This window comes from Lepeophtheirus salmonis, chromosome 9, assembly GCF_016086655.4.
Source record: "Lepeophtheirus salmonis chromosome 9, UVic_Lsal_1.4, whole genome shotgun sequence".
Taxonomy (NCBI): Eukaryota; Metazoa; Arthropoda; class Copepoda; order Siphonostomatoida; family Caligidae; genus Lepeophtheirus; species Lepeophtheirus salmonis.
The window spans coordinates 16,705,431-16,776,971 of record NC_052139.2 but is presented as its reverse complement, the minus strand read 5'-3'; the positions used below and the strand labels follow the sequence as shown (position 1 = coordinate 16,776,971).

Here is a 71,541-nt window from a genome sequence, read left to right as displayed (position 1 = left end):
CAAAGTATTCATTCCATAATGGTTGAAAAAGGAGGAGAGTGTTTTTGTTACGATTTGCACCTGACGAGACAATTTTGAGATTGCAAACTTGACAGGAGAGTCTGGAGGTGATTATAACTCTTCTCCATCTCACACTTTAAGTAAATAAGGAATAACACTGTTCAATTCATTTTGGAATAAATGTGTTTATATTAGTCATTTCAATGTGTATACCTTATTGTGGATGGACTAACCCAATGAGTAAATTATAGGTCACTCTATAGCCTTTTCGTAAGCTCCATTGTCCTTAGCCATCCAAGACATGCTGCGGTTGGAATTTTTCTGGATCTTCTCCTTTATGCACTTGATAATCCTAAAAGGTCAATACTGCCCCTTTATATCCCCTCTGGGCTTATCCTCAATTATACTGGTCTCTCTTTAACGGTTGAGGACCCTCACGTCTGTCAATTTCGTCTCCATCAGCCTCATCCCTCTCTTGTGAATTGAGAACATCTGATTATACAGATGAACCAACTTCCCTTCTGCTCAAGTTTTGTCCACCATTTTGTGATTAATTGATTTAGAGACTTGAAATTGTAGGTATACACGTCAGAATGTTTACAAAATTTAGTAAATTAAACAAAAAAGAAGATGTACCATTTCAAAGGAGTCCTTGTAGTTCATTTCCTCTGTGCCTTATTGGTATATTTTTATACTTGAATGATATATGTTGCTAAATAAAAGATAAATGAATAACTATATAGACATATGAATATTTTAAATTCTAATGTAATAAATTCAGCTTCCAACTCAATTAACATCAATTATAGAATATGATATCAATTTATTTACATTTATAATAATTTATCCAGTCATTCGAAAAGGTAGTCAAGTTACTTATTATCTCGATATTTACATATAATTAAACAGGTTTGAAACTATGTACATATCAAATAACTCATTTTAATTTTCAAATATAAATCAACCAATTGAAACTTGAAGAATAAATAATTGGTGCGTAAATATATATTTAAAAATCAGGATTCGTAAACATCGATGCAACACTTTTAAAATATGATGAGAGGCCTAATTGTAGTATCAAATAACAATTCCGCACTAAATTAACCTCCTGTAGAGCTGTTATGTAAAGGAGAAGGAGTTATAAACCCTTCATTACCCCCAAAATGAAGTGTTTTCGAAATGAGATGATTTCTCTATATTCAAAATCAACCCAGCCTTTGCAAATAAAGCTGTCTATTAGAGTAGTTTGTTTTTCACTTTTTTTCGAATTTCGATTACAGTTAGTTCGGAAAAGTTGTCAAGTGTTAAAAAAAATAAACCTAAGCAAAATATCATTTTTCTACAATGTCATCTTTAGGTAATAATATAACTTGTTCAAAGTTTAGAAGGAGACAAATATTTTTTTATGTATTTCACCATTACGGGTTCAAATACAGCATTAATCATTATTAGGCATAAATTAATTATGATTGACATTACTCTAATTTATAAAAGCATTAATAAAGGGGTTTTGTCTGAGGCTACCCTATGAAACAAAAAGAGAGAAAAACATAAGAAAATTTAGATCTTTCATTTCTGAAAATGGGAAAAATGCCAACACGCAATACGCAGTTCATCAAATTTTACAAACTTTTTTTGTTCCATAGCACAACTTTGAAAAAAAAGTTTTTAAACACTTTTTATTTGTTAAAAAAATTGGCTATCAAAATTATTCATTACAAAATAAATAAAATTGTCCTCTTAGTATCTATATTGACTAAGTAAAGAGTTTTTTTGCCTTTTTTCATAATTTGATCGAGATCTGCGGCTTAAAGATGACCAAGTAGGACAATACAATTTCGCAAATGTCTTTTTATACCATATGGAAACTTTTCCACAGTAGCCGTAATCCAAATTTTTTAAAAGGGGACAAACTCTACTGTGTAGGTTCTCAGTCAACCCTTCACTTACTACGTAATGGGACGTGAGGTTTAATCCATGAGATGGCACGGTATGTATGAGCCATATATATATATAGAGGTGTATAATATGCCGCCCTACAAAGCCTTTTTTACTTGGAAATGTTTGTTTTGTTTTCACTAATTCTTAATTCTTGAAGAAAGAAAATTTAAGTATAAAGAAACCACCGGTGCAGCTGTTCATGAAATACGAAGAGCAATAATAAAAGTTTGATTGGGAGTTGTTAGTCTAAGTCCTAGTTCGTTCCAGCCATTATGCCCTTCCTATATACAAAAAGAAATTTGTCTATATTTTCTTACTCTCCCGGCTGCTTGGACAGGGGCATCCGCTAGGGTTCTGCTCGAAAAGTTCTACACCCCCCACCAATCACAAATGAAAAAATTTGCTGGTTACAAGATTTTTTTATTTAGCAAACAGCTGTGGATTTCTGATTTTTTTTCCATAAATATAATATTTAAAATTTTTTTTTTTCTTTTCATTAATATAAATTCCAAAAATTGACCACTATTTTCCCACTGCGTGAAATATTTGAAATTTAATTATTGATATTTCTTTCAAAAAAATTTAATATATGTATTTTAATTTTTAAAAATTATTTCCAAAAAATTTAATATATGAATTTTAATTTTTGAAATTTATTTCCAATAAGTTTTAAACAACTGTGGATTTTTGAGATTTCTTTCAGAATTTCAGAATAATTTGTTGCTCAAAATTGTGAATATTTCTTCGAAGAATACAAATATAATCCACGCTCAATTTGAAAAAAAAATACTCAAGCTTCTTTTTGTGTTGACAGCTCTCATATTTTATTAACATTTACGTTGTACATATTTTTTCTAGATACAGTATGATCTACTTACGTGTGTGAGTGTGTGTGTGATAATAGATTTAATTTTTTTCTCGAATGAAAATTGATAATTCACTGAATGGTTCTCCTTATTATAGGTTAACTATTAAAAAAATCCAATATGTTATGTTATAGAGACACTCAGAAAGTGTTTGGGGATAATTTTCATTACGTGTTTATATATATTAAATTATTAGGTGACTTTTATAATGAATATATGAATCAGAGATTGAATAGTTTTGACTGAATCAAAAGGGGGTCATAAGAAATGGGAAGAACAAGATTTCTTCCAGCATTGCGTAATACATACGATTTAGTACACAGTTATCCTAGATTAACATCAAGCCCCTTTGACCAGTACAAAGTTAACTAATTAATAAATAGTGTTGTAAATGGCTTCTTTTTTTTTAGCCGGACCCTTTTTTTTTTAAATTGTAAAACTGAAGAATTGTTGTCATTTGTGAACATATTTTCCTACTACATTCAGTTATATTCAAAATCAGAGTGAACATTAGTGTGTGTGCATAAAAGAAGAAGAGTTATGTTCAGGATTTGTTGCTGAATTATAATTGTAAGTCCTTGATGGACTCAGAGACGAATAGAGGATCTACATCCGAGTATTTTTGCCAATTTCCTTGTCACCCTCCTCCCTTATCACAGCTGATTGTAGCTGATCTAATTAAACATTGTAACAGTTAAGCTGTTCTCCTCCATAACATTCTTCAAATTGTTAGTGTTACCATTGGTAATCTAAAGATTGAATTATCTTTTCCTGAGTTGTTGTTATTATAAGTTTAAGTAGTGAACTTCTTTTCCTACGACATTCAATTATATTCAAAACCAACTTGAACATTTGAATATGCTCCATAGACGGACGGTAACCTTGAGGATTTGTTGCAGAGTTATGATTGTAAGTCCTTGTTGGAATCAGAGTAGAATTGAGGATCGACATCGGAGTAATTATCGCCAATGTCCTTGTTTATTTATTTATTCCCCTCCTCCCTTGTCACAGCTGATCAAATGAAACGTCATGACAAGTAAACTGCTCTCTTTCAAAACATTCTTAAAGTTGTCGGGGTGACCATGTACATTTTCGTGTTTTTTTTTAAATGCCCAAAATAAACACGATTTTTAGAGATTAAGATCGACCCTTTATCCAAATAATGAGCGATTTACACACTTGTCGTGGCAATCTAGATCTTGCTCTAACCGAAACAACACTTGATTTTTCTGGACATATATTGACTCGTCCAACCAAAAGATCCAAGATTTGGATTAAACAACAAAATCATGTACTTTTGATGCATCTAGTTTAAATGATCATTTTTTTAGGATTGATTCACAAAACAAAAATTAACCAGCAGATCAAATGATTAAGGAAATATATTAGTAACTTTGACATACGTTTGCCTAAATAAATGCCTCGATCCCGGTTATGAGCCGTGCGTATGCCCTGTAAACTAGACCCCTATCTAAATTATTGCATTCCAGGACGATGGACTCGATCAGGGACTTCTTAATGTTGTGAGAAGCTCGATATACCGCTGATTCATGGTAGCTTCAGACAAAATAATCAATCAGATTTAAGTCGAGGGAGCTAGGAGGCCAAACATATTTGGACACCGAGTCCTGGTGATGCTCCAATAGCTAATCTTAAGTCATTTCTGAGATGTGGTATGGGGTAGTCTCCTATTTCCAGCCCCATGGACGGTCTCCGACGACTTATTTGATCCAGGTGAGCACTGCAGTCACCAAAACTATCACAACAGTGTACCTGCACCCTCCCTCTGAAAATGTTATTGGCTTAAAATATTCTGTTGTTGTTTGCATGTCCGTGTTATGGCTGCTAAGTGAAACGTTTATATCTATATTTTATCACAAAAAAAGCGTTGAGCAATTTTGTGATCATACATGGCGGTAGAATCAGGAAATATGGAGCACCTGATTTCGTTGTTATAGTGATTTCGGATTCAAAAAAATGGGGAATGACTGTCAATGTTGATAACAGGATTCAACATCATAGCTCAGAAACATATAATTGACGGAGAGTGAGATTGGTCTCTGTATTAATTAAAACACATCCTCGAGTTGATAATTTTATCAGAAGTGAGGCAGTTATGTTTCCAAATAATAAAACACATATTTTAACCGCATAAAGTAGTTCATTGGGAGGGGGGGGGGTATGGAAACACCAAGTAAAGACTTTCTTGTATATACAATTATACCCGTGAGTTTTACTTGGTATATTTTGTACGTATACATAAGTGATGAAAATTGTATGTTTTTTGGGGACCTAAAAAAATGAACCCGAAAATCAACATGACCACCCTTACATGAAGAATTAGAAGGAAGCAGTTTAGCTTTCATGAAGTTTCATTGGGTCAGCTACAACCAGTCGTGAGATCGGAAAAGGGGGAGAAAGAAAAAGAAAGGACATTTGCAAGATTGACTCTGATGTCAACCCTTAATTCTACTCCGAGTCCAACAGGGACTTACAATAATTCTAACTCTGCAACAAAACTTTAAGGTTACTCTTCGTTCTTTATGAGGAGTCGCAAATTTTCAATCCGGTTTTGAATATAATTATATGTAGTAGAAAATAAATGTCACTACACATGAGTTAAATAATAATCATGACAACAGCTGAGAAAAAGAAAATTCCTTCTTCAGTACGGTGCTACCTCCACCGACCTATATAATAACTGGATACTCAATAGTCTTGCAACAGAGGAGATGGGTTTCTTTAATTTCTGGTGTCAAAAGTAGCCTCTCCACTCTCACAAGGCTCTTTCCTCCCCCTTTTTGCATAGCTCTCTGGACAGTCTGTTGTGAGACACCTAACTGTTTGGAATGGATGAATGAAAATTTGTCGATCAGCTTATGTGTCATTTTCTAGACATATACGTAAGCTAGAAAGCTCAAGTTTGTTCTGTTTTGTAGCTAATTGTTTATGCTTTAATGTATCGAAATATGAAATAATTTCAATCACTCAACCTTGATTAATTATTGAATTAGTAAGTGTTCAGATTTCAATGGAACACCTAGTAAAAGGTACACAATCCGTGTATGATTATATGAATATTTATGATTAACGATGGGATTTTGGATGATATATATTTTTTGAGATAGAGCAATGAGGTTCAATGTCACTTAGTAGGACTTCCAAGCAAATAGATCCTCCCTTCTTTATCCCTTATTGATCTAATAAAAAATCAAATTACTAATATATTTAGGCTATTTATCAACATTTATATCGCAATTCCCATCAATATTTTACATACATATGAATGTGAAAAAACACTCATTTAAATATTTTTATCCTTTTCAAAATATATTACAGCGGGGAACAGAAAATTTGCACCAATGAATTGAAGCGCATAATCCAAAATTGGTCACAGTTTTTCACTGACGCATCAGTTTACAAAAATATATCGGATTATAGTAATTCAGGACTATTAATAAATTAAATATACAATGAATACCACCGTTTCAGAACTATAGAGACAAACTTAAGGGCTGCTCCGAATGAGTGCCTTAATCATTAGTAATTGGGGGGGGGTATCTACTAAAATTTAGATAGAAGTCACGTGGAAAGACTTCATATTTGTCCAATAAAGGTATATAAAAACTGATGATGTTTGGTCGAGCAGCATTTGAAAGTTCCGTTACAAGCCCAAAGCATATGGTATGTTTTTATCTGTATGGATATGACCAGAGCTCCTGCCCTAGAGTAATTAACGATTGGTAAATCCAGATTATGTGGAAGGGTTTTCAAATTTTGACCTTCTCAGATTTCCAAGATGCTGGAGTTTATGTGATGAAGATTACGGACAATGTTAAGTGTTCTAGGAGGCTGATTTTTAAGTTAGCCAAGATGGAAAAAATGGAAAATACCTCTCCAGGATGTCAGAAAGAAGAGAACATAATTTAAAGAGGCATATGAAGCTCTTGTTAAGTTTGAAGAAGCATATAAAGGAGGATCCCACTAAGTCGATGTTTTGCCTCGCCAACGATTGAAGTGGTTTGGTTTTTTTTTTTTTCATTCAATAGTTATGTCCTTTAGCCTTTGTACTTTAATGCAATTCATAAATTTAATTATCTAGCAAAATCATCTAAAATAATATTTTCATTTATTCAATTTACTTGTTGAATGAAAAGGGTATAACTATCAAAATGCTTAAGGCGTTTAAACATTTATCTAATCGCTTGTTATTATTTCTTTTTTAATATAGCTACATAATAGCCTATTACATCACAATGCAATAACTATCCTATTTTTTAATAAGTTATTTTATTTTTTGATTGCCAAATATTGAATAATTTAGTTTGATAACATTATGACTGAATCACTAGGAGCGTTCGTAGTGACTTGTCTCATGAATACTCGTTTTCGGAACATCAATGTAAAGAATAACCTAAAAAATATCTCTTATCAATGATAACAGCCTTGAAAAATAAAAAACACTTTTCAAGTGCCCACTACAAACAATCTCGTATATTTTTTCCAATTCTAGTAAAGGCAAGTTTTAAATAATTTTCTGGCATACTTTTTCATGTTATTTGAGATTTTCCCGCATCAATTATTTGCCATCTTATTTTATGTTTTAATATTATAGGTTCGTTATTTACCTTTAGTCTTAACTGCTGAGATAATCCTTAATTTTTATTTGTGGAGTTTAGTGTGTATTTCTTCAAGCATCAAATAGGATTATGTCTATGAATGCAGTGGATTTGTCAATGAGTCCTTTCGAAATAGACTCATGATCCCAGATGATCAAGGATTCCTTACTCCTAATAAACGCTATTCCTTCACAAAAGTGTGTGCTGTAAAATTACCAACGGCGAAAATGTTCACGGCGAAATTAGTGTTCTCGCTTAGGATATTACAAAAGGAAAATTGTAGCAGCAGCACTTGTTGTTTAAAACCCTAGGTTATAAATCCCAAGCTTTTTTACTGAGCAAGTTTTTTATTGATGGCAACCCAAACAGTGTTTATTTTCTATAGCTGTTATTATTATTCTTTATTTCTTGAAGAGAGAACATCTTAGTATAAAGTTATCATTGGTGCGTTTTCTAATGAATAACGGCGAGTAACACTTGATGATTTTTTGAGAGTTATAAGCAGTGATGAAAACCCAGTGAAGAATGTGCATGTTAAAAAAAGAAACCGAAAATCAAATGGTGACTTTGATAATTTGAACAATGCTTTGGAGGAGAGAAAGAATAATGTTCAAGACGTTTCATTAGATCAGCTACAATCACCTGTGACAAGGGAGGCTAGAGAAAAGGATATAAACAAAGACATTGGCAAGAATGACTCCGATGGCAATCCTCACTTCTACTGTGAGTCCAACAAGGACTTACAATTATAACTCTGCAACAGACCCTCAAGATTACGCTACGTCTTTTATCTGCACAAACGAATCTTCAATCAGGTTTTGAATATAATTAAATATATTTAAGAAAGGATATTAACTACTCAGGAATTAAGTAATAATGACAAGTGTTAAGGAAAAGAAAATTAATTCTTCAGACTACCAATTCCGAAAAAAAGGTAGAGCTAAAAAATAGAGCGGATTTTCATCACTGATTATAAGCATAAATCAAAATAATACTCTATTGGCTTTTTGTAACTACCAGAGTGTTTTTTTTTTTTTTTTCTAAAGCTGTTCTCAATTCTTATTGTTCTTTCATTCTTGAGGAGAGACCATATACCCATAAAGTGTAATGTATTTACTCATGAAGGACGGAGAGTAACGTTGAGAAGTTATAAGTTTAAGTCTTTGCTGGACTCAGAGTATAATTAAAGATCGACATCCGAGCAATTCCTGCCTATATCATTACTAAATGAAACGTAATAACACACTTCTTCCAGCGGAGTTACAGACGGGCCTCATAAGATAAGATAAAACATCACTCGAAGAAGTTTGTTGAGTTACGAGGATCAAAATTCTATTTTTTTTCGCAAAAACACTCAAACAACTCTCATGTAACAACTGCCACTCAGATATGTCTTAAACTTTGGTGATTATCTGTCAACAGATGCTAGATAGATGTGACTAACTTTTATTTACGGGTGATACCATTTTCACTTTGAGGTTGCAAACTTTTCAGATCACCGGGCCAAAATATGCAAGCAATTTCATTTGGCCATTAATATTTGTGATCAGATAAACAAAGTTATGGTATCATTTAAGTATCAGGGGCGTCTCCATGATTATATTCTGGGGCTTGGTTTTTGTAATTTTTATGGACAAAAAATCCAAGAAACGCTATTTTTTGGGCAAAAAAATTGAAAGAGTAAATTTTTTGGAAAAAAATAAAATTTCAAATATTAACAGAAATTTTTTGGTTTTTTGAATAAAAATTTCAAATATTAAATTTTTCAGAAAACATTTCAAAAATCCAAAGCTATTCACAAAAAAATTATTTTTCTGGAAAAAAAATTGAACTAGTACATTTTTTTAGTTATGCACAAAAAAGTAAGAAGGGCTTCCATGACTTTGAATTCCTTAATTGAAACTTTCTAGATTATTTTTCCATTACAAATTAATTATAACTATATGAAATTGATATGTAATGCGAACATGAAAACATGAAACATTTGATATGTTCATCCACATTCTTGGGTTAATCCTCCAAAAGCAAAGGCACATCCGTTAGACCTCACCTTACACGAAATGTAATTCCAAGTTATCTGAATAAAAAGTGTTTAAAAATTGTTTAAAAGTGTGATACTTATTTTGAATATATATATTGATTTAAATGCCATAATACATAGCTTGATCTGGAATAATTTATATAATTATCTGTAAATAAATAAAAAGTTTCTACTAGTACAAATCGTTTTCATTTAAGGTTGCAAAAAATTGAGAGGTTCTCATACATAAAACATACCTAAAATACACTAACTGGCTTTATGAGAAAAAATACATAGTAACTGTATTGGATACTGCTTGATTTCAATAAAAAACAGTAATATTTGAATCAAATTAAATTAATAATTCTAAAAGTCGCTAAAAATGGATGGATATATACAAATACTGCTATTTTTTGATCGATGAGTGGCGAGAAAATTAGGATAATTAGAGAAAAATATCCGATTCTTTCCATTCTAATACTTAATTTTTACAATGCCTATGCGTCATATTTAAGCTTACACAGAAGATTGTTTTTCAAAGTTAATTAAAATCTAATTCGTGAAGCCCGTGAGAACAAAATGAATTCAAGTGAGTTATAATTGAAATAGACATTTTCTTATTCAATATGGCCTTCCTCAATCTCAATGTCGGCCTCCCCCTCTTCCTAAAGGCCACAAAAACCTTAGGGATCTAATTTCCTGACATGTCAGGCAATGTGGCCTTGATGGCGGTCTTCAAAGATCTCCCATACACGTGAGGCATGTTGGAGGTAACTACCTCGACCTTTGCCTAGATGGAATAATACAAAAGGTTCAGATCAGGGGAGCTGGGAGGCCACATGTTCTTGGACACATTCAAAAGAAGCTTGGCTCTAGGAAACCTCTTCTCCTTTGTGACCGTCGTAATGATATGTTTCTTCCTCCTTGCTCATGATTTTTCTTCCAAGTCATCTTCAATGATTCTTTGGAGCGTAGCCTTGCTCAAATTCATCTTCTCGGCCATACTGCAAATCCTCCTCTCTGGATTTCTAGTAAGGTGTTTTTTGACATGTATAATCATGGCCTTTGTTCTTACTGTTCGTTTCCAACTTTTCCAATACCTTCCGGCGACTGTTTTTGGGGTTCAAATTGTTTTTTAACGCCATACATGGCCATCCAGCTGATTTTTAGGACATTGGTAATCTCAGTTGGGGTCATAAGAAGTGCAAGTATTTCTAGCACAAGAATTATTTTAACTTCCATTTTGGCGTCTTTACGCCCAATGAATTCTACTAATATATATAGGCAATATTTACAAATTAAAAGGATTAGAATGTAACGCAACCTCGATTTTGTAAAATTTCCATAAAAACTCGAGCTGTGAGCATTCCTTTAATTATTAAATTAAATATTGACGCATATTACAATATGGAAATAACAGGGAACACTATATACATGGAGAATGCACTTCTTTCCACAAATTACATAGGTTGATACAAGTTAACAAGGTTAGACTATCAAGTAATCGGGCTTGCTAGAATTTTTAATCTGATGTGCAGGGCAAGACAGGCAGATTTTGACAAAACCCGCAACCACTCATAGCCTATGACGTCACTATTGATATAATTTTCAATTTAATGTATCGTACCGACTGCTGGTAAGACAAACAGATTTTGCCCAACCCCCGAAGCTTTCAAAGAACCTGTGTTTAAAGAAATATTTTGGAAAATGATAATCACATTGGAACAAGTAAATTCGTAGTATTATTGCAGCTGAAACTATTAAAGATATTGTAGGGAAACTTCAGAGAGTCTCAAATGAGACAAGGTGGAATGGAAAATTTGATAGTGTTTTGGACATTTCCAGAGCTCTTGAGAAAATTAGTGATGAACTTTATGAGTTATCTGACAATCTTGGATTGATTTATTTCGCCAAAGCAGAGATTGACTTAATTAATGAATGCATTTTGTGTTTTAATGATTTTTCAGCTACCCTAGATATCTTGCAAAGTGAGAAAAATATGTTTCTTGCCTAAATTTTACCTTCACTTTCAGCGGTGAAGAAAAAACTCGAAATTGTGGAGACCAATCTTAAATTTTTCAAGTTTCTAGTAGAGGCTTTATTAGTTGGAATAGAAAGAAAGATTTGGGCACATTTTTAAAGATAAGATCCACTTGTTAGCTACAGCTACTCATCCATTATTTAAAGATTTTGAATGATTTAGTGATTCTCCAGAATTACAAGAATATATGAAAAAATTCTTAGTGGATTATGTTGGTCTTTTCGTCCAAACTGAGATTTTTTGTGCCAATCCTGAGGATTTAGTAGCAAATGAGTCGATATCAAGTTTTTTTTCAAGGAAGAAAAAATTCAAAAGAAATCAAACCACCGCTGAAATTGTAGAAAATTATAGGAATTTAGAAGACACTATTTTAGATCTTTTAAAAATCTTTCCCAAAAATTCAAAAAATATTTCTACAAAATAATACAGCACTTCCTTCCTCAGCGGCCGTTGAGAGAGTGTTTTCAAAATGTGGTCAAATATTTAAAAATCGATGCCAAAGTTTAAAAGACGAAAATTTTCATAATTTATTTGCAATTATAAAGTAGGTATTTTACAAAATGCCAATTTACGAATAAGGAACACCTTGTAGGAGGCGTGTGTGGAAGTCTAGAAGTGTTTCGAGGATCCCCGTCGAAATACTGGATGCTTATTACTTAAATTGAGAAAATCAATTTTACATCATTTATGTAGATAATTTTTTAATCTTTAATCTAACCTATTTTTTTTTTTTTTTTCAGTCCCTGGCTTCGTTTAATTACACCATTTGCTAAAAAAATAAATTATTTCAAGATAGCCTGCAAAATTACAGATTTAGTATAACGGATCGAATAAAAAGTACAATGGACTTTAAACTATTTGCTTTTCTATTATTTTGTAAGGATTTCAAGAAATCTGTTTATACGACATGCGTCATTTTCTAACCGACGTTAGCACCATCAATCTTTATTATTGCGCAATATGAAAGTACTTTGTCTTAATTCTTAACCTCTCCTTTTTTTTTTTTCAATAACTGTGATAAATTGTCTGGAGAGCGTGAGAAGATATTCATATACTCGAATTTCGTATACACAATTCCATTGCTGGTATTTAAAATTATCATCTTTTCAACAATACTGTATTCATGAAAATTTTATTTAATTCTCTCGATGTTTAAAAAAGTTGTGTTGTTTTATTAAAATATCCTATTTTAATAGATTTTGATGTCGGTTATTACTTTAACAGATTTAACACTACGAAAAAAAGGCGTGAAATGAAGATGATAAATTGGTCATAACTTCCTTAATATTGAAGCTAGAGAAATGATTTTGGTATCAAAATGTTTTTCTTTTTTTTTTACCATTATATATTACATGTGTAAGGAACCTTTGGGACATGGATTGACAATTGCTATTCAATGAGTGTGTCATCAACAATAATGGTAAAAAATACACACGAACTACAAGAATATGTTCTAATTTGCGCGTGCCATAGGTTGCCTACCCCTGATCTGTATTCAGTGATAAAACAGGTATAAAAGGAAAAAAAATGAATTTGAAATTTTTTGTAACATACATACATAAACAGACATCTATTACTACAGGACTTGAACGCTAAAAACTAGTGTGTGTATTTTACGAGAACTACGTGATATTCATTCTCTTATTAGTAGTTACTAATATAATCTATTCCTATATTACTTAATACTAAATGTATACTTATTCTTTTCATTCATTAATTATCGTGATTATCCATTCACTGTTCATAAACCACAATTTTGTTCCGATTAATTGAATATTAATTTTATTGTCGTAAAATTCTTACTTAGTATTATTAAAATATGCTGAGAATATTCGCTTTGAATCAAGTAAACAATATTATATTAATATTATAATTATGTTTACAAACTACCTGAGGATGGTTTTTATGGAAAAATTTTCGTGGAAAAGTAATGTTTAATAAAAAAAAAAGAGCCATCCCAAGAAATTAGGCACCAGGTATAATACTTGTAGTATCAGTTACATCTCCTTAATTAAATTACTATAAAAATGATTATTACTTAATAATATTTATTGTATCTATCCAGAGTTACACATAATAAATAGATTAGTATAATATGATAATAACATGTGTTAGTTATTTTCTCCAACGACTAATATCTTCATCTAGGACAAGACTATATTATCATTTTTTTAGTTTAGGTATCCGCTGTTATTGATCAATACTTTGTTTATTTTGTAATTATTTTTTATTGTTATACTGTATTTTGACCATCTTTTAATCTCTGATAATGTAGAACAGCATTTAAAAAGATCCTTATCAATTTATTAGAATAGTGAATAAAGCGCTCCCACTATCGACATGAACAACAAGATGTTAAGGATTTATCTTGAGTCTTTCCTGTAAAGCTTTGTATCAAAATTATGAACGATGATGAAACAAGGGCATTATTTTTTTATTTCAGTCAGTAAAAGGACTTATCTTCAAATATGTATATATATATACATATAATTGGAATTCAAGAGCAAACAGAGCTCAGAGATCATTCTTTTGTAGAATTATTTCTATACGTATGAAATAAAAATTCAATGTTACGAGTATTTCGTAAACGAACCTGTTCACAAGTAATTTTTACGACCACTAGTAGAATTTGAATTATTAAGAGATAAGCTCGAGTGAAGTCTCAAAAGTAAAGTCCAATATAATACGACTCCAAGGCAAGTCGTTAGTTTTTGGGTACGTGAGTTAGTGAGTTTCAAGCCTAGAGTCTTATTAAAATCTGAAACTTGTCGATCTGAAGACGAATTCTAGTCGAGTTACGAGTCTTTCATATTGAGTCAAATCTGAAATTTATTTTTTCTAGTCCAAATCGAGTCTTCCTGGAGTTCAAAGTCCCAATTTAATAAGAGTTAAATATAACCCCTGTCCGAGTCTCCAATTCTGATTAGTGAGTTGTAAATATAATTAATTGATGACCAAATAAACTGAATAATATTTTCTTCACTTCATTTCTATGTATTGAATGTTACTATAGAAAACAGCACACACTTTCAATAGGTTGCGTGACCCATTCAAGTCCTAAAGTAAAAAATGTCTTTGCTACATAAAGAGATGTCAAGTTCAAATGCGAGCGAAAAAATCAGCGTCGCTCATTTTTTATTGAGCGAGAGTGAGAGCGCGCTCATTGCTTTAAAAAACAAGCGGGAAAGGAGTTCACTCACAAAATTAGTAACTGAACGGGAGCGAGAGCGCGCTCAGGATTTTTTGAGCGGACTAACTATATATATTGCAGCTTATTAAGTCTTGAATTCTTATTAATGGTCCTATTATAAATAAATATTTATAGACTTTTACTCATACAATCTGTATCAAAAATCCATATTAATATATTTTTATTAAAAAAATAAGATATTCGTGAACTTCTTCCAAGCCAACTCTTGAAGCTATTGTCCAAGTGCTCGAGACGTCCATGATAAAGTGCTCCCTGGATTGTATAACGATATAATAAGTTATTACAATTTATTTCGGCATTTCACTAATTTTATTGCACAAACTCAAAAGGTATTCGGCGAACGACAGATTATTTGAGGAGATGTTAGCAAAACAATAATTCGAAAAAGAATGAATAAATAAGAAAATAGGGAAATTCTACAAACTGTTTTCCTTTTCTAATCTCAAAACAGTGATTTATTTGACAAAACAACACAGCTTTAATAATAACATATTTCTAATATATTTTAGGGTCAGATAATAAAACTAGGGCCTGGGAGGAGAGACTCGTGATTTATAGTAAGATATAATTCTTTTGTTAAGTGATCTCATTTTGATATCCAATACTTCAACATTTTCCTTAATATTAATAAAAAATGGTTTTTATTATTAAATACTTGGTTTTTTACGTTCCCAAAATGGTCGATATCAAGAATACTGACGTTACATGAAAACGCTTTATTCAATTTCAAGTTCGATATCAACTTAAAGTATGGTGTCCGGTAAAATGATTGTGGTCAAAAGGTTGCGGACCAAGAAGTTGGGGTAATATCGTTGTGGGTAATATCATTGTGAAGCAATATGATTATGAATAATTTCAATGCAAGATAATATTATCGTGTGCAATTTTGTTGCAATTTAGATTATATTCGGACGATAAAACTATTGAATGATCATTTCAGGATATAACCCTTCTAATATGATATAATAAACCCTTGGCCCACGGGTTGTGTGATGAAAGGCTGTGCTCCAAGTCAAGTTAAATTTATCTGCCACCGCTTCCCTGAGCATCTAGGAACCCTTCCAATGTCCCCAAATACAAACCAGCCCTCAAGTTGTACAGGTGAAGTGCTGGGCCACTAGGCAGTTTAAACTCCGCCGCCTCCGTTTTTCTAAGCACCAAGAACCCCTTCTAATATCCTATAATTAAGGGTGATAATTTTGGTAAGAATAGAAAAGCGTGCGAGCAGAAGAGAAGAAATACTTATGGCATCATTGATTAAATAATATACATCTTCTTCTATCAATCAAGAACATCATCATTCCCGCTTTATTATTCAATATTAATATAATATTAGATGGTGATAGTCGATAGAGAACTGCATAAAATGCCTAAAATAACGTCGCCTTCTGTCTGGATTTCTGAAAATGGAGGCCCAGGAATTTGGGAATTACTTACCCGATGAGAAACAGATGGTTTGTCAGATTTGTCGAAATAAATGTGCCTTTGGTCTCCTATCTAGAATTACACGCCACTCATTATTCTCATCTCATATCAAGAGAATGGATATTTCTAAAAAATCTAATGATGAAAATCAAGTCAGACTTTAATGATGAATACACATTGCTAATCATCTAGTAAACCTAAATCCCTTCCCGAGGAGCCATCATTAAATTAATAGAGGATGTTGGTACTGATGTCATTTATAGAAATACATATAAAAATGTTTTGAGTCATCCACACCAAATGACGATCAAGTTATCAGTAAAAAGTATTTACGAATATCGAAATGAAACTCTGAATTTTGTACTATCTAACAGTAAGTATTCAATCTTTTTTTTAAATGTAACCATAAAATATGATTCTATTTTAGCTAAACATATCAAGAATTATGATACACAACTCATTAAATAGTAAAAACAACTGCTTAAATGGTCACAACAACAGGGGTAGTAGCTTTGGATGGTTTGCAACTAGTTTGTCTGAGACTACTTACTTCGCTTAAGACTTGGGTATGATAATTAGGTTTTCCAATATTACATAGTGAATAAATATTACTTTTTTATCACTCAAGGCTTAGCTATGGTTGATGGGCTCCAAGAAGTGGTGTTCAGAAAACTCATAAAAGGCAAAACAACTGTTTAAATGGTCACAACAACGAGGGTAGTTACATTGGGTGTTGCATTATAAATAACAATTGTGTATATTCTTCATGATAATAGTATGTTGTTATATAAGCATACCTAAATAACGGGGGAAAATCTTTTTTGATGCTCTTAATAGGGAGTAATATCGCCGGACATTACTACATAATTAGCTTTTGCTCTAAATCTTTACGATTAATTTATTTCTAACATTTTTTTATTAATATATTTATTGTCTAATTTTATGATTTTGACATTTACTTTATTATTAATAATTAGTTGGATCTCATCGGTAGAGATATATCTATCCTGTGCACAATTGTATATAGCAACTTCCACATGAAGAAGAGGGGTGATTATCTTTTTGATTAAACTCCACGTCTCGCTTGTGTATTGCAACCTAAAGTTATGGCATATTTAACTGACTTCCGATGTTAGAACAAGAAAAAATTATCTGGATCAATCTATTATTTCAATATTCTGTATTTATAATTTATTATTATTAATAGTTATATGATTTTAATTGTTTAATTTTGTATATTTAAATTAAATGTTTAATGGTTTATTTTTTAGTATGTGGATTATATTTAATTAAAGCCTTCTTTTTTAAACTTTGAGCTTCAAATATATTTCAAATACTCTACTTTGTCGTTTCATTAGCTATTATTCTGAGAATAAGGTTCATAATGAATTACAATTTCATGGAGTGTGACGTTTTCAAATCTACTGTAACGGATAAAAACGTCGAAGTCAATTATACGTAGTATATCTTCATTAAACATTTTGCTAATATATACATTCGTTATACCCTCAAAAATCATAATAAAGCAGGCAGATGATAATGACACCAGATGTCTTTTTTTTCCCCTCCTCCTTGCACGCGTTTTTCTCTACAATATTATCAACTATACCTATAATACATCCCGACCCACGGGTTGTCCAAGGCCAAATGCGTTGGATATCTTTATGCCTAACGTGTTAATAAAAACAAAGAAAAACTTTGTAAACATAAAAACATTGATAAATGAAATAAAACAATTAGTGAGCTCTGTCTTAAATTGGTGTATGTCTTAAAATGTGTATTTGGGGAAATATTTAGGTGCTATTTGAGATATACTATATGGACCGTCAACAAAAAAGCAAGCTATAAAGATTTCTGCAAAATTAAGTCTCAATTATATTTATATTCTGCGATGAATTGTAAATTTCTATCAATAATTTTTGTAATTAACTCTTTGAGCGTCCCACAAATTTCATTCCAAGTTGCTAAATTAATCGTCGGAATAATAGAACAATAAATTGATACATTATATCTGAAAGGGCATATCGGGGCTAAGGTAAGTCTCTTAAATCACATAAAAGTTCACAACTATGGCGAAAATTATAGGTATCTTAACTCATTCTACTAACTTTAATACAAAACCTATAATTAACTTATATATATCTATGAAATATTGGCTTGCATGTATATATAAAGTAAAAAAATAAATTGGGATTTTCTCTTTTTTTGTTTTTTTTTGTTCAAGATTGATTTTATGTTGACAGCCCAAATATATATGAATTCACAAGCTAAATATAAAATAAAAACAAAAATTAGACTTGAATACAACAGAGATTATATTTTTGAAAAAAAGATTCATTACAGCTTAAAGGAATCGAATTAATATCAATATACAAAATTAAATATTATTAGAAAAAATCATGAATTTCTATGCTTAACAATTAAATTAACATAATTATATGTAATTAACATGTATATCGTATAACATTTTGATATGCTTTATATCAGTTATTGCACATAGCACTACCAAAAAAATTAAATATAAATGAATGGTTCATGAATAACAAGCCTATAATATCTCTTCATAATGATGTATAACAGTTTCTAGCATTATTTTTTTTTTTCATAACAATATATCAATTGACTAGTATAAATATAATAGAAGGTTATTTGTTACCAATAATAAAATTTGTAGAAAAATATGATCACTGGGAAGGATACAGAAACCAGACTCAGAGCTTCTGTATATATTTACTCTTCTTAATAAGAATTACAATGGATGATAACGCAGCAGAAGTCGAGGTGGAAGAGGGTGCCAAATGCGCACTACAAATGGGTGTTCGTGAAAAATTTGTTTTAGTAGAGAGGATCTAAAAAGTCAAATATATTATATAATTAAACACATACTTATATAATGAGAGACAAACCTCATTGATCTTAAGAGTGGAGGAATGGATTAATGTTCCATTAATATATAAGCAGTCAGGGGTATCTGGAAGTGATAGGACAGAATATTTATGAATGGATTCCCTCTCAATACGTTTTAATAGACATTGAGATTCCTTGTTATTGTTCACCATGATTAGATCTGGTCCTCCCATGCATATAAAGTCTCGTAGGTGAGCCTCCGGTGTATCCACCTAATATTTAAAAAGTTCAAAAAATCGAATAAATTCCTGGGACACTTACTTTGATAGCAGTACATGGATATTCCGGCCAGGTATTAGCGACTGCTAATGCACCTTCTGTATTAGTAGAGCCCGTGGTTCCAACAAAGAACTCTTTCCCAGTAAATAAGACATCAGAGCCGTTTAAAAGACCCTTGGGGGACTTCATCTCAACAATAATTTGGTCCAACTCTTTTCGTAATACCGATTTGATTGTCTTGAGCTAAAAAAATATATATAAATAAGTTGGTGTGAAGTTCTATGATTGTTTTAAATCCACCTCCACATCACGAGAAGAGTCACGACTTGGACGGCACATGAGAGCTACTCCATTTAGTACAATTGCTAAATCTCTTACATAAATAGAATTGGACGAACATTCTTCAGGGGGCAATTCAAGGACATCAACTCCAAGATTTCGAACGGCATCGATAAGAGACTTTTGTTCGTCTCTAGCGGAGACAAGGTCTGTCTACGTAGTAACAAGGGAAAATATAATTAAGTTTTAAAAAATAATACATGGATAATTATGAATTAATACGAGATTAGATTCGTCATTACCTTTTTCTCCTTGGCAAATACATGTGGCACACGTGATATAATGGCATGAGTATACATCCTTTTGGAAGGAAGGGATCCACTTCTTCATCACATAGCTTTTAAAGCAAGATTGACAGGAAGACTTGAAAAATTGAGCAGTAGATATTTTTATTTTAAAAGAAAATGAAATATTTAATATAAATAATAATAAAATTAATAATGTTACGAAGCAGCGCAGATTGGAGTGACGTCATCATCTTACGTTCCCTTCCTTAAAGTGCCTATAAAACATTATTATTGGGCAAGTCAGCTTGTTGCGCCTACTTCTAGCTCTACTAGTAGTAAACGTTATTCATATTCACATATGGCTCGTCTTGGGCTCCTCAACAAGCATTAATTAATGATTTTTTCTGGGTCATTGTATTTTATAGAAGCAAATGGATTTGAATTTCGATCTAATAATGAAGTTACTGTTTATTTATTCTACAAAATTCAAAGTAGTCTCTAATAATATATAATAGTAGCTTTACCCTAGGTGAATTTATTTCACAGACATTAGTAAACTGATAAATGAAATTCAATCCAAAAGGGGCGTATTTATGTTATTAATTAATAATGATTATATAAAATATACAGTAAGGACTAATGGACTATTTTTTCCTCATGCATGATGATAGCGATGGACGATGAGTAAAAAACATAGGTGATTCTTGTGTAGTCGAATTATTAATTCATGTTATGTAGCTTGTCATGAAATAAGACAGCTGTGAAGTGTGAACTGTTTCATCCCATTTCTCTCTCTCTCGCCTTACAACGAATCTTACAGTTGTTACCGCCTCGCCTACATTCAATACTCTCCTCGTCCTTGCAGATTGATCATATAAAGATCCTGGAGCCGTCCAGTCCGCATATGATTATTTATTAAAACGTTCATAAATCAAATCATGGACAAACTAAAGCAATTTTTAGGCCCTTCTCGAGGAAACTTTGTGAATGAAGAGGATAATATAGAAGCTGGGAATGGGGATGAAGCAGAGAGGGGATTTGTTGCTCAGGCCTTGGATTCCTCAACTTTATCATGGAAAACGAGGCTCAAGGGTTTTGTGGTGTGTTTTGCCATTGGATGTTTTATCTCGATTCTTAGCACAATCACGCTTGCTCTCAATGGTGGACTTATCAAATTTGCTGTACTCTATAGGTATGTATTTTTTGGTTGATATACCTCGCTGAATGTATTGATGAATAAATTCATTTTTGTATCCTATAGTATAGGTAATATCATCTCTTTACTCAGTACCTGCTTCCTCATGGGACCCCTCAAACAAATCAAAAACATGTTTGCACCCACTAGAGCATTTGCTACTGTCATAATGCTTGTAACTTTACTCCTGACACTTCTATCCGCACTAGCCTTTCACAAAAAAGGACTTACCATTCTCTTTTGTATTATTCAGTATCTTGCCATGATTTGGTACTCCATTTCCTACATTCCTTTTGCAAGAGATGCCGTCCTCAAGTGTTTCAATGGACTCCTAGGATAGAAATCATTCTAACATGATATTTTGTACACTACTTTATGCATTATTTTTTATAAAAAAATATTTGTCTACTTATTAAAGAGCCTCTAGGATTGTTTTATTAATGTGTTATGAGGATCAATTTCTTGTTGGATTCTTAGCAAAAAATTTTATACATTATAAATTATTGATATTATATTAAATATATAATTATATATACTAAAGATGATAACATTACATAACTATAATATATATATATTACTTAATTGGGATTACCGCAAACAGGGCCACGAGGTGTAACGGCAAGGATTTCCAACCTGCTGAGCTGTTATTTCCGTTTTTATTTTTATAGTTCCATATTTAAAAAAAAAAATATTTAAAACTTTTGACGTAGCTCTAAGTTGTACGATGTCGTTTTGGCCCCAAAATGCTGAGATTTTCCATGCTCCTGACGATGAATCGTCAGATTTGACCAAAGCATTTTCACACACTTCGTTAAATGGGAATAGCATGACTCTTATTGAAAATTCGCCCAAGATTCTACATTCTATTGTGAAAATCTCTGGAAGTCACGATAATGAGTCTAATCCTTGTAAGAAAGCGGTCGTCATCTCAAACAAACAACATTTCCTCCTTGAAAGAAAACGTTCTCGAATTGATCCTGGGATTTTGTATGACTCTCATTGTCACTACGACTTTCTTTTAGATAAGTTGAATTTGAGATCTTATAAGGAATATTGCTATAAATATCCCAAGGTAAAATTTAAATAATAATCAAAAATAGGGTATATCGAATCTTCTTTACATATTTGATTTAGGGAGATTTTGGAAGGGAATACATGGGAGGTATCATAAATAATTTTTGCGATCCCTCGTCTTGGGGGGATTATAATGGCAGTATCCCTCTTTTTGACGAATTAATGAAAGATCCGAGGATATATTTTACTTTTGGATGTCATCCCAGATTCGCTAGTGCTTTTAATGATTCTCACCTGGCTAAACTTGAGAAACTTATTCAGACTAAAAGAGTTGTGGCATTAGGAGAAATAGGACTAGACTTTGCAGATGTATATGGAAAAAGTACTTCTCCACATGATGTACAAATAGCCGTATTTTATGAACAACTTTTGTTAGCTAAGAAATATAACAAGCCCATCGTGCTGCATATCCGTGATGCTGAACAAGAAACAATTGAAGTTTTAAAAAGGGTATCAACACAGTTTATCCTTTTGAATTACATCTAAGTTTATATTTATTGTGGAATAGGCGAACATTCCATCAAATTACAATATTCATCGACATTCTATGATAAATTCCTGGGAAGTTACGAAGAAGTGGTTGGAGGAATTTCCTGAATCAATGATTGGAATAACAAATATTGTTACAAAACCCGAAATGAAACAAGTTCATGAGTTAGTGCAACAATTACCGTTGGATCGAATCGTCTTAGAAACGGATGCTCCTTATTTTTATCCGTACCATGTAATCTATATCATATTTTTAACACTCTTGTTGGATCAAATTTTTATTCAATTTCAGGTTGTTAAATGGAAGAGTACCCATCATGTTTCCTACCCTATGCTTGTCATTCACGTAGCTGAAAAAATTGTGGAGTTGAGAAAAAATGAGAGCCTCAATGAGTTTATACTTGCTGTGAAGAAGAATGTTGAAAAAGTGTATCGTCTATCTGAACATGAAGAGCCAATAGGTAGTATTTTGTTAAACATATTGTTGTTTCATTATCGGGGTTTTAATATATTTATATTTAGCAGGCGTTAATCAAATAGAATTTAAAAGTGTTGGATGTCAAACCATGTATCCTGAAGAATATGTTTTTTCGTATTTTCATTCATCGGATGAAGAATCGGATTTAAATGATGAGGAAGATGACATCTGAAGTTTTAATTTAGAGATTATTGTACACATTTTGTTTTTCTACATTGGCTATGTTTATTTTATAGTTGCTCAATTAATATGTAAAAATATACATAATCAAAATCTTTGTTCAATAATTGAATGCATTCCATTTGTCCGATTCTGAAAATACGTCGTTTTCAGTCTGTGGTCACATATTATTCCTAATATTATCTTCAAGTTGATTTTCAAAACAAACTGAACGTTTAAAATGTAGTAGAAGTTTACATACATTTTTTCTCTCTTTGTGATGAATAAAAGCTGATAGATAAGAAATTGTACAGTCGACTGTATCGACTCCCTGCTACGATGGCAAAGGCCTTGCGTTCTCATCATTTGATGTCTTTCTTCTTCAAAAATCAAAGACATTTATTATCCACATCTAATCATGAACCTCCTTCTGGCTTGACCCATATTGATTCGACAGGGAAATCGTCCATGGTGGACATTACAGATAAGTCGATAACAGAGAGGAAGGCTTCTGCACAAGCCGTTGTTGTTGTAGGCCCTAAAGTTTTTAAATTACTCAAAGAGAATCAATTAAAGAAAGGAGATGCGCTCACAGTAAGTCGATTGGCAGGGATCATGGGTGCCAAGAGAACGAGTGATCTGATACCCCTTTGCCATCCGATTCAATTAGCTCATATAGGCATAGAGTTAAGTCTTGATAGTGATAAAACAGCCGTTAATATTGTTTGTAGTGCCACTTGCAGTGGTAAAACCGGAGTTGAAATGGAGGCTTTATCTGGGGCAACAATAGCTGCTTTAGCATTGTACGATATGTCAAAGTCCGTGACTCATAAGATAGTTATACAAGATATAAGACTCTTGGAGAAGACTGGAGGGAAGCGTAATGTTAAAAGTACACATTGAAATTACAAGACGAAGTTGTAGTAAAAAATATTTATATACTATTATTTTTGATAATGAATTAATAAAGCTAAGTATAACAAGTAACATATCAAAAATAGATTCTTATATAACAATATCGCCTTGGATTAAAGAGATGAACACCATTTAAGTTTGCTGTGGATATGCCACAAGAGAGATCATTCGCTTATTTCTCCATATACGCATGACTAATTTCGAAACATCTGGATCTTCAAGAATTTGATAAAACTCTTTTGTGCTTGAAAGAGGGACACCATTTATTTGTACAATAATATCCCCGGGAAGTAACCCTGCTTCATCCGCAGGTGATCCTCGAATTAGTTTAAAAATTAAAATACCATTTATAACACTATTATCAATCTCCATCCTAGCCCTTAGCTCATCAATGATATGAGGTGTTAGTCCAACAATTGTAATTCCTAAAAATTTTCGTCTTCGATTCATGGGCTTTCGCCTCTTACTCGCATTCTCCAAAAACTTTTTTGCATTATCGATCGGGATAGCAAAAGAAATCCCTGGCGCAACTTTCATTGAATTAATTCCTATGGCCTCACCATCCAAGTTAACAAGTGGACCTCCTGAATTACCAAATGTAATTGCAGCATCTGTTTGAATATATTCGGAAACACTTCGGCCTACAAGTCCAAGCTCGGATTTTTGTCGAGCTACTGACGAGACGACACCTGTTGTAACAGTATTTGATAGAGTTAAGGGTGAACCCAAAGCAATAACGAATTCTCCAGGTCTAACTTCAGAGGAATTGCCTATAAAAAATTATATCTGTTCATTAGTGTGACCAATATATTCGTATAACAGTGTGTGAAAGCAAATCGTACCATACCAATTAGAGGTCTATTGAGCAATTATTACTTGGAATCGATGATGGGTCATCGAAAATAAATTGTTTCGTAATTTATCAGATTTTATAGGCCGTATATTTGGTGGGGATACGTCAACAAACTAAAAATGAAGGCAACAGATTGCAGATCTTTCCCGGGCCCATCCCTCTGTCAAGGACCTCATCGTCAGCGAGGGGACTATCAGGAATGCAGTCAAGAAACTGGGGGCTCGTTCTTATGTATGTAACTAGAAAATGACAACTTCTTTCAGCAAAAAACAGGGTGATCAGGTACAATAAGCTGATCAATTGGTTGAAAAAAAATAAATGGTCCACTGTTCTGATGTTATCCGACAAGAAGAACTGGACGGTGGACCATAATCATAAGTATCTGGCCTATTCAGTTGAAGATGTTCCCCCTATAAATGAAACCAAGCACACGGTATCTGCATGAAGGAGGCATTTTGAAAAATAATTATTGCTATTATAAGGTATAATTATAATACAAAATCCTGATGATACTTTGTTCATGTTGTTCGGGATGAGCTTGATTTAAATCTTAAGAAACGGTAGAATTTGCTTACGCAGACTTTTTAGTAAATAATTACCTAGAGGAAGACAAATACAATCCTTGCAAGGGATGCGGACGGTAGCCAAATCTGAGTCTGTATCTACAGCCTCAACAACCCCTTTGAAAGTTCTTCCATCCTGCAACCGAACATTGAGATGCGATCTGGGATGAAGGACGACGTGAGCATTTGTTAAGATAAGGCCATCAGACGAGATTACGAAACCTGAGCCATTGGAGCCAGATCTGGGGTCATATCGGTTCGATCCCTGGACTTCTATAAATACTAAGGACGGGTAAATGTCTTTGACGGTATCGGCTATAAAATTGAATCGCTCCCTGCGACTAATTGAGCCGCCGCTTCCTCCCCCATGACTTCCAGAAAAAATAGGATCTGCAGCCAAAAGCTCCGGCTTCGGAAATAAATAGAGGGCGGTGCCAAATCCGAGGGCTGCGACTGTTTTTGCTACAAAGCCGGGTTTTGATGAGCTTGCATAGGATAAAGTTTGTTGGCTCTGACGGAGAATCCTATTCCAAAAGTATCGCATACTTCAACACAATAATCATGTAATAATTAACCGCTAATAATAAGCTTTGACAATGGATATTAATTTATAATTATTTATTAATATTATTTCATCTAAAATAAAAATGACGTATTTGATTTGTTTATATTTACATGAATAATAATAACAATATTCGGTTCGAACTGAGGAGAAATAACCGTTTCAAAACCATATTAATAAATATATATATTGTAAAAGTGACAATTTATTCATCATAGAATCATTTAATTATTACATTTATTTACTTTATTGTTCGTTCGAATTACCAACTATACATTGATATACCTTATGATTGTACAAAGTTCATATGAAATTATTTACAAACAGGAATTCCTCATCGAAATTGATGTTTTCTAGACAAGTTGCGTGATTGGAGTTGGTGCTGTGGCCTTCAAATAGTATTAGCTCGTAGCTTGGATGAACAGCTCATTTATAAATTTAACTTTAGCCTATGTTACTTACTTTTTTAACGCCGTACTACAGAAATTAATAAAAGTTATGTAATATATCTAAAAAAATTATCTTAATTGCATATGCAACAAGGATTTCCGCAATATTAATTATATATTAAATTAGTAGTATATCGCAGCTTAAAGATAGATAATGTATATATTAAGAAATATGGCCCCTAATAATGATTATAGCAACACTACTGTCTTATCAGTTACTAATAACACTCACATTAACTTCTTTATATTGTAAGGCGGATAATATAAGTAACAAGCCATAATCTATGTAAAATAAACTTTTCATTAATATAAATATATTCAAGGCTGTTAGTTCTATTAAAAGATACATTATTTATTTAACTTAATTGCATAACGAGTTTCAAAAATGTTGAGGAATTATTGGGAAATATTTTTACGTGATCAACCACACGGATATTTTAATGTCTTACTCAAATGACAAGGATATTCATGGTGTACAAATTGTGTTGTAATAATATAATGATAAGATATCTAAAAGAATATCTACATCTTATATAATAAAAGTAGAAAATGGTGAAAGAGCTTTCTTTGTGTAGAAGTTTGAAAATCAATACCCTAACTTTCTTTTCCATAAGAGGTGTTCCATCTCTCTTACCAGATAAATTTAATCCCAAGAAACTAAACATTGCAAAATTACTCATTATAAATAATGTTGTTTTTCGTTTAGTATACAAATAAATATATATAGTTAAATAAATGAGTGGATTCAGTGAATAAGTCATTCATCATGTCTTCATCCCATCATTCCATAAAATACTCGAGACTCTCCTCTGTTCCTGATGAGTACAACTCTGAGCCTGCTTTTAATTTTAAATCCGCATTTACCTTTGACGATCCCAATTGCGCCAATCCAAAAGGAAAATATGATTCAATTAACTCATACTCTTCTAACTGGCGATATGCTGATGGTAATGGAGGGACTGTGATGCTTAACATGGGTCATGTTACGACTCGAGATGCAGGCATTCAGCCTGATCGATGGCTTATCTTTGCGTCCATGGTACTCACATTTTTAAGCTACGTTTTTTCATATTGACTGCACCAGTTTCTTACTGGATCCTTGTCAAGAAAATGGGAGAGAACGATCGCATTGTAATTTTTCGTTTGGGGAAAATGCTTGGGGTAAAAGGCCCAGGGCGAGTCATTGTATTTCCATGGATGGATCGGACAAAAAAAGTTGACGTTCGAGCATCAGCATTTGCTGTTCCACCTCAGCAATTTATAACTGCAGATGGAGGTATTGTGGAAATGGGAGCTGAGATTCAATACACCATTGTGGATGTTGTTACAATGATAAGTGAGGTTGCGGATCATCAAGAAATTTTAAGATCTCTCGGTTTGTAGATTCGTCCTCTTTTTTTTTTTTTTTTTGATTATTTCAAGTTTTGACTTCATAGGTAAAACTTTGTTGATCAAAACATTGGTGAAGAAAACAGTTCAACAATTAGAAAGAGACAAAAGAATTCCTGCAGGGGAAATCCAAGATGATGTAAATGATCAAGTTCGTAAATGGGGAATAGATATCCAGGCCGTTACACTTTCTGAACCTAAAATCCTTAAGTCTCCTGACAATGGTAGTTCTACGGCGATGGGAAGTATTTTAAAAGGTTTGGGAATGAAAGGGGAATCAAAATATCCTACTCCTGAGGAATTTGTTCGTGCTTCCCATGGGTTAGAAACGCCTGAAGGAAATACTCAAATAATGGGCGGAGGAATGCTCGCACCTTCTCAACCCCAACAACCACAATTTTCAAATATGAGTATGCTCCAAATGTTAAGCTCTGGAGCTATGCCCCAAGGAGTTAACCATGTACAGCTAGGACCAGGCATAGTTCAACCACAAGGTCTTCCTGAAAGCATATCAGGAGGTGGCATGACATTGGGCTATGTTGGTCCTGACAAACCTAGTTCAGATGCACCCATGCTTTGCAATTGGGGGAAATGTTTAGACATCATATTACAAACAGAATTTGGATCCACTATGGAACAGGACGCGTGTGGATTATACGAATTGGAAATATCAGAAACAGAATCTGGTACAGATAAATATTGGTTGGAGATAAATCCAACCTCAAAGGTTATAAAAACAACCAACGACTCAGGAAAGAGCCCAGATGTAAGTGTTTCACTATCAAGCCCGGATTTGAGCTCCATACTTGAGGGTACATTAGCTCCACTTCAAGCATATCTCACTGGAAGGATTTCTGCATCCGGAGACGTCCGAAAGCTCATGCTGTTTGACAAACTATCCAAGCGTGGACATAAAACCGGTGCGATGTTCAGTATCTGAAAGTTTAGGTTTCATTTATACATTAAATTATTCGTTAAACTAATGATACAATAATGATAAATCTTTATGAAGGTCCGTGTTTTAATGTATTTATTGATCGCGGAAAAGTAAGATATAGGGAGAAATATCATAAATATACTCTGGTATCGAAAAAAAAATCAAATCAATTAATTGCATAAGTACAACCTTTAATATTATAAAGACCACTCGTGCATACAAAAATTTCATTAGATAGAGCGAATCCCTTCACTTGAACAACCCATCCAGCGAGGAAAAGCTACAAATTACAAAATATTCCATTTGTAAATAAACAAATAGTATAGTAATACAAGACTGCATATATATATTTTTGTTAAGATAAATCTCAAGACTAACTAGAAATAAGAATGGAAGAATGATTCATAACTATATTTCCGTTTCATCCGTCTTATTAACGCGTTGATTCGATATTCAAAAACTTATCTTAGTGTAAAATGTATAATTAGAATCATTTTTTTTGGGAACTGAAGAAAAAAAAGTATAGAGATATTTATATATAGAAACAGAGAGTGAGATAGAAGGGGGCTTATTGAGTTTCTTGACACTCTTGGGCATATTCATTTAAGACTTCTCTGAAGGAATCCCAACCAGACTCAGGGATTTGAATGTTACTTTTGAAGATACCTCGAAATTCGCAGATGGCAATGTATCTACCTCCATGTGGATTTTTGCGACAATCGAAGGTATAGGTTTTGTTATCAATGGAAATTGCGCGACTCGAACTAGATGTAGTGGAGGGTAGAGGGGCCTGTTGATGTGCCACTTCTACGGTTTGTTCATCTAGATCCCCATGTTCTTCAATAAGATCACTCAGATGCTCATCAAACTCCGCCATTCCGTCTGCAGGAATTGCAATTTGAAAACGGGACTTTCCCTGAACGAACGTTTCGGATACTTTGAGGAAGCGGCCTCGTGCATTCTCCTATTGAGGGAATAAGAAAGAAATAATAATAACATCCTTGTTCATATTATATAATGATATTGATTCCCATACTTTGAGATCCACACGGTAGCGTTTTTCATCGGAGTGAATTACTTCTGAGGAGAGTTCTCCAAGAATGAGTCGCTCCGTGTTGAGTGGTTCAAGATACGCATACTCCGAGATCATGTGTTTGAGAACACGTTGAAAATGTGCAGCAATGGGCATGGCCAACACGATTTGATTTCGTCGACCCTCGGGAGAGAGTTCCGAGATTTTGATGAAGCGTCCTCGAGCATTTTCCTTCACGTCCATGTAAAATCTCTTGTTCTCGATACAGACAGCACGTGTTGCCACGACGCCTTCATCTGCGCGACGACCTCCGGAATGAAAGGATTCGGATCCACCCCTGTGCTGCAAACCAATCTCCTCTGATCCCGTCTCACTCCCAGACATCCTGATCCAAATAGTTTAGTATTGAATACCCCAAATTATTGAAACCCCGAACGGAAAGATTGAACAAGAAAGAAAGAAAAACCCCTCTTTTTCATATACTACGACACACAACAGCAGCACCACCTCTGCTTACTACCAGTTAGCTAGCTGTATCAGCCTAGTAGTGTAGTAGTAATACTAATAGTAATAGACAGTCTGCTAGGTACAATAACTCAATAGACAATAACTAAGAACGCAGAGTGAAGCTAGAGAAGAAAAGGAAAGAAAGGGGAGGAGTCTCTTTAGGTATAATAATTTAAAACGATATAATATTTGTATACCTCTTAAGGGATTTTTTATCCATAGACACGCAATCTCTTCATCATAGAGCATTGTTGATAAAAATCAAATATTATAAAATGGTCTAAATCCTAATGATTGTAAATCAAAAATAAAAATATATTCTGGCAACTTTGATAGACAACATAATATCTACTGAAAAAGATTAAAAAATAAAGGATAGTGCTCCTTACTCGCTAATACGTCTGTATTTTCAAAATTGCAGATTACCAACATATATATATATATATCAAATGTATGCTCACGAGGATTTGGACAATCTTCACATACCTATTTTTTACAATTATTATCTGCCATTTTGGAGGCCTGTAAGTGACCCCCCTCCCCCAAAAAAAAAAAAAAATCATGTACTTATGTAATCTTATTTTAAAAAATTAATAAAAATATCGGCTATTTCATATATATAAATATATTTGAATACATCTTTTTACATAATATTATGAAAGGATACCACTTTAAATTCGTTATAGGTGAATAAATATTCAAAATGAACCCTAAAAATGTGTCTGAACTACCCATTCTCAAATACTCATGTGAATAACCACCCGGGGTCAGCGTGACTTTAGTGAGCAGCATAAATAATTTTTTTGATTTCACAAAGAGCAAGGAACCGGATCGTGGATCGTATTCTAAAAACAAAACCCCCACGAGAACTGGATATGATTGAATGTGAAATGGAGTCGAAGCCAAGTTCTTGCGTGTTGTCGTCGACCAGCTATGTGCCAACATCTAAGGTCGCGAATGTATATACTACTAAAGCTAGAAAGAGGACATACTACGATAATTACGATTGTTATAAACATTACATTTGCATTTAGGCTATTAAGTAGTGTCATTTTTAATCATATATTAAAATGGTGTTCTTTGAGATTTACCGAGTTATATAAGAATGAAAACCTTTTTTTCATTAATATTGATCTGAAACTATTAGATGTCAAAATAGCAGCAACAAATAAATATTTTTTTTTTAATGTTCCCTTAATTGGTTAGATGGAGTTGCACTTATTAAGTATAAGTAAACATTATAGTATTACAATTATTTCATCTAACCGAGGAATCAATCATTTTTAGGGATGTTTAGTATATATTAATTTGATTTTATTCCAATATAACTGCTTATCTCAAGATAGGTAGTATTCAATGCAATTGTTAATTTTTTTTTTTTTTATAAAGTCATGTGATAAAGTTTCATCAAGATTGATTAGAAATTTGTCTATTTTATGTAATAAAAATATCCTCTTCGATCCTTTAAGATGAAGTCAGTGAAAACACTCTATTATGATAGAAAAATTATTAAAAAATTTTTTAAGTATGAACACCTCTCGTGCATTCTTTTTTCAATTTTTTTGCATCCCTCATTTGTTTAACTCCTACTATATAAGTCAATACAAATTCGCTCTCATGAATGCTATTAAGTAATGTTGATCAATGTCAAAAATTTGTTACAAACTCAAACATTAAACTATGTGCAAGGTTGCATAGAGTCGAGAAAACAACGTCCTTTATTATACACTAAAATAGCAGCTTACAGGAAAGGCTTCCCGCAAAAATAAGTAAACAAATATAACCCGTCTCGAACATATTTTATCAATAATGATTTACTATTAGTTATTATTCGACGAGTGTTGAACGTCTAGCTATAAACTTTGGCTATTTATAATTCATAACAAATCGTATATTAATATAATCTATAAATATATTTAACAATCAAAAACATATATTTTCTTGTTCATGACTCTTCGTAAAGTCGTATACAATTTCTTGTATTTTAGTTCTCACGAGCAATTTGGCAGGATAGGGAATGGAGCTGAGAGAGGAATGTAAACTTTTTAGAAACTGCATATCCTCATCTCCTGTTTCATTGAAGTAAGATAATTCTAGATCTTCTGTGAGAGACTTTACTTCTCGGAGTTTTGTTACAATTTTGTCAGTGATATACCTTCTGTTGTAATTAGTTAAATCTGATTCTTCGTAACTATCGGAGTTAATGTCCACAAAGACATCATGCTCAACTTTAGGCATGACATGGTGAGGAGATGCAGATTGCTCATTCCTGAGATGGAGAGAAGGCGCAGATTGTTCATTTGAGAGATGGAAAGGAGATGAAGGTTGTTCATCCGAATGATGGAAATGAGATCCAGATTGCTCATTCGGGAAATGGGAAGGAGATCCAGATTGTTCATCCGATTCAAGGGGATCATGCTTTTTATAATTAAAAACATTAAATGCATCCACAATTTCTAAGGGATTATGTATCGACCTAGGAGAGGGTTTCTCCTTTTTTGACGTAAAAATATATTGATCAGAAACAAATTCCATTTCCTTAGAGAATTTCCATTTTATAGGCCCATTGCGTTTTTCTACCTTTTGTTTGTAGACCTCTCGACGATGAGTATCCAACATATTCTTCCATTTTCTTTTCACGAAACCAACTATATGAATAAGAATAAATAATAAATCAACGCCATCCATTCACTACAAATTCAAATAAATCACTTAACATCCCAATGAAGTTCTCTAGCGACGGCTCCCCATACATCCATGACTGTTTTTCTATTTCTCACATGATTAAATTTTCGTTTCCAAAGAATAGGTTGCTTTTCCACTAATTTGATCAAAAGCTTCTTTTTAAAATCCCATTTTGTATCGGAATATTTTAACTCTGCACCACTCATATTTAGGACTTTAAATCAACTGCAATAATGTCTCCAGGAAGAATTTCATGGTCGTAGTGAGAAGATAGATTGCCTTTTCAGCCATACTAATAAAAGTCGCCTGTAAAGAAACGCGATAATATGATAGCGCTCGCTAATATAGAAAATAAAGAGACAAAAATGCATTTATTATTTTATATTTACAACTACTTTCTTCATCTAAGATTTTGATGTTCTATACGGAGCTATAAAACAGGCGCGTTTCGCTCCTGTTACCTTAAAGAGTAGATTCATTGTCTTATTCTTATCTTTTTACTCCACGCTAGATGTCTTTTTAAGGTCTAATAATAATTAATAACGGACAAGTAAATAGCACTTCTTCCGTTCGAATCGTCGTCCTGTTTTTTACTTTTATTATTTTATTAACTATTTTGTGTCTGGTTCAAACTCACCACATAGTGAATTTTCGATAGTATGTATTGGGCATAATTCTATCATTATTAATTTAAGGCGAAATATCCTTGAGGAAAAATGGCTTAAAGGTGAAAATGTTTAAGACAAAAGTATATAATCTCAGTATCTGGAGTGTCGACATCAAATTCAAATAGAGTTGGACAACCGGTCCTTAGAGAAACTGTTAATGAAATAAGATAAAAAATCAAAAATGATTCAATATTGCTGAAGGGATCAAACTTCCATGCAAATACCATTATGCATTCTTTTTATATTATTGGATAGATAGCTATGTACAACTTCTTTTCCAGATTACATCTAAATCAATTATGAATGAAGTGAAGGTGTAATTTGAACATATTTAGGCATTCAGAAATCCTCTTGCATATAGTAAATTCTTACATATTTAGCTCTTACTTCACATTTAAAGGAGCAGTCGTATTTATCATTGGAAATAAATAATCCCTCAATATTTAAAATTTTTATAAAATTCGATGGATATATAGGGGCATCCGCAGGAGGTGAGCTGGAGGGGATGAACCCTCTCAAAATGAAATAATATTTCTCTTGACAAGAAAAAATTATTGATTTGGTCATTTGATCAATCTTTGGGGTGAACAAAAAATTTTTATCTTTGAAATGTTTGCCAAAAATTCAAAAAAACCAAGCACCCTCTCCCCCAAATATAATCCTGAGGATTCAAAACTGATACTACGTGACTTCAAGTTTCCACCTTAATTATTCTTATGCCAGTAACACAGGGGCGTCTACAGGGAGCGGGTTGGAGCGGCTGTTGTGTCCTCCCGCAAATTGATGAACTTTTGCTATTTAGTAGAAAATCTAATTTTTCAATTTTTTTTCCAAAATATTTAATCGTTCAAATTTAAAAAAAAAAAAATTATGTTAATAACTATGGATTTTTGAAAGTTTTTTCCAAAAAATCCAATATTTTTCCAATCCTTTACTAAGACATCGCTAATCCTCTTCATAATTCCTTTTTTTTAATTTGCATTTAATTTATGTACGTTCTCCCGTTTCCGATTTTTGGATTTTAATTTTTTTTGGTCCCTTTTCGTCTGTACAACCTACACCATAAAAAAAACTTTGAGACACGGTGAATCGATCTCGTTTTATGAAAAAAAATCAACTTATTAGCGAAAAAACAAAGTCGTTCTCCAGAGCCTAGGAATCTGCTCAGATCAGAATTTAACATGGCCTTTAGTACGTAACTTATAATTTTAAACAACTTTTATTTTATGTCTCAAGTTTGTATCTGTTTCTGTTTGTGAATTAAATACTCTAGTTATGCGTTTTTATTTGTGGACATACATACATTGATATAACATATCAATAATTTCTTAACATCATGTTAAGAGATATAAGGTTCCGTGACAAAATGTTCCGAAATTAAATCTAAATAATTCGATTATTTGACTAATTGTAATAAGTAATTAATATTTTAGAGGCAATATAAATAAATATGTTTCATATCTAATGTATTGGATTAGTATTAATTACAGATTAAGTCAGCTAATCAACAAATTTATATCTTAAATAAATATTATATTTGCATATTTTTACAATTAATTATATTAAACCTTTTTTATTTAAACACCCCTTATTTTAGTCATGTACATTCGTAGTAAAATTTACTGGTTTCAATCACCAATGTACGTTCTTCTTTCTTATCCTTGATTCTCCCTTTTACATATTCTATATTTAGACGTCATTTACCATATAACAAAGAAACTGTACGCTCATATTAATTTCCCGTCTACAATAATTCCTCTCCATTCTGTGCCTCCCATTTAATCGTTTACCTTCGTGGAGTTTTGGTGACGAAGAGTTGTATAAATCTTAAATTGCATTGAGGTAAACATCACAGTAACAATATTAAATGTGGATTTTAGTAGGTGGGCAAAAATGCAATTTCATAGTGTTATTGTTAGTGATGTAAATCTTGTGTATTTTTTAGCTGGCCTGCTTATTTGGAATTGGTTATCTAAAAAAATGAATTTTCTGTTCTTCAACTGTTGTTATTATTATTTAACACTAGAACGACGAGGTTATCATTGTTGATACCTATTTCAATTCATTGAAATATTTTGAGAAACTTCTTGATTGTTTTTGTTCAGAATTTCTTGAATTTTCATAAATTATATTAACCACAAAAAACAAAATTCAAAATGAGTAATCGTTTGGTTGATATAGTGAACACTACCTAAACAGACGTGGGTATCATATTTGATATCCAATCATTTCAAATAATCTTTTTGCTCTACAGTTGTGTATGAACAAGCTCAAGCAAGTTCAGACATGAATGAACTACTCGAGAAAGGAATCTTGTACTTTCCTTGTATAAATATCACATATATTTTCCTGAACTAACCATTCTGTTTCCACCTTTTATTGTCCGAGGAAAAAAATATCTATAGAAGAAATAGGACATTTTCTTGTGTCCACATCGTACTCCAATTCAGAAGGTGATGATTTCGAATTGGAAGCAGATGAAGAATATGTCGAACCACCTCAATCAAGTTCATCTGATTTCTAAGTCCATAATCATTTTCAAGGCGTAACAAATTACAGATAAAACATCAACTTTTGAACTTTTGATCAATAATTATGTTATTGATCACATTATAAAATATACAATAGTTTAGGCTCGTTCCAAACTTTGGAATGAGTTATGGACAATTAGCAAATGAGAAATACTCCAATTAATTGCTATTATGTAAGAGAGAGAAATCAATGCCAAAGGGAAAAATTGAGGATCTTTGGTAATACTATGCCTCGCAACAAATATAAGGAATATAGGTAAAAATATTACAATTTATGAGCAAATATTCACAACAAAAGTTAATTATCAATTTACTCAATATATGGCTAAGAAGCCGATAAATCAAATATTAAATTTTTGTTAGCAGTATTTTAGGAACTATGAATCGTTCTCGCAAAGAAATAACTCCAGAACAAAAGGCTACCAAAAAAGTACTAAATTCAAGATTTTTTTGTAAATAGTAAAAGATTAAAAAAAACAAAAAAAACTTAAATATTCTAAGCTGTATTCACAAAAATATGAGCAAAAGTTTCAGATGGACAAAAAACGTTACCAGAATCAGTTCAGTATTATAATTAAACTTAGTGTAGAGTAGATATTGTAGATCAAATGCCCATACTTTATTATACCAAAATGTCTTTTGCCAATTACCTTTAAAAGTTTTTTATAATATTTTGCATTTTGCTGATATAAATGCTGTTATTTTGTAAAGAGGAGTGACGGATAACACATTACTTTCAATTTTAGAAACCACTAACAGTTAAAAATATTAAAAAATAAATGGGTATCATTTTTGAAATCTACTGTCGTTTAAGGAGGTTCGTTACCAACCCTAGTTCTAGTGTTAACTCCTGAGTGGAGAACTTCCTTTCATACTACATTCAATTATATTGCAAACCTGATTGGACATTGGTTTGTGCTCAGAAAAGATGGTGAGTAACCTTGAGAATTTGTTGCAGAGTTATAATTGTAAGTCCTTGTTGTACTCCGATCGACTTCGGAGTAATTCTTCCCAACTTCCTTGTTTATTTTCTCCACCCTTGTCACAGCTGATTGTAGCTAATCTAATGAAACGTCATGATATCTAAACAACTCTCCTCCAAAACATTCAAATTACCTGGATTACCAAGTGGATTTTTGGATTTTTTTTTTTTTACATTCCAAAATACACAAGATTTTCATCACTAGTTATTACTAATGTGTAAAAAACTAGGATCCAGGACCAAAAATGATCAATTGTGGCACACAGTTTATTTACATAATATGTAACAGCAATTAATTGTATAAATGCAATAGACGTTAAATTTCATTAAATTCAACATTGGACATTTTTAACATTGACATAGAGAAGAAATTATGTATAATTTAGATGTAATGATCATAGGGCGAGGTTCGAGCTCTACCGTCTGCCCATTCTAGTTATGCATATTTCGTGTAACATATATATTGAACTAAAATGTGCCCGGTAGAGAACAAACCTCCACTTAAAATCAAATTGTGTATTGTATTTCAATTTGTAGCAAAGTTACGGTCAATTATGTATTTTTTACGATTAGTGTTACCTTGACCACCAAAAATTTAATGACCTCTTACTGTATGAACATATATAATCTTCGTACCAAGTTTGATCAAAATCGATTTGAGCTTTTGCCCTAATTAACAAACAAACAGCGACAAAAACAGAATTATATAATTAAGTAAAAATAGAATATATTCGTATTATACTGCATTTTTATGAAAAAATTAATATGTTCTGCAAGATATCTGCAATCATCTTATTGCATATCTCATATATCAGTGATTCTCAAATGGGGGTACGCGTACCCCTTGGGGATACTTGGAGGCACAATAGGGGTTCTTGAGATTTTAAAAGAATATTTTACAAGTGGCGAGATTAATAAAAATACAAGGTTATACCATAGCGCATCTACGACGTATGTTTGACTTCCATCATGCTTTTAATATTGACATAATAGTAGATGAGTGATTGAGAGTTTTCTCAAAATGTGTTTTTCTTACCCAGCAGTCTTTACGATACATTAAATTGAAAATTCTAGTAATAGTGACGTCATAGACTATGAGTGGTTGCGTGTTTTGTCAAAATCTGCCTGTCTTACCCAGCAGTAGGTACATTTCATCAGATTGAAAATTTCTAGCAAGCCTGATTACAGGATGGTCTAACCTTGTATTTCTATCAGCCTTGACAAGTGGTACATAACACAGGAACTTTTGTTGTTGTTTTTTTCAAAAAAATTAAATATTTGAAATTAAATTTAATATTCAATAAATAGCAATGGATTTATAAATTTTTCTCCAAAAAATTTAATATTTGGTGAACAACCTTGGATTTTGATTTTTTTTTAAATTGAATTTTTGAGAATAGATATGAATTTTTGAAATTTTTTTTTGTAGGAAATTATTTTTTTAGTGAATCGCTATGGATTTTTTTTTTTTTTTTAATTGAATTTTTGGATTTCTTTAAAAAAAAGGCCCCTTCCAAAATAAAATGCTGCGTACACCTCTGTAACTGAAGCTGAAAATGCTTTGTGCTGGTAAGGGAGTACCTGGGTTAAATAAATATTTTATTTCTAGTACATCACTAAAAAAAGGGTGAGAATCCCTGTCATATATCATATTTGGCTAAATAAACCATCAACATTTTTAGGAAAAATTACAAAGACTGACAGTTAAGGACTAGTCCCAAAAACTGACAGTCTTAAGGATCGTTCCCAAGGACCAGACCCAAGACTGGACTTAATAAATGAGGACCGACACAACACCAGTATGTTAAAAAAAGAAACCAAAAATATAGGTGACAATCTCAAGAAGGTGAGAGAAGAGAGCAGCTTAGATGCTATGACGTTCTGTTAGATCAGCTGCAAGTAGCTGTGATTGGAAGGAAATCAACACAAACTAGGAGTGGTATAGGCAAGAATTACTAGGATGTTGATTTTTAATTGTACTCTGATTCCAACAAGGACTTGGACTTATAACTCCACAACAAATCTTCAGTGTTACTTTTCGTCTTTTAAGCTCAGTGATTGATTGCTCTATACATATATATACTCTCTTCAAGAATAAAATAATAGTTATAACAGCTTTGGTAAATAAAAAACATCAATTCAGTTTGCAACTACAAAAAATCGCTCTCTCTTCCATGATCAAAATATTTTCATTTATGATTACAGAACTGTTAAACAGGCTATATAGAGATGCGCGTATAAATATCAGTTGGTAATCTGCTAATTTCAGGATCTAAAGGATTCTTATTGTTTTTCTATCTTATATTTGCTGTTCTTCTCATATAATTGTTCAACTACACTTACAATCAATAAAAAACCAAAAAATATCTTAATTCTGTTATGTTTAGAGCACATCGTTACATTTGTTATACCTCGCAACCTTTCATAAAAAAAGAGAGAGAAAAAAAGGCACACAATTGGTATTTAGACAATTCTTCCAAAATAGGGAAATATTATTTAATAGTTTTTAACAATTGTTCAGAGCACCTTAATAAAAACTAATTATAATTCAACCAATCAACGTTCAGAATATTGATTAGGAGGAAAGAAGCAGAAACATCAACATCAAACTGATTCTAAAATTTTGCGTGGGTGAGGCAATGACGTGAGAGGAGTAATTTTATGTTAAAAAAAATTTACAAAATTACGTCATCAATATAAAAATAATGTTACATAATTATGACTTTATTCGCTTTTTTTTACAGTTCTAAACTCATTAACGACTTATAGGTCGTACATATACATAATATTAATAATGAAGAACCCATAAAGTGAAATTTATGTATTTCTTTTTATACTTTAAGAATAAATAATATATTTATGCATATCCTACATGTAAATATATATACAGATAAATGCAAAACAAAAGATTATATTAATTGAATTGCGTATAGAAACTTAAGAATTTTAGACTAACATGAATAAGCATTTTCTCTTAAAATTAGAATTCTTAGGCAGGATCTGCAATGTAAAATATCAAGTAATTTTGGCTTATAACCACGGTTCGTAGTTGAAGATTTTGATAATGTGCTCCAGAGTTCTTAGAACCGGTATTGATCAGTTAGACGTATAGTGCATAAGATTGACCGCACTATTTTCAAATCCATTACCATCGATTTGAGGGATTCTGATGTTAAACGCTGCATACTCTTAGATCTCTTAAGGATACTTCTTCCTTATGAGCAAACCTTTGGCATTAAACGCAGAAAAAAAGTTCAATAATCACTTTGGAAGACGCGTTCTTATTACAACTTGCTGATCCAAACCGAAATCCGGCTTTGTATGTATTTTGAATCAACATCCGCTGAGACTCAAACATACGAAATATCTCAGGATATACAGAGTTGACCCAAAACTTGTAGTAATATTTAATAATGACTCTATCCCCATTATTTTGAATAATGAGGTTTAATTACGAAACTAAACGACAGCTGAAACAAAAATAAACAAGTTTTGTTTTATATTCCATATCGGAGAAAAAATAAAAAAGTTTACACGTGTGCGATCTCCTCTACGTCGGTATCAGTCCCTTCAACATCATGAATTATATACAGGCAAGAAGAACCAAAAATTCAGCAGCAACAATATGGTTGACTTTTGGCCTGACTCCACGAATCTCTCCTCCAACCTGGACCACCACCCCTTGAACTTTCCAGTTTGGCATGTCTAGGACAAGAATGTCTGCCGGTCCTCTCAACCAAAATTTGAATTCTATCCCAGCTGTCATTATGACAGCGTGGTATCCCATAGACCTAATTATCACGAGATGACAAACTGTTCCCCGGCGTGTCGAGGTTCTTATTGCTTTTGAAGGAGGACATATTGAATAAAAAGTATAGTTAAATAGAGTATTTAAACATATCACAAATTGGTTTTCTGTGTTCATTCCTTGATTCCATAAAAATCCCGCTTTTTGTAAATTAGTCATGCGACATAAAACTGAATATTTAAGTCCATTGGTAATATCATGTTCATATTTCCGCTGTATTATAACTTTATACATTTTTTTATCTATCAAAATAAAAATTAAATAAATCTTGAATATCTATTAATGATAAATTCTATAAAAAATGTTCATAAATAGAATTAATGAAAGGGTTAATATTTATTTTTAAGAAATTCGAGAGTAATCGATAATAAAATCCACCAAAGTTGCTGATTATTAATGATAAACCTTTTAGTTTTATTATGGTAATTCCTGATATTCCATATCAGAAAAATTAATCTGTATCCTATCTTCTCCATCACTCAATTTAAAAATAATCATTATTTGATCACTATTTGCGTTTCATTATTATTTTGTACAAGAATAGGTACTGGGGAGCCCCCTATCTAATTAATACATAGCTCTTTTCTCAAATTACTTGTGATATAAACTAGTGATGCAACGATTGCAAATAAATCTGAAGCGAATCTATTAAAAATTTTCAATTCTGATACTTTGATATTTTAAAAAATACTCCAAATATAAAATTTTTGAGAAATTTTTTCAAAAATCCACAGCTTTTTACAAAAAATTAAATTTAAATATTAATTTTTTTTGAAAAAATTTCTAAGGTTTACTATTAATTATAATTTTTTGGAAATAAAATTAAATTTTTTTTATTTTATTTTGAAAAGAAACTTCAAAAATCTATAGCAATTCTCAAAAAATTTGAAAAATGAAATTTTTGAAAAATAATTTTGAAAAATTAATTAAAATATTAAATTTTCTATTGAAAAACAAAATTTCTTCTTTTTTTTTTTTTTTTTGGGGGGGGGGGTAGTTTTTTTATAACTTCGAAAAGTAATAAATTGTAAAAAACCAGTTATAAATAAGATTCGGAATTGCAAATTTAACATTATTTTCTCGATGCCAATCCTGATTCCAGAAAAAATACACGATTTTCCGATTCTGATTAATCGTCCCATCACGAATTAATATTAAGTTAGTCACTCAAATGTCAAGGTGAAAATGAATTATTATTACATATATAGAAAAATACATACATAGAAAAATTAATAATAAGTAATATCTCATAATGACTGATATTTCAGGCCAACTATAATTATAATTAATTAAGGTTAAAGGAGAATTATTTTTGTTATTTTCCCTGCCAATTGACCTTTTCTAAATAACAACAAGTTAATTTAAAAAATCTTTTGAATTCCCTATTCAATTAAAGCGTGACTTAACAAGATGATTTGAGTCTGTTATTAGTTTCTTTGGATCAAATCTATTCGTTGATAACTTTTGATTTGAACTTTAGGAGTATTTGTTATCCTTTCTATGGGTTTGAGTAATTCATGAGAAAGTTTATTTTCCCTTTGCAAAATTTTATACATATTTCAAATATGTACCTTGAATCCAATTATGAGAAAACGCAATTGAAAGGTTCAAAAAACAAAATATTTTTAGGGTTTTATTTGGAAAGGAATCATTCCTCAATGTATCAATTGGTTTTAAGCCAAAGGAATGTATTTGAAGGGTAAACACTTTGTTTTTCATTTAGAATAAATTTTGTAATTTAATTATTGAAATGAAAGAAAATAAAAAAAAGATTTTTTTGTTTTTTTAATAAAAAATTTAATTTTTTTTTTCCAAAAATTTGATTACAAAATTTCAATTAAAAAAAAAAATAATAATAATTTTCTTTAAATAACTATTTTTTCCAAAAATTTTATATTTGAATTTTTAACTTTTTTTTTAAAAACAGCTGTAGTGTAGGAATTTTTTATAAGGAATTTTATTTTTTGAAAATGAATATGTGATTTTTAATTTTTTGTGAATATTTGTGGATTTAAAAAAAAAATTTAAAACATAAAAATTGTATTTTTGAGTTTTTTTTTAAAAAAATAATATTCAAAATTTAATTTTTGAAATTTTTCCCTAAAAAATTCCCAAAACCAAGATTCGCTCCCCTGAAATATAATTCTGACGACACCTTTGATAGCAAAAGGGCATTTTTTTAATCATTATTAAAAATATTAAAGAATGGAATCGGCATCAGGAATTTTTATAAGAATTGCATGCGAATTTTTTTTTTTGGAACCAGCCCATCACTATTCCTTTTGCAATTGCAGTTCTAAGATATAATATCTTATAGAAAAATTAAACACTTTAGGATTAAAGAAATGTTTGAAAATTGATCGTCGACTTGCATCATCATTTAAGGTTCAAATGAGGGAATTGTGAGTTTGATATTTTTTTGCAAAAAATTTAATATTTGTAATTTTATGCCTATAAATAAAAATTTTTATTTGTATTTTAAAAAAAAAAGTCCATAATTCAAGGAAAATAATACATTTTCGGATTGCCAACTATAAAAGGCTCTAACTTTCTAGGACATATTCTATGCACCTCTGCTAATGAAGTAATATTCAACGCTCCTAGTGAACAAAAAAGTGTTGTTAAGACTGCTATCTTGTACAACTATTGATCCCGTGATCTTCGTTTTGCTACTTTATTTTAAAGCTTTAGTTAAGATGTACCAAGTAAATATTTACTTATGTACATTAGCTAGGCCTTAAACTTTAACAGGTGACTTCGAATAGTTAGTAAATTATACATACTACTAGATTAGAATGGGCGCACGGCAGAGGACAAAATAATGTTCTCTAATTATGGTCGATTATGCGTTTATAACGTATCTTAAGACCTTGACCACTCAAAATGTAATTTGAGTCATGTATCGTAACTTGTCATAAAGTTATGATAGATTAAGCGTTTTTGACGTTTTGTGTTGACTTGACCTCACAAAATGTATTGGTCTTTGACTATTAAAATAATTCCAAGGTTATTAGAAATACAACGTTTGATCATCATGTAATCTGGCTTGCTAGAATGTTCAATTTGGTGTATCTTACCGACTGCTGGGCAGGAAAGAAAGAATTTGACTAAACAAGAGCCACTAATACACTATGACGTCAATATTAAAATGCCTGGTGGAAGTTAATCATCAGTCGTACATGCGTTATGGTATAACCTTGTAATCTTCCAATAAAGTTGTACCAAAATTGGGCTTATTTTTTCCGAAATCCTGCTTGCATATAAAGGAATAAACTAAGAAAAAAAATATCTCAGTTTTTTATTGCTGGTAGATTTAATAATTAATTAAATTCAATTAGCCTTGATGGCAAATAATAAAATGCCAGTTCTTTAGAATTGTATGATCCCAAGAGCTTTATGTCAGGTCTTTTGTTGGTTTTTTCCAACACAATATTACCTGGGCCACAAGAAAAAATTAAAAACTCTTAGCAATTGGGGATTTTTAAAAAAATAATGGATTGACTGACATATTCAACCCTTCAATTATTCCGTCTTGATATTGCCACAGTCTAGAATTGAGATAACAAAATATGTATCCAATTTTCAATCAAGAAAAATACTTCTTCAAAACCATGTTATAGTAATAATCTAAAATAATTTAAATTAAGTTAAATAATACTCTAGGTGATTGATCTCAAACTTCATAAATATAAATTATTCTCTAGATAAAACCATCAAGTACTCATATTTTGATATTATTTGGCTTGTTTCTTGGAATATTGAAAATAATTTTCAATTGTTCTGAAAAGGGTATATTGGTCAAAAACACATTGATGTCAAACATAAATTATACTGTAGGATGGATGATATTGTCAGAGTTGTATAAAGTATGACCTGACAGTATATAGAAATAAAATAAACGAAAAATTGTGAACAGCTTAGCAGCCATTTGTCATGAGTGACTAGAGATAGGATTTGTGCAAAAGCGCAAGGAAAAGCAGAGAGTCTCAATGATACTAGAAATATAAAATTATACCATAACGCATGTATGACATGTTTGACTTCCACCAAACTTTTAATATTGACGTCATAGTAGATGTGTGGATGCGTGTTTTTTCAAAATCTGTTTTTCCAGCCCCGCAGACGGTACGATACATTAAATTGAAAATTCTAGCTATAGTGACGTCATAGACTATAAGTAGTTGTGTGTTTTGTCAAAATCTGCCTGTCTTACCCAGCAGTTGGTACAATACATCAGATTGAAGATTCTAGCAAGCCCAACTACATGATAATCTAAACTTCTATTTCGTTATCTACGTTATGAAAAAAAAAAAAAAAATACCAATCAAAATGAAGGAATTTTTTCTTTTTAAAAGAAAATTTCATATGTGTAATTTAAATTAATTTTTTGATTTCTTTTTCCACAAAAATTTACTTTCTGTTAATAACAAAGTATTTTTTAAATTTTTTCTCCAAAAAACTAAATATTTGACTTTATTTTAGAAATATTTATATTAAAAAAAAAAAAAAATTTTCCAATATTTTTTGAGAACAGGTAACTTTTTTAAAAATTTTTTTACTTTTTGTAAACAATTGTGAATTTGGGAGTTTTTTTTCCAAAAAGTTTAAGTTTTTGAGAATAGCCTTGGGTTTTAAAATTTATTTCTAAAAAGATTAATTTTTGGTAATAGTTGTAGATTTCCTCAAAAAATTTATATCAAAATGTATATTTAAATTTTATCTTTAAAATTTAATTTTACAATTTTTTTCCCAAAAAATTTCAATTTTTGGACTTTTTTTCAAAAAAATTACATAAGCCAAGCCTCTCTCCTCCTACAATATAGTACTGTGGACGCCTCCGATAAAAAAATTGTATTTTATATTTATATATGTATTTTTATTTGTATTGCAATTATATTTAAATTCATGTATTTATTTCATTACGCATTTTTAAATCCATTTATAGCAAAGATAGGCGATTATTAATATTGAATAAGAAAGGCGGGAATGATAACTTTCTTGATAGAAAAAGATGTATATTATTTAATCAATGATGCCATAAGTATTTCTTCTCTTCTCCTCGCACGCTTTTGTATTCTTACCAAAATTATTACCCTTAGCGATAATTAAGGGTGATAATTTTGGTAAGAATAGAAAAGCGTGCGAGGAGAAGAGAAGAAATACTTATGGCATCATTGATTAGATAATATACATCTTCTTCTAATAATAACGTTATCATTCTCGCCTTTATTATTCAATATTAATATAATATTAGATGCTGATAGTCGATAGAGAACGGAAAAAAATGCCTAAAATAACGTCGCCTTCTGTCTGGATTTCTGAAAATGGAGGCCCAGGAATTTGGAAAATACTTACCGAATGAGAAACAGATGGCTTGTTGGATTTATAGATATAAATCTGCTTTTAGTCCCCTGTCTATAATTACACGCCACTCATTATCCTCATCTCATAACAAGAGTATGGATATTCATCTATAAAATCAAGCTAACGATGAATACATCAAGTCAAACTTTAACTTTTATCTCACAAAGATGCTTATTGCATGTAATGTAACCTTATACATTGACCATCATCCTACGTTCAAAAAATTTATGGAGAAATATCCGGGTAAATTCTTCCCTTTCCGAGGAACCATCATTAATTAATGGAGGATGTTGGTAATGATGTCATTTATAGAAATACCCCCATTTTAAATTGGGGAGTTAAAATAATTTTCAGCATGTTTAGAGTCATCCACACCAAATTACGAAATGAAACTCTGAATTTTGTACCATCTAACAGTAAGTATTCATGTTTTTAAAATTTAATCATAAAATATGATTCTATTTTAGATTAAATTATCAAGAATTATGATACACAACTCATTAAATGGCAAAAACAAGTGCTTAAATGGTCACAAACAACGGGAATAGTAGCTTTGGATGGTTTGCAACTAGTTTTTCTCACATTAGTTTCTTCACTTAAAGACTTGGGTATGATCATTAGGTTTTCCAATATTACATAGTTAATAAATATTACTTTTTTTATCACTTAAGGATTAGCTATAGTTGATGGGCTCCAAGAAATGGTGGTCAAAAAACTCATAAAAGGCAAAAAAAAACTGCTTAAATGGTCACAACAACGGGAGTAGTTACATTGGGTGTAGCATTATAACTAGCAATTGTGCGTATCCTTTATGACAATAGTATGCTTGTGTAACAAGCATAAATAACGGGGGGGATCTGTTTTGACTATGGAGTAATATCGCCGGACATTACTACATAATTAGCTTTTGCACTAAATCTTTACGATTGATTTAATTCCAACATTTTTTTTTATTAGTATTTTTAGTGTCTAATTTTATGATTTTGACATTTACTTTATTATTAATAATTATTTAGATCTCATCGATAAAGATATATCTACCCTGTGCACAATTGTATATAGGAACTTCCACATTAGGAGAAAAGGGTGATGATCATTTTGATTAAACTCCACGTCTGGCTTGTGTTTAGCAACTTAAAGTTATGATATATTTAACTGAATTCATGTCAGAACAAAAAAGTATTATTTCAATATTCTGTATTTATAATTTATTGTTATTATTAGCTATATGATTACAATTGTTTAATTTTGTATATTTAACATAAATGTATGATGGTTTATTTTTTAGTATGTAGATTATATTTAATATAAGCCTTCTTTTTAAACATAAAGAACTTCAAATATATTTCGAAATACTCTACTTTGTCGTTTCATTAGTTATTATTCTGAGAATATGGTTCATAATAAATTACAATTTCATGGAGTGTGACGTTTTCAAATCTACTGTAACGGATAAAAAACGTCTAAGTTGTATAAACGTACACGTAGTATATCTTCATTAAAGATTTTGCTAATGAATACTTTCGTTATACCCTTTAAAATCATAATAAAGCAGCCATATGATAATCACATCAGTATTTTAAACAATGATACCATAAGTCTTTCTCCCCCCTCTTCTCCTCGCACGCGTTTTTCTCTACAATATTATCAATTATAGCGATAATTCTTCTTTTAGAGGGAGATGTTAACACACCGCGACTTATTAAATAATAAACAAAAGAGAAAAAGGAGCAAACGTACTTTTTTTTATATTATTATTTTATACTTATTTTGGTAACATGAATTCGTGCTTTTTATTTAGTTTTTTTTTTACTTTTTCAGATCTCTTCATTAGTCATGACGTTTAATTAAATGATTATTAGTTATTATTTTATACTAAGGTTTCTTCTCCGAACGAGTCTACGAAAAAAATCCTCCGGATTGGTCCAATTTAAAATTCAGCCTAGACAATTTTTTTTAGATGAATTGTACTTCCGTCAGTTTTGTTTCAAAATGGTGCCCATTGACGTATATTTACGCTTTATGAAGTTTTATGTTTTGAATAAATTATATTTTGTTCAACACATAAAACAGTAGTTAAAAGAAAATTGGTTATACATTGAAACCGAAATAATCGGTCGACGATTTGAAAACGATTAAATTTCGGTCTACGGTCTGAGATCGCCGTCTAGATCGAAATATCGGTTCAAATTGGTCTAGAAAAAATATCTCAGGACCGAATTAAAAAAAAAGTACATGGGTCAGTCTCAACATTAAAACCAACATAAATATATATATTAATAAATAGTGTTGGGTCAGATCTTATCTATTCAGTCCAGTATTTGTATTGCTCTTATACGTCCTTGGAACTGGTCTTTAAGACAACTGTACAACTTATAAATAAGAATAAACGAGAAAATTAGTCCACAGATTGAGACCGAAAAAATAGGTCCTAGACTTTACCAAGAAATCTTGGTCTAGTTTTGAGATAGTAACCATACAGTTACTATATAAAAATATATATATATATCTATTTTTTTTTGAAAATTTTTCAAAAATCCACTGCTAATTACAAAAAAAATTATATATTAAATTTCTTAGAAAATTTATTCGAAAATCCATAGCTTTTCTCAAAAAGTTAAACTTCTGAAAAAAAAATCTCAATTTCACGAAAAATTTAAATTTACAAAATTTATTAAAATTGGAAAAGAAATTCAATTTTCGAAAAATGTTGACAAAATATTTATTGTAAAAATTTTAAAAATTAAATTTTTTCAAAAAAAAAATTTAAAAATTAATTTTTTTGGAGAAAGTTAAATTTTTTGGACGTAAGCCTTGGCTTTGGGTATTATCAAAGATACATTAATCCATTGAGGTACAAGTCCCATAACAAATGAATGGTATGGTAATTGTAATATTGGCTTATAACTAAAAATGAATTAAAAAGATAATTTAGGATTTCCTCCTCTCATTAATTTTTGTTCACGATTTTTTTTGTTGATGCACGAAAATTATGCACTTTTTCGTCACAATACAATAATGACACATGTATATACTTTATTTGAAAGGTGCCATATCAGGGCTAATATAAATAAATTAAGGTTTTAAACTATAAATAAAGTTCTTGGGTATCTTCGATAGTCCCAGTAATTTTAATACAATACCTACAATTGGCTCAAATATGTCTGAAATATTGAGGTATATGTATATTGAAAGTAAGTAAATAAATAAATCTTCTGATTTTTATTCATGATTGTTTTTATATTGACGCACTACAAATATAAGAACAATTTTTACACCATTTGATGGGCATTTTAATAGTTTTCTATGCATTCTAGTTTATTAAAATAATTCTCTATAGTTATTAAATACCAACTCTGAATAAAACTTTTGCAAAAACCAAAAATCCTCTTTTATTTTGTCAACTTAAGATTTATAAACATTACAAGAGGGTTTTCTGTTTTCCTTTTTCAAAGAATGGTAGGTCATTGCACATTTTAGGGATTTTCCCTTGGAATGAACAATACTATGCTTAATAGTAATTATGACGTCAATAAGAGAAGCTTTCACTTAAATAATGGAAATAATCTGATGCAGAGGAATTTGTAAGAAGCTATTTGCATACTTATGCATGAACTATAAAAAGAGACAGAAAAAATAAAGACATGCATTAACACAAGTAATACATGAATACTGAGTGGCCCATTAAACACAGGACACTTTGAATTTTAAACTTCAACAAGATACAATTTATTAAAAAATTAGTACCATAAATAGATATGTGTCTGAGTTCTCTTAATCATTAATGAAACCTCCCTTAGAGGCAATGATGGCTTGCAGGCGGTGACAGAAGGCCTAGAACCTGCTGCAGATGTAGTCCTCTGTCATGGAGTTCCAGTACTGGCTGATAGTGTTTTTGAGGGCCTCGGTGTTTGGATAACGGGTACTGCAGGCCTTCCCTTGAGATGCACCCAAAAGGTGAAGTTAAGAGGGTTGGCATCATGACTGTAGGGAGTGCCAAAAGTGTCAAAAAAGGAGTTCAAAAAGAGTTTTGCAACGGAAGGGATAGGATTCTTTCATTGCTGGTGTCAAAAGTGGCTTCTCCACCCTCAAAAGGCTCTTTCCACCCACTTTTTGATATTTCTCTGGACAGTCTAGTATGAACCCCTGATATTTCTTGCATGGGCTCTCATGGACTTGGACTTGAAGTGATTGGCCTGGACTATTTTCTTTAACTCCTTGGGTCCAGTTTGGTTAATTTGACAGATCCCTTTTCTCCAACGTTTCGGACTTGCTGATGGCGTAGACGGTGGTCCTGGAGACATCCAACTGCTTGGATTGCACGGATGAAAATTGGTCAATCACGTTCAAGTGTCATTTTCTCGACTTTTACCTAAGCTAGAGAGCTCAAGGTTTTTTTCTCCCCCCACAAATTGTTCATAATCGGTCTATATTACGTCGTTACGTTTATTGTTTCACGCAACTTTTCCTCCAAAAAGAATTAGAAACAGAAAAATGACACAAAATCATCTCGTACTTAGACAAATAAGTCATTCACACCAAATGCTATTTATCTTTTAGGTACTCCTAGAGTATTATTGAATGATTATTTATACACAATTTTTAAAACGAATTACTTATATATGTATATATATATTGTAATATTAAAATCTTATATCCCATATTATTCGATGTTGTATTATAATATTACATGGTGATATTTTATGAATAGAGTAGCTATAGATTTCCATTTCTATTTTATAACCACAATTTATTTCTATAAATAATAAAATGGCTAATAATTGCGACAAGGGCTCCACAACAAATTGTATATTCCTGTCCTTTTCAAAATGGGGCATAAGTATAAAACAGTTTTATTTTTATTTTATAAAAACAATAAATTATGAAATAGCCATGACGTATCAAGTGATACAAAGGAGTAGAAAGTTGAAAATAAAATACACTGGGTATTTTTGTGTTAGCGAAGTAACTTATTAACTCCTTAATACTGTGGCTGTGTTATTTTTTCCAACTCTTCTCTTTCTCGGTATATTTTCTACTACATCCATCTTCGTAACAGTTGAAATTTATATCAAGCTTTTTCCTAACATGTTAGCTTGAGGCAGGCATATTTTGGGATATAGAGGTCGAGCAAAAAGAATTCAACTGATTAAATGATTGAAAATATTTAACCAATTTTAACCGTTTGTTGTTAAAACTAGCTCATTTTTAGCCATTTAAAAAAGTAGAAATAGTTGATTTTTCCCACTTGGCAAGGCTGCAAGATAAGCTTAGTACTTTCCATAAAGTCTTTCTTCTTGATGAAGAAAGGTCCAATCTTATAATCTGAGCATTTCCGCGTTTTTTTAGATGATACAAGCAATTAAATCTCCTCATTTTCTTAACTAAACTTTTCTTTATTCACTTATTTTTCAAAAAAAAAAAAGGAACATGATATTAACTTTGTTACTATATTAAAATTCTAGGGAAGGAAAGGTGCTACAGTTGGGAAGGATTAAAATGGTATATTCGATTTGGACAAATGGGATGTCAATTGGAAATCCTATGGAATGACTTTTTTAATATATTAATGGCCTTTAAAAAACCGATATACATACAACCTTGAGGAATTTTATTCTCCTTGCATGTTGTTACCTTTATTGTACTATTGAAAACTGTTGAATATTTCTTAAAATCTATATTTAATGAGTATAAGCGTTGTAATAAAATTTATTCAGCCGTTTTTGATGAATTCGATATTTCATATCCAATTTTCTATTATTTTTTGACTTTAAAATTAAAGTTTGAGCTGCAATAAGTCGATGACAACTCAAAATTTGAGGCAAGTTTATAAATTAAAAAGTGCAGTACTGTACTATTATTAAATCTTCTTAAAGTTTTTTTAAGAAATATAAAATGTATTAAGGTTTTCGTATATAGTTTCTAGGTGAAATTAGCTACTTTTGTAAAAAAGTAACATTCTATGTAAATACAATGAAATAGATATTGAATTTTTGAAAATATTTGTAGAACTATACGTAATCTGTCATAATTTTTTGATGTTGTCCCTCAAAAAATTGATCCTTTTTAATTCAAAAAAGGATAATAACAAAGTATTGTGAACCGCGTATAATGTGCACTAATCTAAATAAAATGATGACGTTTTGTGATTTGAATTGTGTCTTTTTTGTAGGTTTGAAAAAACAGTGATAAATTAAATTTTGTAAGTATAATATTTACTACTGCGGCATTTCCTCTCCTCAAACATGAAAAAATTCCAATCACAAAACCTCCTATATTTTTACAAGAGAGATCGATAAGGTTTGAAAATTATGCTATTCAAAGTTTTAAAATAAATTGTGAGTTCACACAAGTCAGATGTGATAACCCACCTTAAGTCTTCAAAAAGGGTTCAAATCCCTCAAGGTAGCAGGCTACATTTCCTTGCCCAAAAGCCTTCAGGAAGTCTGGAGTGCAATTTTTACTCTCAAAACGATCATGAGGGATTTTTACAGGTCAGTAATCAGACTCCTTGAAAGCCTTGGTAACATTGTAAACAGTTTATTTGGGGAGGTTCGTAAACTCAATAACCTCATTGGATGTGCACTCGGCACGAAGGCAGACAATAATGGTCGCTAGCCGTCTGCATTCGGAAAACATCTCAAAGATTGTTTATATTTTTTAGTTCTTCAGTTTTGCCAGCTAAATCTAATGAGCAAACTTCAATAAACATGGATTTAAGGGTTGCCAAGATAACCTTTCCTGAATTTAAAATCCCTACCCTACATTAGGTACTCTGAATTTCAGTATTATAGAATGAAAAAGTGTTAAGTGATACTTTAATTATATTTATTTTATTTTAAAGGGGTTATAGTGGGGTCAATATAAAATGAATCTTAAGTCAAATAAAGGTTCTAAACTACAGCTAAAACTCTTTAGTAGCTTCACTCAACGTACAAAAATGAATAAATTGTCTCTAATTGCCTCAAATATTCAAATAAAATATCGATCATATACTAAGTATTGGATTGAGATTAAAGATGTCCATGTGTGAGCCGTCAACACAAAAGTAAGTGCGAATAATCCACTGTCAATTTTGAGATAAATTGACTGTGGATTACCTACATATTTATTATTTGACAAATTTTCCTCATTTTATCTAAATAAATTATTCTTATTAGCCCCTTGGGCTGCAAATTATAATTGAAATACTCAAAAATGATTGAAAATAAGAAATGGATTGATTTTATTTGAAAGGGTTCATATCAAGCCAATATGAGTCTCTTAAACTTAATAATAAAGGTTCTAAACTACACCTATAATTATTGGGTATCTTAACACATAATAATCATTTGAATTATCAAGATGACTAATGGATAGTTACCAAGTATCAGAACATGAAACATATATATTAATCTTTCGGCAAATGGATTTTGCAATAAGTTTTTCGACAATAAGGTCCTTAAATCATTAGACTGTATGTATCTATGAAGTAAAAAAACAAACATAAATTGGTATTTTCTCTTTTTTTTAAATTTTTTTTTCAGATTGTCTGTATACTTACATACAAAATATGTATTCAACTTGAATGACATAGTGAAAACCTAAGATATAATTAGATTTGAAATTTCCTGGGAATTTTTCAGATGTGTAAAATCCCGCCATGAAATAGTAGAAAATTGGCAAAATATACAAAAAAAAAATCAATGTCAAGACAGATTATTATGCAAGCTCTCTTAAAGTGTGTTAGAACATCTGTCATGCGTGTAAATGCATTTTTTTTTCTAAAAACTTTGCATTGTAAAATCTTTAACAACTGTTCATTTCAAAAATATGATATCTTTGAAATCTTTCTTGTAAAGGGGAGAGAAAATGAACGACTGTAATTTTCGGGATTTCAAATTTTCACTCCTACACACAAGTCACATTTTAAATAATAAAACCACTAACTATACTTTGATATTTAAAAGAAGTTACAAATGCATTCGTATGGAAAAATTGTGTACTTTGTTTACTCACAGGACAACCACCTACAACACACTTTGTATTTGTGAAGATTATTTTAATTACTAAGTAATCTGTCATTACTTCATACGGATTTACAAATATATTTATAGTCTACAGGTTGGAAAATCATAATTTGGAAAAAGTTTTTATTTTCTATAATAATTTAAGCTTTGATATTCCTAAAAAAGGGTCATTTTCATCATTATTCAGCCTAAAAATGAAAATATACCGAGTTCAGATTAAGATACAGAATCAATAAAAACATTTTTTAATCATAAAAACTCTTTTACATAAGTTTTATTTCCCTATTTTTAATTTTGTGATTGTTTTAAGGGTAAAAAATAACTTTGTACAATAATAGTCCCGAATTAGTATAATCCCAGATATTTCAGAATTCAGATGACTAGGAGAAAAACTTTAATCTGTTTAATCGGATTTTGCACTCAAGGATAAATTCCTTTTTTGGCTTTAATTTATTTGTACAAACTAAGTTATCCCTGTGTTATTATATTGTCTATTTTTAATTGTATTTTCACTCCGACAAACCTCTATATTTTGATATTTTAAAGGAAGTTACTAATGCATTGTTATGGAAAGTTTGTGTACTCTGTATTCCCCCAAAAAAAAAAAAAAACAACGAAACAAAATGTCCTCCGAATACGAACGCCGTACGGCCATTGTTGTGTGCCTCCATGGCGGGTACACAACCAAGAAGGCAAATAACTCCATAGTTAATAACATTAGAGAGGTTAAATTGATGTTTACAGATCCAATATTATAGATGAATCATGGAATCTTCCACTTTGTCCAAAGAGGGTAATTGAAACCGGATTTATGACGGAAAAAAACTCATTTTTAAGACCTTTATGTTTTGGTAAAGTATATGTGACCTCTTAGCTACCTGGGTCTAAACAATTTGTACTACTATGTGTAGATCATCTTTGAGAGAGTGTCCATTAAATGTGCACATAACACTGTGAACTCCTTAAAGACTTCCATTCTCGAGGCATTGGTCAACATGGACACATAGTTTCCCATCAAGCCCTGTCTCAGGTTCAGGGCCAGGTTGGAGGCTGTGGATGAAGCTAAGAGTGGGTTGTTTGAGGGATATACTTCACTATAATTGACCCCCCATATAACAGCAAAAGATTTGTAAAGTGCTGAATTAATTTTGGAAGATAAATTATTACCCTTTATGACAATGGAAACCGTTACCCTCTATGGTTATGAACACTTGTAGAGTGAGCAACAATGTAAAAACTTTGAGGAACTCTGAAGGACCCTATCCCTCCAATTGGTCGAACTTAATTTCTTTTGGACAAAGATCTTGCTATGAATGGCGTAAATTTAACTTGAAAAAAGAATCGAACTGTATAATAGCATACTTGTTTCGCAAATAATATATGTTGCGTCCGCCGTCCCATCAGTTGCTGAGAAAGCCATGAATGAGGAAGAAGTTTGGCTGTAAATACTTTTCCCTAATAGATATATTTCCACATTAAGAAGACCGCGGAATGAATTAGGAGGGGGATTATATTTACTGGCTGATATTCTTCCAAATAAATATGGGAAGTTATTTAGTGATATAATTAGAAGGGCTCAATTAGAATGGTCGAGATTCGTCACGAAATCGTCAATCTATGACATTCTAGTGAATGTGTAGCTGTAACAAGGAATTTTTTTTGGTCTAATAAATATTTTAATAATGAAAGATTCATTTTTGCACTTAAGAGAACTGCGAAAATTCACCTACCCCTGGTTCCATGGTATCTGAAATTTCAATATGGGGCTGTGAAATCTTCCGAACCAGAAAATATGTGTAAATGTAATATCGTTGTTAAGCCTGCTGGTATCTTGGGAGAAGAAAATACTTTGTTCACTCAAGAGAATTTATGAGGGGAGGAAATTTACTTCACAGATACAGAGTTACATATCTCTAATGATATAATTAATTTCTTCAAGACTGTGGAAAAATGTCGACAATAAAGTGCACGTTTTTCATGACTGTCCAGATCTATTGATTATAAGGGATTTTTTGGAATTGAATTTGAAAGATAAATAGTCGAATGTTTCAAAAGCTTCTTTGTTATTCGGCATTACCTGTACACAGTTAAATAACAGTGAAGAAGAAAAGTCCTTGAATGTTGCCATCAGTAGTGTCAATGCTTATTTGGCACTGAGATTGACAGAAGAAAAACTGGTTAAACCATCGGATATTCGAGGAATATTGATATCTGCAGAAGCGAGATATTTGATGGTTTTCATCAAGGTTCCTTAGGTGCATCGAACAAATTGGGACTTTGCTGCCAATTTAGTGAAATTTTATCCATCGGTCTCAGCAAGGCATTTCAAAACTTCGGTTTTATAATCAAACTCAGTCAGAAACTAAGTCCATTAAGAAAGAAATTAAGTCAGACTGTGTGGAGGCTGTTTTAGTATGATTATTTGCTTTTGTTTTGTTCTGTTTTGTGTTATCATTCTTACGTGTATTGAACCCCTTTTTCATGCGTTAAACTCCTAATTGTTTTGTTTTAGTGGGTTGATTTTTTAGGTCGTTCAGAGGAAATTAATTTTCCTCTATAATGTTGGATTATCTTATTTCTTTTAACGCAATTTTCCTATGATGTGTTTACTTTTATGTATATATTTATATTTTTGGGCGCAGATATATATAAATAAATAAAAATCTTGGTGTAGAGAAAAAAAAAGAAGTAATATAGGTGCATTATCCTAAATTTTCTGGGTTTAAAATTTTATAAAATCAAAGTTTGTCTGCTTTTTTTTTGCTTTAGTTTCTCATGGACAATGGTCAATGTTATTTCCTCTTAATACTTAGACACCTTCGGTGCAGACGAGCTTTATATTTTAGCCCCTGTATAATTTATAAAATGAATTATAATGAATTTAAAAAAAACAAGTGCTCTGAACTTCAAATATCATACCCACATATACCCACGAAAACAATTGTCTAGATGAGAAGTCCATTATATATTTGTTTAAAAAATCGTCAAATAAATTGCAAAACACAAAATTCGGCCCAGGAAATTATATTTGATACAAATAGGGCGGCAGCTACCTTATACGCAGAGTAGGTAGTGCCCCAAGTTCCAAAAGGACCCCCAAAAACTAAGGTTTCTTAAGACAATGGCTTTCAAAGTGGGTTTGTGCGGGGAGGCTAGAGGGAGTGGGGCAGGAAGATGGAAAATTGATGACTGCTTTTAGTCTGCACATACATAGTACACATGTTTCTTGTAAAATGGGCCTAAGATAAAAATGTCTAAGTATAGGGGGCCTTGGCGTAGTAAACTTTGGAAACCCCTAGCTTAATAAATATTATAGTTATCATATTATAGGGCCCGACATGCCTAGTAGCAGACCTGGATCCTTAATCCACCTCACTTCTTCCCTCTTTTATTTACACCGTCTGGTGCCTAAAACAACTTTTCCAGATCCATGAGAAGCCCTTAGCTATTTGTAACTCAACTGTATTTCCACGGCGACGTAAAAAAACATAGGAAAACGCTGCAATAGCAAAAAAAAAAGCAGAAAAAACCCCCTCAGAAAATCGACTTAGTGTTAATTTATTTCTAATAATATATATTGTTTTTTCTTTATATGGTCTATATAGGAAAAAAAGCACAAGAACCGAGACGGATCAGGCATATAAGGCGGTCTCAGTTTGACTTTGTCGGTTCTGGTTTTCGGAGCTCAAGAACTGGAACCGCTAAACCGATAAGGGCACAACCTTGCATTCATGCAATCATTTTCTTAACTTTCGACATAGTCGAGGCAACATTGGATCGATTAACTTTATCCCTTATATGGCAATCATGCACAGTACAATAAAAAACTGGTATAACGAATATTCAAGTGAGGCTGGAGATCTCTCTCCAAAGTACTTCGTGAAGGTCGTCCAAAATCAGTTTCTGTGCAATAGTACATCCATACTGAGCATGACCTAAGAACATAATGGCCAATATGAACAAGGAGTTTCTTTATCAAGGCCTGTGCCAGGTTCAGGGCCATATTAGAGGCTGTCGTTGTAGCTGGAGGGGGTATGTTTGAGGGATTGACTTTACTATAAATGGGATTGTCATGAAAAAAAAAAATATTTGTGAATAACTGAAATAAATTGTAATATACATTATCCATAAACTTTCTGGATTTAAAATATCCACCCTGTGCATATATCATTTAATAATATATTAGAAAGAAAGATGATGGAATATTCAGTTATGATAGTCAGTGTAGACTAAAGACGTTATTCTGTATAGTACATATATACATATATATTGATAAATCAATTATTCAATTCATGGACACGTTCGATCTCTCTGTCTATCTAATTCCTTCCATAATAATTTTTATGGGATTAAGAAAAGATTTTCTAAGTTGATAAACGAATGAGTATAACAATACATATATATACACGTAGTTAAGTAAATGAAATACTTGGATATCATCATTTTTTATTATTTTCCTCTATTACATGAGGATGATGCATCAGCTGTTTGATGCTGTATAATATTTTTATTTATGTACAGGGTCAACTCCATAAAGATTATAATATTTCTGATGATTCCATAAATATGGTGCGCTAACATTAAAACAATCTTGAAAAAAATCTAGAAAAGGAGAAAATCCTAATTTATTATTTTTTACTTCATATTTACAAACAAACCAATGTTTTATAAACCTATTTGAATCAATTATAGGATTATATTCGAAATTCTGGGATGAATTAAGATACCCAAGAATTTTAGATATGGTTGTGAACCTTTTTGATTTAAGGGACTCCGATATGACCCCTATCAAATAAAATATGTGGCGGGTTAAAAAGAAATCCATCATTTTTAATGGATTTTTTTTCCTCCATTAATGTTTATCTCTTAACCAATCAAAGCAATGCTTTGGTACATGACAGTCAGACTCATCGATTTCCATTAGTTTATCTGCATGTGATGCATCTTTGACAACAAAATTACAGGAACAAAAACACTATACCAAAATAATACTTGAGTGGCTGTTACAGTATTTGGACCATAAAACCTATTCAAGCCTGGCTTTTGTTTTCACCCTAGTGGAAGAAAAACTATAAAATACAGCGTAGTTTCTCTTTGCTGATGTCCATCTTTGACGTCCGCTCAAACAATACTGAGTCAAACAATCACAAAGCTGCTTCAAAAGTATTTTAAGGACAAACCCTTATCTTTCTAACCTCTTCTAGCGTTAACCGATAACGATTATACAACGCGAGATACCAATATTGGAAAAATAATTGATTTTTCTGTGTCAAACATATTATACATTCTATTTTGATATTATCTGTTGATGTTTCTGCTTTTTTTCTCCTAATCAACGTTGATTGTTAAATTAGAATCAGCTCCTTTGACGCTGCTAGACAATTTGTCTCAACTCTCAACTTTGGAATTATTATTTAATAGATGGGAAGAATTGGTTTTGGGCCTTTTTATTTTTCTTTTCTTTAGAAAAATTGAGTGATAAAATAAAGGAAACGACGTGCGTGGTGCAACTGTAGATGTTGCTCCAAGCACTAATTAATATAATTGGAGATGCCACGTTCAATACAGATAATATCTTTTTTCCAACTAGAATTAAGAAAAACTATAAGCTTTTTAAGATTCGAAAAATCCCTCAGATCTTTTTAAAGATCCCTAAAAAGTTTGATTACCCCAATCCAGTTCGGATCTTTTCGGATAATACAAGTTTACTTATACAGTAGCTAGGTCAATGACCTGTCCTATCACTAGTAATAACTCGTCGATGTGATAGAATTCCTGCTCAGTACCAGAAGAACGGCAGGTTTGGACATTTGATACACCAATAGACTTATACGTCAGTGTTGCAAAGGTACCATCTGTGAGATTATGACTCTGTGCCTCTACGGCAGGATTTGATCTTGATACGCCACTGTACATTGTACTTGGTGGAGCAAAAGAAAACGAGATGTACTCTTGTTTCAAAATCTTGCATTAATTTCTTGATTACATTAGCTTCTCCTTGTCCATGTGTTTTACAAATGAAGTGTCCATCTCAAATCTTCCGTAGACTTATAAATGTACCGCCCGGAGTATCTTTCTTGGCCACCGCACTACGATCTATTGAGACTCAGCTCCTTTGACTGGATTGTTTATCTTGACAGCTAGACAAGTCATCCTTATGAAGGTTTTTTTTATCTCTTCAATACTGTTTCATTGAAGTTGAAAGTAATTAAAAATATATAAAAGTTGTTTTGGAATTAATTAAACTTCAAATAAAAACAAAATAGAGTTTTAACATTTTTTTCAAGTTTTAAAAAACATACTTTGTTATAATTGAGCCTTGAAAGGAATTTCATGAGATAAAATTCCATCTAAAAGAGAGTACAAATAAAAGATCCATGTCACTTTTTTGTTTAAAGGAAAAAGAGGGATAATCAAATTCAAAAAAGATATCGTTATTTTTGTTTTTTATTTGACAAGTTCCCTTGAGAAGAGAAGTTTAAGTAAATTTAATATAACGAATTGATTGACTTTTTGATTGAAAACTAACTTATCAAAAAAAAGTAGAAATTGTGGAACACCCAAACGGGTTAATGAGCAAGTTATCTTTGTCACAAAAATGATTTTGTTTTAAAATTTAATTTTCTCTCCAACCAGTGGTCAAATTCAAAAAATAAAACCAGATTTTGAAAGCTTGATGGATTTCAATTTATTTAATTCAACTAAGCTACCTCCAACCACAATTTAAAAGGCCAAATGCACTAGCAAGACTTCGCCACTTGGTCAATTACTGAATCCTGGAATTCCTTCTTGATCTGACTGATAAATTCGTCAGTTGGTTTGTTGTTCGATCGCACTCCACAAAATGAACCAAAATTAGCACATTTCAGTGCTTTAGAACACATCCATTTATTTAAAAGTTTTTTTGTGTGTGAATCTTTTTTGAGTTAATTATGATAAAATTATGGAACAAAGACGTTTTAAGACATCTTTTGTTTTCAAAATAAATCTACCATTTTTTCATTATTTTATTTTGATGATGCATTTTGGATACATTAAGTACAAATTGCGGCACACGCAAAGGGTTTATAAGAATAATACAAATATAATCCACACTCAATTTTGAGAAAAATGATTGTAGCTTGTTTTTGTTTTGTCGGGCCACACATGTTTACAACGTTCTAAAGGCTCAAATACATCTGATGATCCTATAAATAGTCAAGGTCCTCATAATAAGAAATGCAGAGTCTTAATCTTTCTCAAGACTCACTCACCAATGCCATCAATAATTTCACGTCCTCCAGAGTCGTGACACGGATTCTTCATTGGAGGTGAGGGTTTTGTAACAATTCTTTGACAGTTTGAACAAAATGTTCTTTGTTTTTGTCTATAATTGCCAAATAATTTTTTTAGTTAAACATTTTTGACTTAACTTTTTTTGGAAGAGAGATAATTTGATCGAATTTATAGAAACAACAGATGACAACGTCACAATTTTAATTGGTAAAAAACTTTTTCCTTTTCATAAATTTGACAACAAGCTTTAAGAAAACTAAAAACTACCCTTCCTCCCCCGCAGTCACGACCCTGACTTCCTCATTCTGTTTCTATTCATTATCAAATTTCTTGAATTCTCTTAATGAGCTGTGTTTGATTGGCGGCCACCTCGAACCATTCACTCCATACGTTGTTGTTCATAGGAGGCTGTTTCTTTTTCTGTTGGCCATGACCGTGGAAAAGACTCATGATCCTTCCTGTAAATGAGCCTTTTCGCTCCAAGGGTGATGAATGGGAAAAGAAGGAAGATATCATGTTATAAGCTCTGAATCGATTTTGCTCCTCACTGAAATATAAGGCATTTATTAATATTTATTTATTTGTCGTAGTTCAATAAGAAATAAATTATAATAATGTTTTAAATAACACAACATTTTGAAATACAATTAAAGGGTTTTCATGTAACGTCAGTATTGTTGATGTGGGCCATTTTTTGTAAAGAAAAATACCTTTTTTTAAAAATTAATATGAATAAAAATAGTGAAATATTGGATTTCAAAAAGGGACCAATATAAATAAAAGGACTGAAACCTTACTGTCTATCAAAAATCTATCCCTCTGTTGCCTAGTATTACTATCCGGTATTTGACTCTAAAATGTATTAAATTATGATATTACATTGTTATATAATTTTATTTCCATATTATGGATTAAAATTAATCCTTACAATATATTTTTCTATAATTATTCTTCTATTTTTTCATCCCTAATCGATCAAAAAAAAAAAAATATTGTACAATCTTGGACATTTCATGGAGATTTTCAGTACATATTACTTTGATTATATTCAAATATAAATGTTTATCGTTGGCATCAAGTAGTATTCAAGGCAGTTATTCATTCTCTTTTTTTTTTAATTCTTGAAGACATTTGATGTAGTTTAATCAATACTTATTACAAGCTTATGTTTTTATGTAGCAAAAATATCAACTTTGAGTCCCCAAGATGGCTTCCGCTTTTAACTATGATGCAATTTATGACGTCTGTGAAAACGCTCTATTAGTGCTGAAAATCAGGATGAAAAAAAGTAATTAAACCCGGTATATTTAGTGATTATTATACCAATCTGTCCCACCTACAGATGGAACTAACCCAGGTAAGTAACCGTTGATAGTTTCGTGAACTGTAAAAAAAACCTTTGAACATAGATAGCGGGCGTCGAAGCCGCCATCATAAAAAAGAACAGGGAAATTAGGGGGTATTCCTTATTGTTCCTGAAGCTGCAGTGGTGGTTCTAATCAGCATTGAAGCCTCGAGTTTATACTGCACAACCTGTTTATCTAAAGCAGAAATTTTCAATCTAATAATATGATGGGCCGAATTTGACAATTGAAATATTTTAATGGGTCACAGAACCTATTAAATTACATTTAATGAAAAATGCCTTCATAAAACAAAATTATTAAATTATTTCAAATTTAAGTCAACCATAAAAAAAGGCCAAATCAATTTTTTTTGTCCAAACTGCTTCAAAAAAGGCAAATCTGGCAACCTGTTCAGGGGCATCCTCAGGATTATGTAAATTTATTCTTTGGGGGTTTTGGTTTGGTTTTTTAAATGTTTGAAAAAGTTAAAATTTTTGATCTGCTCCATTATTTGATCGAATGACTTTTTTTAGAATATAAATCCTTAAAAAACTTTTATTTAATTAAGAAATACTTTTTCAATGTTTGTAAGAATTATGCACGTTCTATGCGTTTTGATGATATTGTGACAATTTTGAATGATTAGTGGGCTGCGATTAAACATTAAGTGGCCGCAATGTAGCCCACGGGACACGGGTTGGGTATCCTTGATATGCAATATTACAGTTCTTTGAAGTATCGAATTTTGTCTTAAGCAAGTCTTGAGATTCAACTGTAATAATACACTAAATCATTCACCCTGGGATGCCCATTGGGAGACTGGGAAGGTTATCTTCTCATCGCACATCTAAAGATGGGAAAAATATCAACAGATCCTTAGATTGGACAAATTGGTGGATGAATCACAATAAATTTTTGTAAAATTGCGGGCAATTTTCCTTTTGGCAATCCTTCACGTAAAAGGTTTTGAGGTAAGGTCGTGTGTATTACTAACTTAATAAATAATGGCCTTCCAACATTATTTGTCTGTTATCTAATATATGGCTCAAGTTTAATGGGATACAATATAGCCATAGTAAATAAGCTTCACAGTATCAACATGGTTTATGATAACATTTATAAAAGAATTGTGACTTTCAACAAAAATACATACCATGGCAAAAAAAACAAAAAAAAACCTATAATTATTTTTGTCAAAATTGAGCGTGGATTATATTTGCAATTTCAACGAATTATAGTTAATTTTTATTAACAAATAATTGTAATGAAACCTTTGGTCGTGTCGCAAATTGTATTTATATTAGACACAACAGATTGCCTCAATAAAAGAATAAAAAGTTGACTGATCTTATGATTGAGTTGGGCCATATCAGAGTCCATATAAGTCTCTTGTATCAAATAACAGTTTTATACTATAACTAAAAATCATGGGTGTCTTAACGAATCCCAGAAAATTTGAATAATAAGTCTATAATTGACTAAAATATATCAATTCAATAGTTGCCTTATGTTGTATATTTGAAGTTTAAAAATAAACTGGGACTTTTTCTTTTTCGTGATTTTTGTTTGAAATTGTTTTTATGTTGAATCATCACATATAATTATTGATGTTTTCGGATATAAGTTTTATGGTACTATCATGTATAATAGTTGTGGTAGATACCCGTCATAAAGCTTGAATTTACACACATATGTTGAACGTCAACACAAAAGCAAGCTACAATGATTTCTCTCAAAAATGATTGTAGATTACATTTGTATTCTTTGACAAATGTTTGTCAATTTCTATCAACAAATTATTCTTGTAAACCCTTTGGAGCCACCGCAAAAGAAAAAAGTAAAAAAAAATAAATAGCCAAAATGGATTGTCACAATAAAAGAATGAAAAATTGATAAGTTTTATTTGAAAAGGCCATATCTGGGTCAACATAATCTCTTAAATCAAATGAAGGTTTTTAACCATAGCTTAAATTCTGAGGTATTCTGAATCATCCCAGAAATTTAAATACAAAGTCGGTTATTGACCGAAATATGTCTATGAAATATTGGGCTGTATTATGATGTAATATAATCAATTGAGCATTTCATCTTTTCTGGATTTTTGTTCAAGATTGTTTTTATCTTAGCTCATCACATATATATATATATCGTTATTTAACAAAAAAATAAATTGGATTTTTAATACATTTTTAATATGAATCTTTTTTATAACAACCCAACCTTTTCTAAGTATACTTATAAGGTCTCATTTATTTATAATTAACACAATTTTTCGTTTTTCGATTGGAAAAAACAAAGATAGACTAATTTATAGCTACGTAAAAAGTAATTTATATTGTATAATATAAACGTCATAACGGATGTTTACCTCACATATGTAGAAACACGGAAACGTTAAAAATAGGGGAACTCTTAAAGGATAGGACGTCTGAATATTACATACCTATGTGGTGTGTCAACATATTAGAAATATTGAACAAAAAGTTCAAGAAAAGGAGAAAATCCCAATCAATGCTTCTTTACTTCATACCGAGTGTTCCATTAAAAATCTGAACATTTTAAATTTTAAACTTCAAAAAGATATAATTTATAAATTAACGATAGAATCTTCAAAAAAATAATACTTTAAACATATGTGTGCCTCAGCTCTCTTCAACATTAATGTAGCCGCCCTTAGTGGTAATTATGGATTGCAAGCGACTTCCTTTGTAGTCCTCTCTTATGGTGTTTCAGTGCCGGCTGAAAAGTGGCTTTAGAGGCACCGTTGTTTGCATGACGGACACTGCAGGTCTTCATCTCCATATAAACCCAAAAGGTGTAGTCTAGGGGGTGGTCATAATGGATGGGAGGAGGGGGGGGCAAAAGTGTCAAAAAAGAGTTCAAAAGACTCATTCAAAACAGTCTTGCAACGTATGAGATGGGTTTATTTCATTGCTGGTGTGAAAAATATCCTCCCTAGCCTCAGAAAGCTCTTTCCAAACACTTTTTTGATAGCTCTCTGAACAGACTGGTGTGAAATCGCTAGATCTCTTGCATGGGCCCTCATGGACTTGAAAGGATTGGCCTGTGCTGCTTTTTAAACTCTTCCGAGTCCAGTTTGGCCTTTTTGAAGGAACTTTTATTCCTTTCTAACGTGTAGGACTTGCTGACGGCGTAGACGTTGGTCCTGGAGACACCCAACTGGAAATTCGTGTATCTCGCTCAAGTGTAATTTTCTCGACTTGTACAGAGAGCTCAAGTTTATTTTGTATTGTAACTAATTATTTATGCTTTATTATATCCAAATATGAATTAATTTCAATCACTCAACCTTAATTTATTATTGAATTAGTTGGTGCTCAGATTTCAATGCACAACCTGGTATGTACAGTGTGTCCCTAACAATCATGAATGAATTTTCCCAGCTCAACTTTATGAAGATTGTCGACAAGTAAGATCAGTAAGACAATGAGACTTGATATAAACAAATTAATCTCAAAGATGACCTCTTAGCCTCCACCATGGTCTCAATCCTGCCCTAAAGGTATTATCTGCATACTCCTTATCCAAACCATCCTTTAGGGTACCCACATTCACATGGGAGGTAGCACAAACCCTCTTCTCTATGGTGACCCAGATCTCATTTTCAAGTAGGTTGCCGTCAATGTGAGGATGGAGGCTGCATTTACCAGTGCCATAAATTTGCCAAAATTGTATTCACACCACTTTTGAGTTTTTCTTTGGGTATGTAGCTTCTGTGTATTTGATTAAATTGATAGGAGGGACTTTTACAGCATAGAAGGCCAAGAAAAGAAGATTCTTTGCTTGGTCTCCCGTCGAGAGATTCTTGTCAGTGAAGATCCGAATTATGAAGTTATCGTTCTTCATCCAGTTGATGAGCTGCTTGTCCTTAACGACCCTGGACTACATGCTGGCTTTTGTCGGCGTTGGTGAATGTAGGAGGTAATCGTCAAAATCTCCAAAATTTCATTTACGATTCGCAGAGATATTCGTATACTACTCAATGTTTTAGAGACACATTTGAAGCATGTATATGATTCTTATTCTAATTTGTGGTATGAGTTAAGATACCCAATAAGTTTGGCTATACATAATGATAAAAAAATTCCGGAATTGTTAAATAAAACAAAAATTTCCTATTAACTCATTTAAATTTATTCTGTCGCGCTAAGAAGTAATCTCCATTGGATGTAATACGCATATGCCAACGTTTTTTCCAGTCCTTGAAATATTTTTTATCGGCACTTTTTGGGCATAGCTTTTAGTTCCTTCCACGAATTTTGTTTAATGGATTCAATAGACTCAAAAAAGGTGTCACAGAGTTGCAATTAAAGTTTGAGGAACAAAAAAATGCCACACGGAGCTAAATCAGATGAATATGATGGTTGATCGATGGTATTTATTGCGTGTTTGGCTTTGAATTCCCTCACAATCGTGGCTCTGTGCAATGGCGCATTATCGTTGTGTAAAATCTAGGGGAATTCTTATTCCCTAATTCTGGCTGTTTTTGACGGATTTTCTCCCACAAACGCCTTAGTACGCTCAAATAGTAGTCCTTATTGACCGTTTGTCTCATTGGAACGAATTCATGATGCAGCAGGCTGAAGATATAAAAGAGTCTTTTGAGACTTGAGCTCACGGCTCTCCTTGAACGCTTGATACCACTCATATTCACGAGTTCTTGATAAAACTGATTCACCAACAGCTTTTTCTAATATTTTTAACGCGTGAGCTTATAAAATTTTGTTCGCAAAACAAAATTTAAGGTAAACTCTTTGTTCAATAATTTTGTTCATTGTAAAAATCGTGGGGCACTAGTGAGATAGACTGACTTATCCAGCTGTTGCAATCAAACTGGTTTACAGATCACTCTTAAACTTGGCATCATAGGCAGTGCTGCAAACCTAGAAAAAAAAATGATTTTAAATGTCTTCAGTGTGGGCAATTTAAATTAACCAATCCCCTTACTTTTTGGACAGAATGTAATTTAGAAACTTAAAGTCGTTAAAGAAAATGGTAATACGTGTGTTTCGAAACTATAGGTACTATAAAGTGTCCGAAATACAAGTGTACTAATTAATTATTTCAATTTAAAAGTATCTGAAAGGAGGCTTCATTTTTGAGTTTATTTGTGGAAGCTCGTGATACAACATTGAAAGAGTCCATGAAGCGGTCCAAGCACATGGAGAGACACTTTTGTTTGGATGAAGATAGAAAAGTCGAGGGGGAGCTGATGCATTAGGAAGGCAATTGTCTGTCACTTGCGTGGAAGTATTTTCTATGTTGGCGAGGGCGGCCTGCGTTTTGACGGATCGTATAATTTCAGACTTTTGCTATGGGGATAATTTATTGAGAGCTTCGGGATCCATGTTAAGTATTACTTATTATTATTGTAATCCGATACACGCTTTAGACTTTATTATTTCAAGTAATAATGAATTAAACTTCAACAAGATATAATTTATAAATTAACAATAGAATCTCCAAAAAAATAATACTTTAAACATATGTGTGCCTCAGCTCTCTTCATCATTAATGTAGCTGCCCTTAGTGGCAATGCAGCTCTCGTGCACCTATTCTATTAAATTGACGATCAATGTGTCAAGTGCAATTTGCGAAACATTCAAAGGGTCAATAAGAATAATTTGTTGATGGAAATTGAATACAAGTGTAATCCATACAAAATTTTGAGAAAAATCAATTTAGCTTGTTTTTACGTTGACGGTTAAAATACGTATTAAAAAACAATGGCTGTTGTAACTAGAAACCCATGAGTCAAATACATATAGTTGACCTTTGAAGATGAAAAAATCAGAACACTTTTCAGAATGCTGAATCCTATCATAATGGATAAATCTTCATGAAATATTGGAAACCTTACATATACCAAAGGTCATTTTTATTTTAAAAGTTTTACTACTCAAAATGATTTAAGAGAGGCCTCTTTAATCCTCTCTTCACGTAATACATTAGCTGTCACTCAAAAATATAATATACATTGTAATGCAGAAGGTGCAAGGAATATGATAAATTCACAACTTATTTTTTTGTTTCATATATACAGGGTGTGATGTCTACATATTTAACAACCAACAAAATTTAAAAAATAAAATAAAATGTATGGATATAGGAAATAACAAGCCTATTTACAGATCCTTGAGAAATGTTAGGGAGATGGAGTGTAGAACTGTTCAATTCCACATAAACAGCAGAAAACTTCCCACCAATTATTTTTCTGGGAAGGGTGTAAAAGACAAAGTCTTCCTCTTTAGTTGCAGAAAAATAGATGATTAATTGCATGTTTTTCTGAATGGATCAAAACTGAAGTTGCTAGTGAGCTCACGTCGAGGGTTTTTGATATATTGGAATTACAAGAAGCATGGACGCTCCTTTTAGATTAACAGTTGATAAAAATAAAAGCGACGATCGGGAAGAACCAGTTCTCCATTTAAAAAAATAAAATACATGCAAGAAGGAAAAACATGCAAATAAAAGATATAAAGGTGGTCAAATACTCTTTTACCGCATACCTCATGGCCAATAAATAAAAAAATATAAAGTTATTAAGTTTACTGAATAATACTTTCTTGAGAGAGTCCAGGAAATATAGACTAAGAAAGGAGATTTTTTAAAAAGACTGCACATCATCCGTTTGAGGAAACGTCTCTAAAATTTCAAATTAATGACGTTTGCCTGCGACCTTTACCTCTGTTTGTTTGCTTGTTACCAGGATTACGGCAAAAGTTACAGTTCGATTTTGATAAAACTTGGTACAAAGATTCTTTATGGTCATACTAAAAAAACTATTAAATTTTTAGAAGGAGGTATTGAGCTCTATTGAGTGCCCATTCTAGTTTGTTTTATTTTATTTGCTTTTAGTTTACTATAGTGTTTTTTTAACTAATTTTAGTGTTAGATCAGTCCTAGGACTGATTAGTTAATCGGACTCCCTCAGTCTTCTTTTTATCAGTCGATCTTTTTTACCATTTAACTGTACTAAGAACCGATACTTCGGTCGTATTGTCCTATCTATTTTATAGATATTCTTCACTCATAGCTAGTATGGAAAAATAGAACAACGAAGAAAATAATCAGTGATAATGAGAATCTGTAATAATAAGTTCGAGTCACAAACCTCCTACTTTAAGGTTAAGCTATCTTGTCTATTGAAAGAGGTTATTTTGAAAAGCTAAAAGGACATAGTAATTTCAGCTGTTGTAGTTACCATACAACACCGATAAGGACTGGTCCTAAGACTCAATTTTTTTATGAGGACCGGACTGATAGGATTACAGTCTTACCAGGTGTTTTAGACCGAGCCAACAGTAACTAATTTTAATTAACTTAAATATGCAAATGTGAATTCGGGTAAAAGAGATAAAAATAAATTCGATTTATTTTTTACCAAGTTCAAATAATAATTCAATCCAACTCTATTAGATATATTAATGAAGCGCTCTTTGGCTTGTTCTGGTGAAAATAAATAATTGATAAGTAGATATTCTGTGACACATATAGAGTTCAAGGCTTCAATACTAGTAAATTTATACAAAATAACTAATATTAATAGATCTAAATGAACTAAAAACATCAATAATTTAATGTCTGGTGTTATACCTAATGGAATTAAAGCTTGGTAATCAAAACTATTTGTCCCTTAATACCTTTCTACATCAAACATATACACTGTATTTTGCTATCAGCTGTTGAAGTTTTTCTCCAATCAAATTTCTAAACGGGGATTATTTAAATCATAACCAATTCCTTTCAAACTTTGAACAATTCTCAATAGATGGGAAGAATTGTCTAACTACCAGCTTATTTTAGGCTCATTTGTCAGTGTTTTTTTTTGTAACTTATTGCTTATGCTTTTATATATTGAAATATTCGACACATTGCAGAAATTTGATAGATAATAATCTTATAACTGAGTCGAATACGTCTATTAAATATTGGGCTGTTTGTATATATTAATAAAAAAAGTATACATTGATATATTTTTTTTGTACAGGATTTTTTTTATGTTGACGCACACCATATGTATTTTTCAATACCTTCTATCAACGAATTAGTCTTATTAACCCTTTGGAGGCGTTGCAAATTGCACTTAAACTAGTCAAGATGTATTGTCATAATAAAATAATTAGAAAGTGATGGATTTTATTCAAAAGTGGCCAAATCGGAACCAATATAAGTCGCGTACATCAATTAAACATTTACAACTATGTCTTAAATTCTTGGGCATTTTAAATCATCCCAGAAATTTGAATAATAATCCCATAATTGAATCAAATACGTCAATGAAATATTGGGGTATAAAAATGAATGCATTGAGATGTTTTCCATTTCTGGCTTTTTGTTTAAGATTGTTTTTATATTGACGGACCGCATATTTATAATGTACTATTATAAAAGTTTAATTAATGTAAAAAGTTAATGACATTTTTTTTTAACT

At 31.6% G+C, this 71,541-nt stretch overlaps 9 protein-coding genes and 1 long non-coding RNA gene across 13 annotated transcripts in view; 5 read left to right on the top strand and 5 right to left on the bottom strand.

Annotated features, from left to right (window-relative positions):
* Positions 1–16,330: 16,330 nt before the first annotated feature.
* Positions 16,331–17,464, top strand: LOC139906319 (uncharacterized). The gene is made up of 3 exons (XR_011781759.1): positions 16,331–16,496; positions 16,551–16,689; positions 16,752–17,464. It is a non-coding gene; the product is annotated as an uncharacterized lncRNA (long non-coding RNA).
* A 950-nt stretch (positions 17,465–18,414) lies between these two features.
* LOC121124265 (N(G),N(G)-dimethylarginine dimethylaminohydrolase 1) lies at positions 18,415–20,369 on the bottom strand. Its single transcript, XM_040719421.2, has 5 exons — positions 19,831–20,369; positions 19,550–19,741; positions 19,292–19,492; positions 19,030–19,242; positions 18,415–18,972 (listed from the first exon to the last, which is right to left on the bottom strand). The coding sequence occupies exons 1-5, from the start codon at positions 19,885–19,887 to the stop codon at positions 18,835–18,837; spliced, it is 801 nt and encodes a 266-aa protein (XP_040575355.1). The 5' UTR covers positions 19,888–20,369; the 3' UTR covers positions 18,415–18,834.
* A 201-nt stretch (positions 20,370–20,570) lies between these two features.
* LOC121124269 (vesicle transport protein SFT2A) lies at positions 20,571–21,550 on the top strand. The gene is made up of 2 exons (XM_040719424.2): positions 20,571–21,007; positions 21,077–21,550. Exons 1-2 carry the CDS (start codon positions 20,754–20,756, stop codon positions 21,348–21,350), a joined length of 528 nt encoding a protein of 175 aa, XP_040575358.1. The 5' UTR covers positions 20,571–20,753; the 3' UTR covers positions 21,351–21,550.
* A 51-nt stretch (positions 21,551–21,601) lies between these two features.
* On the top strand, positions 21,602–23,338 carry LOC121124261 (putative deoxyribonuclease TATDN2). 2 transcript variants are annotated; one of them, XM_040719417.2, is made up of 5 exons: positions 21,602–22,082; positions 22,145–22,534; positions 22,593–22,808; positions 22,866–23,034; positions 23,099–23,338. In XM_040719417.2, the coding sequence occupies exons 1-5, from the start codon at positions 21,735–21,737 to the stop codon at positions 23,221–23,223; spliced, it is 1,248 nt and encodes a 415-aa protein (XP_040575351.1). In that variant the 5' UTR covers positions 21,602–21,734; the 3' UTR covers positions 23,224–23,338. The 2 variants fall into 2 exon arrangements, with proteins under 2 accessions (XP_040575351.1, XP_040575349.1); XM_040719415.2 differs by having other exon boundaries at positions 23,096–23,338.
* A 71-nt stretch (positions 23,339–23,409) lies between these two features.
* On the top strand, positions 23,410–24,197 carry LOC121124267 (cyclic pyranopterin monophosphate synthase). The gene has a single exon (XM_040719423.2). The coding sequence runs from the start codon at positions 23,550–23,552 to the stop codon at positions 24,111–24,113; it is 564 nt and encodes a 187-aa protein (XP_040575357.1). The 5' UTR covers positions 23,410–23,549; the 3' UTR covers positions 24,114–24,197.
* Positions 24,129–26,203, bottom strand: HtrA2 (HTRA2-related serine protease). Its single transcript, XM_040719419.2, has 2 exons — positions 25,578–26,203; positions 24,129–24,895 (listed from the first exon to the last, which is right to left on the bottom strand). The coding sequence occupies exons 1-2, from the start codon at positions 26,083–26,085 to the stop codon at positions 24,258–24,260; spliced, it is 1,146 nt and encodes a 381-aa protein (XP_040575353.1). The 5' UTR covers positions 26,086–26,203; the 3' UTR covers positions 24,129–24,257.
* Positions 26,204–26,263: 60 nt separating this feature from the next.
* On the top strand, positions 26,264–28,952 carry LOC121124263 (stomatin-like protein 1). Its single transcript, XM_040719418.2, has 2 exons — positions 26,264–27,927; positions 27,989–28,952. Exons 1-2 carry the CDS (start codon positions 27,570–27,572, stop codon positions 28,879–28,881), a joined length of 1,251 nt encoding a protein of 416 aa, XP_040575352.1. The 5' UTR covers positions 26,264–27,569; the 3' UTR covers positions 28,882–28,952.
* Positions 28,953–28,954: 2 nt separating this feature from the next.
* LOC121124266 (transcriptional regulator protein Pur-beta) lies at positions 28,955–30,828 on the bottom strand. Its single transcript, XM_040719422.2, has 3 exons — positions 30,616–30,828; positions 29,915–30,540; positions 28,955–29,842 (listed from the first exon to the last, which is right to left on the bottom strand). The coding sequence occupies exons 2-3, from the start codon at positions 30,293–30,295 to the stop codon at positions 29,447–29,449; spliced, it is 777 nt and encodes a 258-aa protein (XP_040575356.1). The 5' UTR covers positions 30,296–30,540; positions 30,616–30,828; the 3' UTR covers positions 28,955–29,446.
* A 1,374-nt stretch (positions 30,829–32,202) lies between these two features.
* LOC121124504 (uncharacterized) lies at positions 32,203–33,419 on the bottom strand. 2 transcript variants are annotated; one of them, XM_040719670.2, is made up of 2 exons: positions 33,131–33,419; positions 32,203–33,066 (listed from the first exon to the last, which is right to left on the bottom strand). In XM_040719670.2, the coding sequence occupies exons 1-2, from the start codon at positions 33,171–33,173 to the stop codon at positions 32,342–32,344; spliced, it is 768 nt and encodes a 255-aa protein (XP_040575604.1). In that variant the 5' UTR covers positions 33,174–33,419; the 3' UTR covers positions 32,203–32,341. The 2 variants fall into 2 exon arrangements, with proteins under 2 accessions (XP_040575604.1, XP_071747223.1); XM_071891122.1 differs by having other exon boundaries at positions 33,136–33,417.
* Positions 33,420–61,454: 28,035 nt separating this feature from the next.
* Positions 61,455–71,541, bottom strand: part of LOC121124035 (uncharacterized) — an 11,930-nt gene continuing 1,843 nt past the window's right edge. The window contains exons 3-4 of one of the 2 annotated variants that reach the window (XR_005866185.2): positions 61,719–62,287; positions 61,455–61,652 (exon numbers count right to left, since the gene is read on the bottom strand). Coding sequence is in view for 1 of the 2 variants with exons in the window: in XM_040719134.2 (XP_040575068.1) it covers positions 62,062–62,287 (226 nt within the window). In the remaining variant the exon portion in view is untranslated. Of the gene's footprint in view, positions 62,288–71,541 lie in introns of both variants that reach the window. The other variant, XM_040719134.2, reaches the window with a different exon arrangement.

Bases quoted from the DNA above. Each gene is read 5' to 3' on its own strand.
- LOC121124265 (XM_040719421.2), bottom strand. From the start codon at position 19,887: ATGTATACTCATGCCATTATATCACGTGTGCCACATGTATTTGCCAAG. The intron at 19,742-19,830 runs GTAATGACGAAT...GTTACTACGTAG, and splicing joins TATTTGCCAAGGAGAAAAAG to ACAGACCTTGTCTCCGCTAG. The intron at 18,973-19,029 runs GTTTGTCTCTCA...TTGACTTTTTAG, and splicing joins CCACTCTTAAGATCAATGAG to ATCCTCTCTACTAAAACAAA.
- LOC121124269 (XM_040719424.2), top strand. From the start codon at position 20,754: ATGGACAAACTAAAGCAATTTTTAGGCCCTTCTCGAGGAAACTTTGTG. The intron at 21,008-21,076 runs GTATGTATTTTT...TGTATCCTATAG, and splicing joins AAATTTGCTGTACTCTATAG to TATAGGTAATATCATCTCTT.
- LOC121124261 (XM_040719415.2), top strand. From the start codon at position 21,735: ATGTCGTTTTGGCCCCAAAATGCTGAGATTTTCCATGCTCCTGACGAT. The intron at 22,535-22,592 runs GTATCAACACAG...ATTGTGGAATAG, and splicing joins CAATTGAAGTTTTAAAAAGG to GCGAACATTCCATCAAATTA. The intron at 22,809-22,865 runs GTAATCTATATC...ATTCAATTTCAG, and splicing joins CTTATTTTTATCCGTACCAT to GTTGTTAAATGGAAGAGTAC.
- LOC121124267 (XM_040719423.2), top strand. From the start codon at position 23,550: ATGGCAAAGGCCTTGCGTTCTCATCATTTGATGTCTTTCTTCTTCAAA.
- HtrA2 (XM_040719419.2), bottom strand. From the start codon at position 26,085: ATGCGATACTTTTGGAATAGGATTCTCCGTCAGAGCCAACAAACTTTA. The intron at 24,896-25,577 runs GTAATTATTTAC...AATTTTTTATAG, and splicing joins TTGTATTTGTCTTCCTCTAG to GCAATTCCTCTGAAGTTAGA.
- LOC121124263 (XM_040719418.2), top strand. From the start codon at position 27,570: ATGGCTTATCTTTGCGTCCATGGTACTCACATTTTTAAGCTACGTTTT. The intron at 27,928-27,988 runs GTTTGTAGATTC...TTGACTTCATAG, and splicing joins AGAAATTTTAAGATCTCTCG to GTAAAACTTTGTTGATCAAA.
- LOC121124266 (XM_040719422.2), bottom strand. From the start codon at position 30,295: ATGTCTGGGAGTGAGACGGGATCAGAGGAGATTGGTTTGCAGCACAGG. The intron at 29,843-29,914 runs GTATGGGAATCA...TTCCCTCAATAG, and splicing joins GCTACCGTGTGGATCTCAAA to GAGAATGCACGAGGCCGCTT.
- LOC121124504 (XM_040719670.2), bottom strand. From the start codon at position 33,173: ATGTATGGGGAGCCGTCGCTAGAGAACTTCATTGGGATGTTAA. The intron at 33,067-33,130 runs GTGATTTATTTG...TTATTCATATAG, and splicing joins GAACTTCATTGGGATGTTAA to TTGGTTTCGTGAAAAGAAAA.